Source organism: Corapipo altera, unplaced genomic scaffold (assembly GCF_003945725.1).
Source record: "Corapipo altera isolate COAL_440 unplaced genomic scaffold, ASM394572v1 61286, whole genome shotgun sequence".
In the NCBI taxonomy this organism is placed as follows: domain Eukaryota; kingdom Metazoa; phylum Chordata; class Aves; order Passeriformes; family Pipridae; genus Corapipo; species Corapipo altera.
In genome coordinates this window covers 6,260,874-6,332,962 of record NW_020884907.1, presented here as the reverse complement: position 1 = coordinate 6,332,962, position 72,089 = coordinate 6,260,874, and the positions used below count along the sequence as shown (strand labels likewise).

The window sequence follows — 72,089 nt, the reverse complement described above, 5'->3', positions numbered from 1 at the left end:
GTAGTCATTTCTGAACAGCAGATGGGTGCTTGCCTTACATAGACGTCAAGGAAACTAAGTTGATGTTCACACCTGGAAGGCTAAAGCTATGAAAAGATACTTGATAGATGGGAGACCTTCCTAGGGAGGTCATGGCATGTGAGGGACAGCATCATCATCATGGCTAGGATTCATGAATGAAGATTTGGGAACAGGGACAGCATATTGCAGAAGCAAAACATCTAAGACCTTGGACACATAGCTACTGACTCCTAAGCCTGCCACAACTGTGAAGGATCATGAAGACAGGGATGCCTAGATATTGCCTCTGTTTGAGACTTTGAGGGAGCCTCGAAAACCGTGTGAGTTGCAAGGGAATGTGTGAATTTCTGTACTTCTTGCTACTCAAAAATTGGAGTTACTGAGCCTCATTTCGCTGACACAGACATACAGCAGTAACAAATGCCATGTGCTATCTTCCTCCCCCAGGAGCAAACCCTTTCTGAAGTCTAAAGAGGTTTTGTCCAAGGGCTGACCGTACAACTAAACCTCATCTTCCAGTAATTTCAAAGTGCCATAGTCAGTTCCCAAACCCGCTTTAGCAGGAACACAGATTTAAGAAGGCAGGCACAACTCTGCTGTATTGGATCCTGGTTTGTATCTCTGCAGATGTTGGATCCTGGGCAGGAGCGGCGGGGGAGGCAGTGACAAACTGTATCCTCTGCGGTTCCTGGCCAAGGAAATGCCTTGCAAGCAACATATTTCTCTCCTCTCTCATCATTGCAAAGGATCTGCCAGCACATGAGTGAAGATGGGAATGCCAAGGATCTGAGCTTCTTCCTTCCCGTTCTCAGTGAAGCTCTCCCATTTTCTGGACAGGAATGATTGCTGTACACCTGTGACTGCTTGGTCTTGCAGCACAGTTACAGGGCCAGCAGCGATGCACCCTGCTGTGCCCAGGCTCCCAGATCTCCCAGCTCACAGGGCTGCTTGCTCTGGATCAAGGAGGTGTGATGTGTCCTTGCTCACAGCAAGGAACAGTATTGCTTCAACATATGGGCACTTGATCCCTCTGAAGGTAGGGTGCTAAACAGGAGCGTAGATAGGTACTTCTAGCCAAGGTTGTATGTTGCTATCCAGACTTTGAGCTTTTTCCCTTGAATATCTTCAAGTTTTATGGTTGCATGAGGGCTGTACAGGCAGGAATACAGCCAGAGGATCAGGGGCAGTGACTACCATCTTCTCTGCTAAGACTAAAGGAGCATTATAAAGAAGACAGAACCATACAGTTTTCAGCAGTGTACAGCAAAAACAACTGTAAAAAGTTGCAGTAATGCAAATTCTGGCTACACACAAAGGCAAAATAATTTGCCTTGAGGATGGTGAAGCAGTGGAGCACAGTGCTGAAAGAGGAAGTGGAATTTCCCTTAGGAGCTTTCAAAACCAGCCTGAATAAAGCCCTGATCAACGTGACCTGGTGCTGAAGGCAACACAGCCTTGTGCAGGAAACTGGATGTGAGGTTTGTAGTGATCCCTTTCTGCCCATACCTCTGCCTTTTTGCCCTCCTGAAATTCTGAATAGCTGCTAAAATTCTTCTCATGAGATCTCTCAGACTGGAAGACAGGTTTGCTAAGAATGTTGTTTTTAAACTAGAAACACCACCTTCCAGGAGATTTGCTTGTTCAGGAGAAGGAAGAAAATTTTCAAAATTTCACAGTTTTTGTGGCCATTTCTGCAGCATGTACAAATTCAACATGGCTCAGCTGTCTTTAGTTTATATGCGTGAATTTGCATGATAGAGGTCTAGCCCCTGGGGTTTTTTGACAAGATTGCTTGCCTAGATTCTGTTCAAAACACACAAAGTTTCAGATGTCTACTACGACATTTGGCAATAGGCACGTGGTTATGAATGACATATTTAAGGAAGTGATTTGCTTTTGCCTTCTTATCTCTTATTTCTTTCTTTCTTTTCTTTCGTTTCCTTTCAGGTTTCCAAAGAAGTTTCTTAAGCTTGATTTGACATACTTAAAAAAAAAAAAAAAAGAAAATCACTCATTGCAAATATTGGTTAACTGCAGATAACCCCAAATGGAAACAGACCAGTCAATATGCAACAGAGCAGGGCTGCCCTATGGAGAGGCTGGGACAGAGCGAGAAAGGGGCACTCTCGCCCCCGAGCAGAGGGCAGCCCTTCCTCAGGCAGGCAGAGTAGACAGTAATGCCACTGGGATCAAGGGCAGTTCTGTGCTCTGGAACACAGTTAGCCGAGCTAGGCCAGAGCCTGCAGGTAAGCAAAAGCTTTTTTCCGCAGCATGGACAGCACAGGGAGGTGAAACCAAGGGAGATACTCAAACCTTAACTGGATAAAGCCCCGAGCAACCACATCTGATCTCATGCATGACCCTGGTCAGAGCAGGAGGTTGATCTTACAGACCTCTCAAGGTCTCTTTCCCTCCTGTTTTATTTTGTTTTGTTTCCTTGAAAGTCTCTGAAGAGGATCATTACAGAGGACATGTAAGCCTTATCTTCAGGATGGGATGGATGTTTATTTTTCAAAGACCTTCTCCTTCCTATGCTTTGCCAGATGCTCACAAAGAACACTAAATTGAGGAGAGAAAAAAAAAAAAGGCACCTTCAAACTTTGGTGTCCTTTCCCATTCCAGAAGAATCAGCTGGGAACTAGCTGAGTTAGCCAACATTAGGCAACATAATACTAAGAAAGGAAGGTTAAACAGCACGTCTGCTGACTCTCTCCATTAGCCAGTTCAATGAAATAGGAAACCAGGATGTTTTTTAGCTATTTACAGAGCTGAAAGCTCACAGACTTTATTAGTGCTCCATAAGGTAAATTAAATACTTCACATATTTTATGCTAATGCTTGGTCTGCTGACAACTATCAGGTGATAATTTGTTAGCCTTTTAATATAAACAATGCTGAAAAGCCATCACAAGGAGCATTGCAGCTGACTCAGTGATATTTGTGGTTTAAACCTCCATTATTTCTGTGGAGGGGGAATATTTTGTTTTACTCTGATTACTCAGTGGATACCTTAATTTTGCCTGATTTCCTTATTAATCCCAATTCTTACGATAGTGGATGTAGATTTTTGTTTCTAAATCAAATATAAGAAGAGAGCAGCTCTGAAGGTTGGAACAGACTTTGATTTTTGTTGGGGGTTTTGATTCTCTGCATCAGACAACATGTGCATTTGGCCACTAACATGCTGGTTTAAGGTGAAAATTTTTGTGGGACTTTTAACAGCATAACATAAGGAGTTACTTTCTGCTTAGAAGCTGCAAGCTGACCAGAACGTGAGCGACTTTCTCTTTTTTTCAGTGTACTTCTCTTTTATCCTCACAAGACATGTGATTGGATCACTTGACTGTTGATTCATAAAAGGCAGGAAAGGCTGTCCAAAATGCAGTGTGATGAATTGTAGGGATGTCTTTCTTGGCAGCAAACTGCTGATCCTTAAACTGTTCTATGTTGGATGTTTTTTGGGAACCTGTTAGCAAAGGCAGGCTACTTTTGGAGCAGGGGCTGCTGCCTCCTACATGACCAGTGGATTGTATAGTTCATAAAATTATAAGCACTGCTGTGCCCAGCTTGAGCCTGAGCTCAAGCTAGTCTGTGAGCCAGAGCTGCCTGGAATCTGCTGGGTTTTGACTGGGGCTGCTCTGTAGACTGACATTGAATAAATTTTGCCCAATGTTTTCTAAATTAACCACCACAGAGAGTATAAATCAAGTAATTAATTTGTTTAGTGTTGATTATCGTTAAATTATTTAGCAAAGAGTTGGATATGAAATACAGAAAAAATTTTCTTGGACCACTATTTGTATTCCTAAAGATTTGCTATTTCGTTAATATCTCCTTGTTGATGCTTTTCAATTTTACATGATAAGACATTCTCGAGCTGCACCACCAGCAAGAATTCCAGTTCTGCGTTGGGCTGTTCCCAGTGTGCTCTTCACTTGTATTTCATTTCTGCATTTTCTGTCAAAAGAAAGTATTTGAGCAATCTAGGGACTGAAAGAAACAAATCCACCTTGACATCCTTACAGTAAGTAAAAATAGCCATGATCTAGTGAATATGAATTTAGAATCATAGAAAAATTTTAACTCTATCTGTTAAAACACTAGAAAAGAAAAGGAGTGAAATCCAAAGCTGATTGCTTTGTTTGTTTATTGTAAACATTTATTTCTAGGCTTAGGTGCCATATACCTTCATTTGGAAAATCTTGTATATAACTCAAGGCCTTGATACAGATTTTAAGAACTGGAAATGGGATTTGCTGCAGGTTTCATATCTCTCTCTACTTAGTAATCAAAAGTAATAAAATTGTAAGTAAACACTATCTAGTGTATGAGAGGTTTGGTTTTTTTTGCATAATTGTCTGAAGAAACTAATTGATTTGATGGTACCCTTTTTTTCCATGAATTCTGTATCTTTTTGTTCACAGAATAACAGAGGCAGTGTTTGGTACTTTGTAACATAACATTTTAATAACTAATATATAGTTTAAGTTAGAAGCAATGCAAAATAATGTTTTCTATTACAATTCCAGGAACTAGTCAAGGTTGTGCTTGGCCTACATGTATTTCCTTATGGTCAAGCCTTTTTAACTTTTAGTAGGAATATGTTTAGCAAAAAATATAGGCAAATTACAAGGCTGATCTTCCAAGAAACAGTAATTCACGGTTACTCTTTGCCTGGTGGATATAGTAAAATTATTTCTCTTTTAAAATCTTTAGTAAATATCCCTTATAAATCTATTTGGAAAGAGTAGTAGCCACAGCATCAGATCAGCAAATAATTGATGTTCCACCTATAGACTTTCTACCCTTCTGCTAAAATTAGTCCATCATAAGGCTGATGTACTTTTGGAATACTTATTCCTACTCATGAAAAATATTCTAAGTGAGCTTTTAACTTCAATGTTTTTGGAATCTTCACAGGAGTGTAGAACACTTGACTAGTGAAATTGCACTCAGCACAGGTTTGGACTTCATAAATTGTCTCATGTTGGATGAGAAAATCTAAAAGATGATTTCCACAGGACCAAAATTCCTTTAGATATTCTTCTCATTTCTCATTAGTAAAGGCAGCAGTTACAGCATTCTGTTAAATAGAAGCATTCTTCCAGGTATCACTGTGAACAATTTGTGCAATAAACTTAATTTTTTTTCTTCAAATGGGCATATCAATTTTATTGACAACATTACACAGTTTAACCACAGTATTACAGAGGAAGGTAGCCCAGACTGGAAAGTGGCTTTATCAAGTAAACAGTTTCCCAAGTCTTGTCCCTTTCAATACTTTTCAGTAAAGATTTAGCTTTTTGAATGCCTTTCTTTGGTCTTTCAGACTTCTTAGAGGTGAATAATTACCACAGAAAGATTTTGACTATTTCCAGATTGCTGCTGCTTGAAATACTCCAGATCTGAATAAACAACACAATTCAGAAACAGCAGCTGAGGTCCAGTAAGGATCTCAAAAGTAATCTACCCTGGAACTCAGCCTGCAAACAGGATAACCCAATTTTTGCCACTGTTTCTTAAAATCTTTTTTAAGGATGCAATTTGTTCTTTTTTACTGTAACAGACATTTGAAGTCAGTACAGAATGACTTTTCTTAGGTGTTCAGCAACTGTATGTGAGCTGCACAGGCTTCTTTGGCAGAACTTCTTTCACAGAACTAATTTTAAGGTAAAGAGCCCCTTCACTATAGGATAACCCTAGCAATGACTTCTGCAGAAACACTTTTTGTGAGCAAAAGCTTCAGTCTATTTTTCAAAATTTATGTGGAAACAACTACTGCTGTAATGAGAACTACTGCTTCCCTCAGCTGTTTTTGGAAGTGGCTGCAGAGGTTTGATCAGGTTCAGGTGTTGCATGAGCCCCGTGTGGGGCAGTTCTTCTGTGAGTGAATGTCAGTGACACGGGGGTATGTTTAAGGTTTCCTTGGCAGAGTCATCCTCTTTAATCCCTCAGTGACTGTTTACATTCCTTTGTGTGAGACACAAACCGTTGATTTCTTTAGGCTTTTAACAGGCATGGCAGGAGTATTGGAATTCCTAAGAGACACTGAAAATGTATTCCACAAACATCTATATCTGTTTACTCCCTCCTAACTCTGACACAAGCCCATACGTCCTATTGTATGTTTATTTATAAACTCACCCAGGACAGATTAAAATAAGAGTTTGCTGTTTGTCTAGAAGTAAGATTGAAGTTATTTTTGGCAAGAACAAAACATTTTTGTACAGTTTATTGCAATTTTTTTTTTTATCAGCCAGGCAGAGAAGGACCTGGGAGTTTGGATTGACAGAAAGCTGAACATGAGCCAGCAGTGTGCGCAGGTGGCCAAGAAGGCCAATGGCATCCTGGCCTGATCAGGAACAGTGTGGCCAACAGGTCCAAGGAAGTGATTCTTCCCCCGTACTCAGCGTTGGTGAGGCCACACCTGGAGTACTGTGTCCAGTTCTGGGCCTCTCAGTTCAGGAAGGACGTTGAGGTGCTGGAGCAGGTCCAGAGAAGAGCAGCAAGGCTGGGGAAGGGACTTGAGCACAAGGCTATGAGGAGAGGCTGAGGGAGCTGGGGATGTTCAGCCTGGAGAAAAGGAGGCTCAGGGGAGACCTCATCACTCTCTGCAACTACCTGACAGGAGGTTGTAACCAGGTGGGGGTTGGTCTCTTCTCCCAGGCAACTATCAGTAAGACAAGAGGGCATGGTCTTAAGCTCTGCCAGGGGAGGTTTAGGTTAGATATTAGGAAGAAGTTCTTCAGAGAGAGGGTAATCAGGGATTGGAATGGGCTGCCCAGGGAAGTTGTGGATTCTCCGTCCCCGGAGGTTTTTAAGATGAGATTGGATGTGGCATCAGTGCCATGGTCTGGTAACCACAGCAGTGTTGGATCAAGAGTTGGACTTGATGATCTTGGAGGTCCCTTCCAACCTGGCTGATTCTATGATTCTATGGTTCTATGATCAGGACTTCACCATGAAAGTGGAAATGCTTGAAGTTTCAAAGTAGCATTACATGAAGTTACTGCAGCATTATTTTATACACAGATCACTGATGACACCATTTTACATTTAATTTTGTAATAAGCAACTATCCTGCTATTTTCAGTAGCATTTAAATTTGGGATTCACACTGTTGGTACATTCCTGCTGTTTATTGCTTATTAGAGGTTTTTCTATGACCTTTCTGCTTTTTTTCATCTAAGTTCTTCTTCAGTGTCTCCTTTTCCCTAGACATTTTCAAGACTTTTGATATAACAAGCTCTCAGTTCTGTAGTTTAATGAGAGTGACAAGAAGCAGGTTAAATTTTGCTATGGTTTGATTGTGATCTGTATAAAAACTCTCTGGTTTTTATATGAATATGAAAGGCCATATTTTGTCCAGTGATTTACCAGTTCATCTGGAGTTTAGTAGGATTTTTTTCCTCACTTAGAATTAAAAATTAATCTAATTTACTGTTATCTTCTCTCATTTTTTAAAAAGAGCTTAAGACAATTTTTAGTCAGCCATGGTATTTGCACATGTTATCACTATAAAACTAGAAAAGGTGAAGCCCATATACTATTGCTTAGGCAGAAATGCAGTGAGTGCTTTGCAAACCAAATTAAAATGTGAAAATGATACTTCTGGGTTTTGACATGTGACTACACTGTTATGGTATCTGTGGATCAACTCAACATATGGACATGACTGTACCTTAAATAATTTAAAACAGCAGTGGGTGCTCAGCTACCTAATTATCTAACTATATTTAATGTGCATACAATCCCTTAAATATTTCATTGCAGCACTGTAAAAACTCACAGAAAACATTTTAGCATGGGTGAAGATTTGCAAGTGTGGGTGAGATAAAATAGCGATTTTATTTTGGTAGATTAATAGAACCAGTACCATGCTGGAGACTGATGCCACTGTATAAAAGTGCCCTTGGTAGCAAAGATGGTTTGTCTTAGGCTGACTTCATTTGTCTGTATGTTAAAGATTTCATCCAGGAACACAACATTCTGTTGGACACCAATCTATCTTTAACATTGTTCAAAAGTACTGATTTGATTGGACAACATTGAGTGTAGGTGTTAAATTTAATTTAAAAACATTAGACAAAACTATTGTGAAAGACCTATGAAAAAAAACAACTGTAATACCACTGCATGTTACCTATGCACCAAATCAGAGCTGGAGGGTTAAGAAATCTCTGAAGGATCTTTCTATTTCCATAGCACAGCAGACAGGAGACTAAATCCTGGAGTCCAGGGGCACTGAGTAAATTTATAATTAGATTGCTACTTCTGAAAGCATTTTCTAGACCTAAGGCGCTGCACAAACTTTGGACTCTAATGGTTTATAGAAATTTGGAATGGCAGCTGCAGTCCAGTCAAGGACCTCATCACTGGGACAAGTGACACCAACATGATTATTCCAGATGAGAAAAGAAAAGGCAGCATTCACTCTGCTAGCAACAGCCATGGTACAGGTTTCCTAGCATCAAGGAAAATCTTATCAGCAGAAAGAGGCTTCCTGACTCTGCAGGTGACCATGTACTGGAACAGGCTGCCCAGAGACATTGTGCAGTCTCATCACTGGAGATATTCTAGAACTGCCTGGATGCAGTCCTGTGCCATGTGCTCTAGGCTGATCCTGCTTGAGCAAGAAGTTTGGACCAGATGATTTCACCGGTGGTGCCTTGCAATCTGACCCATTCTGTGATTCTGTGAACAAAATTGCTATCAGAGTTCTAAGACTTTGAATTTTAGTTGGAACTTCCTGCTTTCAAAAATATTCTGTAATGTCCATATATTCAAAATCTGATTCCAATGCATACTAGGTCTTTTTATTTCAGAAGACATAAGGGTCTTCTAGAACGGTTTAAATGGGAATTCAATTTGTCTACAACTACTTCTAAACTTTTCCTGTACTTCCTGTGCACAGCTTAAAGTTTCTGTACACAGCTCACCTGGAAAATAACACAGCAACACTTCTGTATTGTTTTATAGCAAGGATATGATATCACAGCTTTGCAATTTAATGCATTTTTTTCTAATGCATACAGGTGCTTGCATAAAATTGCAATGGTTACAAAACTTAGCATTTAGTATGAGCCACAAGGACCCAATAAGAAATTTTTCTTCTGTCTGTGCTGGGTTGTGTACTGAGCTACATGCTGGCGAATGCTGTTAGATGAAATCCATGAAAACTGACATGTCCATCTCATCTCAATTCTGATTTCTGATAAAATTTCAGTTGTCATAGAATCATGGAATGTTTGTATTGGAAGGAATCTTTAAAGGTATCTAGTTCAATCCCTTTCTGCAATTAGAAGGGATATCTTCAACTAGATCAGGTTGCTCAGAGCCTGGTACAACCTCACTGTGAATGTTTCCAGGCATAGGTCATTGACCACTTGGCTGAGCAACCTGTGCTACTGTTTAACCACTCTACATGTAAAAAAATGTCTTCCTCTGTGTTTACACTCTGCCCTGCTTTAAAATCTGGTATTCACTCAGGAAGCTTTGAATTTTGTTGTTTCTAAGGACAGAGGAGCAGAGCCAGATTTTGAATCCTCAGTAGGGAAGGAATAGCTGGGCAATTGTTGCACTTCCCACATCACTAGATTTTACTAGTACATTTGCCTTTGTGTCCAGCTTAGTGCCAGGTGTACCCCTTGCTCCTCGTCCCCGGGGTCACTGTGCTAGGAGCTCCAGGTCTTGTGGCTTTTGCTGTATGAAAGTGCTGGTGTTGGTGAGTGCCCCTCCGTCAGAAGGAAAGCTGCACCCTCTTTCACAACCAGGCATTACAAGGAATTAAGTTGATTTCCATATTGCTTGCTTTGGGTGGATGGTTCGCAGAAGAGAAAAAAGAAAATGAAAAATGTGGTGTTCTCCCTCCGGCCTCTTAGCCGAAAAAGCACCTTGCTGAGTTTTCCTTGACCTAATTTTCCTCCTCTCCTATGGCCAGGTACTGTACCAGTGCCTTCATCCTGATGCATATGAGCAGCTGCTAGTGCCTTGTACCACACATCCCATCATGGCAGCTCCAGGTCGTGCAAAGGGCTCCTGTGCTCGGCCCAGGTCAGGGTGGGAGGCAGTGCTGCAGAGTGCTGAGCACAGGCAGGGTATGTGGAGAGGGACTGCCATTGCAAGTCTGGGTGCTCACCTTGCGACTCCAGCATCCAGCATGGTGCTGCACCCCTCTGCATACCCAGGCCAGGTAGTCACATCACAATAGCTTAGGAAGTGGGGTGGGAGCAGTGGGGGCTGTTTGTGGGATCCCAGTACAGACCTCTCTCACTGAGGTGAGGAGGCTGTCACGCCAGATCCACATTGGAAGCTCCAAGCACACCCCTAACACAAACATCCTAAGCCAACAGCACACAGCTCCTATTCTGCAGCCACAGCCTCCCCCTGGATCTGCAGAACTATTCCAGGAGGGAACACTCAAATGTTTCCTACGCTGTGTTTTCTATATTAGATTTTTGCTCCTAGAAATCACAAGGGAAAGGTACCACAGGAAGAATGAGAGTAGATGACAGCAGATGACGAGCCATAAGAAATATTCAGGTAGAGATGAATCAGGAGATATGGGACAGACTGGATCAGCTGCACACATGGAGCAAAGGCAGATGACTGTAATGCAACCTGGAAGCGATCCGTATAAGTAGGGCAGAGGTGTAGGTGAATTTACCTACAGAGCACCTGGCCCAGGAGTGCTCTGCAGCCCAAAGCAGGGCCCCTTCAGGGGGGCCTCAGGTCTCTGACACAGAAACACCTGAGGAGGCACAAGCTGGTTCCTTGTCTCTTGAGTGGCTGTGAATTACACTCAGTTGTGGGTGTGGGGGCAGGTCACTTGCTGATATGTTCAAGACTGAGACGTACCAGCCAGGGTCCCCTAAACCACGTCTCCTTGCTTTCATCTTTCCTTCCTTGCCTAGGATCATTTTACTTCAGAGACATCCTGCCCCTTGGCAGTATTTTGCCTAAGAGAAAGGACTATTTGTGCAGCAGAGCTCAGGCTTTCCCAGTGCAGGAGCCAAACTCACAGGAGGCCAAGCAGAGCTGGCCTGGCTGGTGACACGTCACTGGGCACTAGTTCCTTTTTTACTGTCTGCCTCATTGAACTCATACCTTTCTGATGATGAACAGGATGGTGTGACATTCAGTCACAGATCAGGAAAACAAAGACCTCAGTCAGTAAAGGGAATCACATGAGCAGGATTTCCAGAAATGACCAGTTCTGTTGCCAGATAGAACTGAATGTGGGCTGAGTTCTAAAGAAATTAAACAAAAAGGCCCCAAAAAATAAAATCCATACTGCATTTTCTTTTCAGTTTACTGAAAAGTAACAGTTAACAGCTTTATGTGATACCAGGTGAACTGATGAAGATACAGTAAATGTGCTCTCAGCTTCAATGCTGTAGGAAGATTGGCAGCAGTTTAAAGAGGACCAAACCTATTCCCTTCCTGACGGCTTTAGGTGAAACAGGGTTAAGCAGCCTGTCACTCTGTGGATTTGCTGAGTATGTTCATTTGGTGGTATTTCAAATTAGAATTATCATATACATACATATATATATATATACACATACATATACACGCACATATATATATACACACACATATATATACACACATATATATATATGAAAGCAGATTAAGGATCTCAAAGATAGGGATTTATAAGTTAATAAATTTATGGAATACTTGAGGGTGCTGTGGTGCTGGAATAAAGGTAATGTAACCCTAAGGCAGAATGGGAATTCAGCTAAATATGGATTGAAACCAGTTTGGAACATATGTGCACCTTTGTCAGAAAACTGCCTCTGCCAGAAAAATCATAAAGATATGCTTGGTTCCTGACAGTTCTAGAGGAGCAGATGGAAGCGGAAGGAAGACCTAGTTTGAAGTGTGAGAGTGGTGTGGAAGAACTGACCTTCTTAAGCAGAACTACTTTGCAGCAAAATTGTTGGAGGTGATCAGGCTCTACTGGCCTTCACAATTATTTCCAGGCATTCTTACCGCTGAGGCTGCAGGGATGCATTTTTTACATCTGAGCTTTCACCAAGGCAGTGCCTCTCAAGAGAAAATATATCATTCCTGGCCACAGGGCCTAGACAAGGGTCTATGTTAAAAGAAATGCTTCAAAATTATTAATAACTGCACATGACAGCTTGTGGCTAAAAACGGGGTTTTCCTAAAAAATGTTCTCTTTTCTGGTTGAAGAAAATCAATAATCTCTTTGTGTTTCTAAATGGCAGAACAAACATGTGCCTGTGTGATGAGCCCATATATCTTAAACCAGAGAGTTTGCAGTGCTGCTTTTGACAGTATCATGCCACACACCCTACCTCAAGTCTTCTTTCTGTTTGAGTTTGTCTGTTGCAGCCAGTGGGCTCATCAGTCTGCTTATTGTTGCCAGACTTGCAACACTGAAACAATAAAGATGATGCTAGTGTCCCCATCATCATCATGGCTAGGCTTTGCAAACAAAGATTTGGGAAGGACTCTACCCGCATTTGCTACAAGCACCCTGGTTGCTAAAAACGCCAATGCGAGATAGACAAGTCCGGTTGCAAAAGGCACAGCAGAAGGACTCCTTAAGTGGTATCTGCAAGATGCAATTCTTTCTGCATTGTCTTTTCTAAAAAGTCTGCTTGGTCATTCAGGATGCTGCCGAAAGAGACTGTCATCTCTGAGGTCAGTCTCAGGCAATCAATGTCCTGAACCGCCTGCATGCAGCGTTGGGTCTGCAGCTTCCAGTGCACCTTTTACCTGCTGTTTCGACGCTCACCTGTTGCCACGGGGCTTTACAAATGTGAATAGTGTCCCCAAAGTGCATGACAAATACAGGAATATGATTTGCTGGGTGGATGTGGATGTGCTTTCTACTGTTACCATATAAGTGTCTACAATTATGGTATTCAGGGACTTCTGCAAGAGGAGAAATTCAAACTGAAGCTCCTGCTCTCAATGACAAAGACAAGATCTGCCTTTTGATATAAGCCTGAATGACCAGGTTAGAAGCACCTGTTTCCTCCTAAGCTTTACAAAATTTAAGTTAGATGGAAAATTTCTGTATTTCAGGAAGAGAAAAGAACCTCCCAATGTTTACAGGGGAAACTATGATTTCAGCTTTAACCTCAGGCTGCTTCAGCTGTTCCCACTCTTTCCACTGCCATTTTTTCTCTGTCAGTAAGCATTTTTTCCTGCTGCACCCACAAGCACACCAGAGTGACCAGGATGTTACAATCACTATGCCCATGCTACTGACTTGCAAATAATCTGTCGAGCTAGCCCCTCAAATTGACAACTAAACATGGCTGGCTATGATGAACTAGAATGAAGATGGACATTGAAAAAAAAAAGCACAAAAAGCAGAAGTGGTGCATTAATCTCTTTGCAAATTCTGTCTGCTTTCTTTTCCTTATCTCTTGTTCAACTCATTCCCCTCCTTAATCATTTTCTTGTGATAGAGTTTCTTTTCAGTGGCCTCTCTCTAAAGCTTCTCTCAGTGATAATTGTACTTTCCCTAGAAAATGTCTGTATTTTCCACCAGTGACTTCTCTGTGGACCAAAAATATGACTGTTAGCCACAGCTTAGCACAGTTTTTCAGTTTCAGAGAGGTGTTTTTCACAAATCAGGAAGAAGGAAAAATTATAATTTCACTAAATTTGGCTGCTTTTTATTTTCCTTACTGCTCCTCAGGCCCAAAGGATTTTCAGCCATTTGTTACGCAGTAGCCACAATATTCAGATCGCAACCCTATACTTGAGGCCTAAGACCCCACAAGTCAATGATTCTGATATTTCTAAACTCTCAGTCTGTTACCTTATACCACCCACTAACAGACAAAGAGTATGAGAGTGACCAGATGACTCCACTGAAATCCCATAGGAAGTACTGTCCTCTTCTGCCTCTCAATACTGTTTTGGAGCTGTGGAAAACAGGGTATTGTGTGTTTAGCTAGTGGCCAATTTAAAGCAACAGAAACTGCAAAGCTCACACCAAGGCTGAGGGGATCTGCACGGGTAACACTGCCTGCTGTTGACACTACATTTGCAGAAGGCAGGCAGGTTGCTCTACTCCTAGTTTCCTTTCCTTACATAAGCAAGCTCATAGGTTTGATTGAGACCTATGATCTCCTGCTCTTGCTGAGAACTAATATCAGACACGCAGTCACAGAGTACACAGTATTTTAGTATTTTTTCATAGATATAATACCCTTCAGTATAACATTCACACAGACAATTCTCACCAAAGAGTTAAAAAGTAAATAACACGTGAATTCGTACAGAATGGAATATTGCTATTTTCCACCTACTCTCAAAACACATCGCTCTAATCACAAGCACAAATGGGGCTAAAAATCCATGAGAAATACCCCTATTCCAGCAAGCACCTTATGTAGCCTTCTCATTCCCTGAAGCAATATAAAATCAATCTGTAACATGCTACTGAAAACCAGGTCTTGATCACAGACAGGTATCTGTGGCAGAACCAGCTTTTAAACCATAAAAAGATGGTTATCAGAAAAGAAAGGAATAGTATTCTCTAAACCAGTCCTCACAATACAAAACTGACAGCCAAACCATAGCACTTCTAGTTGTATGTTCTTACCAATTCACTCTGTGGCGGTCAGTACAACACCTAACCTCTCTGTTCCTCATGCTTTCTTACGGTAAAGTGCTATGGGTTTATTGGGAAAAAAGATATTGTATAAAGCACATGTAATGATTGACAGGAGTGGGAATAAGATGATCATCCATATTCAGAGCCAGAGACAAGGTTCTCCATCCAGTGAGGTGCATTTGAAGATAATTAACCCTAGCTAAGCAGCAGAGGAAATATCATGAAAGTTTTGTTGCACAAAGGGAAGAAAGAGTGTTGAGTACTAATACATCTTTTCCCCGCTACAAAGGAGAAGCAGAAGCTGAAAACAAACAAGGAATTGAATACAGCAATGCCTAAAAATGCAGATTACCCTTAACATCTACATATCTTTTTCTGAAAAGCAAAATTGGGTGGTTTCATAGTTTCTTAAAAAATCAATCCTCCATATTTATTTTTGAGAACCTCTGACAATACATGTTTTTTATCTGTATTTTTCAAAAGGATGAATCCATAAATGATTTAAAGGGGTACCAGTGCCTCAGTGGCACAGAGTAGCATAAGCAAATAAGCATACCCTGACCACAGACATGCATCCAAGTGCCACATGAAAAACACTAGGGCTCCTTTCACTAAAGGTACATGCCCCAGAATTATCTTCCAAGCAAAACTTACCACCACTGCCTTGGTGCAAACCCTAATTTACTTCTACAGCATTATGGGATCTTGTCTACCTTATTCTTTTCTGTCTTATTCAAATTTTCTGTGTTTTTTTAAAGAGAAGTGTACAGACTCCTAAAAAGAAATCCAAAGAAGTTGGCATTGTCTCTCTCTGTGCCTGACACAGCACTTTTAGGAACTGCAGCTTCAAAACAACAGCACGCCTTCAGTCTTCTTTCAGAAGGAGACCTATTTGGACAGTCTTGACATGAATACTACTTTTTTAAAAAACAAAAACCTTAACAATTACACAAATGGATGCTTCTAATGGGTGTTAGGCCAGCTCCTCATTATTTAGTTGGATCTCTAATTGTAACTGTGGTAATGCTTCCCTCACTTTCTGGGCCCTTTCTAATAACCAATGGTTGCGTTCTAATAAGAAGGCTGCATTCTTGCACCAACTCTATTCACAATCTTCTTCAGCATGATGCTCCAAAGGGCCACAGCAGACCCTGATGAAGAAGATGGTATCTACATTTGATACTGTACCGATGGGAGCCTTTTCAACCTAAGGTGACTGAAGGCCCATACTAAACCCTTAAATTATCTTGTCCAGGAGTGGCTTTACGCTGACCACGACGCCCTCATTGCCCACACAGAAGCAGCTCTGCAGCGTTTAACATCCTGCTTTGCTGAAGCTACTGAGCTCTTTGGGCTGGAAGTCAGTTTGAGGAAGACAGAAGTCTTCTATCAACCTGCACCTCAGGAAGTCTTCCAACATCCCCATATCACCACTGGCGGATCAGAGCTCAGATCAGTCCAGCAGTTTAATTACCTTGGTAGCCTCATCTCCTCAGGCGGTAAGATTGACAGGGAGATAGACAACAGGTTAGTGAAGGCATACAGTGCTTTCAGAAAACTCCATAAAAGAGTTTGGCGAAATAAACACCTGAGGAAAAGTACAAAGATCAGTGTTTACAGAGCCCTTGTGCTGTCCACTCTTTTATATGGGTCCAAATCCTGGGTCATCTACCGCCACCACCTGCGACTCCTAGAATGCTTCCATCAATGCTGTCTCTGTACAATCCTAAATATTCGCTGGTCAGATTTGTGGGGAAAGGGATCCAGACAGATTACGTGACCAATAGATCTGTTCTAGAACAAGCAGCAGTCACAAGTATTGAGGCCATGTTGCTGAGAACACAGCTGTCCTGGGCAGGGCACATCTCAAGGATGAAGGACCACCGCCTCCCTAAGATCCTGCTTTATGGAGAACTTGCCACTGGCTGCTGCAAGAGAGGAACCCCAAAGAGAAGATACAAGGACTCCCTGAAACAACATCTCAGCCTTGGCCATGTTGATCAACATAACTGGTCTAACTCTGGTCTCCAATCGGGAGGTCTGGAGACACGCCATCTATAACGCTGCTACTTCCTTTGAGAAAGCACACAGGATCACTCTCGAGGAGAAAAGACAATGCAAAAAGAATTGTATCTTGTTGATACCACCTAAGGAGTCTTTCTGCTGTGCCTTTTGCAACCGGACATGTCTATCTTGCATTGGCCTTTATAGCCACCAGCGAGCTTGCAACAAATGTGGGTAGAGTCCTTCCCAGATCTTTGTTCGTGAAGCCCAGCCATGAATGCTTCCCTACTGAGAAATATAAAAGTTGCTGTCTGCAATGCAGCCTTTGATAGCCTGAAATTGCAGTGGTCCTGTCACTTGCTTTCATTTGCTGATCCCTTGATTAAAAATCTATTGGCAAAGACTGTCACACAAGCAAGTATCTGACAACTCTTCCTGCCAAACACACTAGAAAGATAAACCATGAATCCTGATCTTGAGTCATAGATGGTTTGTTAAGAGTGCCATGGAGAAATGCAAAGGCTACAAAAGCAGTGGTTTCTGTAATTCTGAAAAATACATTCTTAAATGTGATGGCAAGTGTCCTAAGAGCCTGTAGGGAACTCTGACAAAGACAGATTCAACAACTGGCAGCAGAGGAAGATGTTTCTGCACAAAATTCCAACAGCAAAACAGGTAATCCCAATTGGGATGCTGTGCGGAAGCATTTTGGGACAGTTGGCCTCTTCACTGTATTTTTTAAATATGAACTCTCACTAGAATCTTTTCTTAGATCAATCATTTATTGTGAAGAATCAACAAGGTTTTGTTCATGTCAGATTACAAGACAAGGATTGAATTATATTAACAGGCACTTCTTTATCTCTCCCTGGTTTTCCTGCTCCTGGACAGAAAGTTCCAAGTTTAAAATACATTCATGCACCTTTTCTGCCTTGATTTGAAGTAAGAGAGGAATAGTGCAAAAGAGCAAATGTCACAGCAAACCATTTGAAATCCTCAGGCTGGAAAATCTTTTAATTAGAATATATTTCCTAGACTTCTAAATAATTTTATTTTTTTCACCCCACAGAAAAGAGCCATTCCTCCCTCTCTGCCTACAAAGAGGAAAAAAAATGCAATCATATATTTCCATGCTGACTGCATTGGGAAAAAGACAAAGGGAAATAAATAGGAGAAAATTAGCACAAGATAAAAATGGTAATAAAATGAAAGTCAAAGAATGGTATCTTTGCTCAAGGATGTCAAAGGCAGAAATGAGAATAATTTATATTAGTTTTGAAAGCTACTTGTTTAGTTTTAAAAACAAGAACTGATTAGACAAACTGATCCTAAGCTTACAAATGAGGGCAGTGGGGTCAGCACAGGGGGAAGTACTGGTCTCCTCTCTCTGGTGGCCAGCAGTAGGACATAAGGAAGTGAAATGAAGCTCCATCAGGGGAAGTTCAGAGTGGACGTTAGGCAAACAGTTCTGCATCGAGAGGTCTATCCAGGGACAGACTCCTAGAGAAGTGGTCACAATACCAAGCCTGTTAAGTTCAAGAAGCATTTGAACAATGCTCTTAGTCATATGGTTTAGTTTTAGGTAAGGAGGAACTCCTGTGACAGGCAGGGAGTTGGATTTGATGAGAGATATTCTATGATTCTAAATCTTGACTCACATACCACTCACAGTAAAGCATACCTTAATAATGGAAAGGCATATAGAAGTGAAGTTCAGGGTAAGTGCTTCAGGTTCTTAATGATTGCTAAGATTTTCAAAAGGGACTGGAAGTCTTACAAAAACGAAATAATAAAAAAAGCAACTGATATCCACAGTGGAGAGCCATTGTTGAGAAATAGTGTCTCTTTTAAGTATTGTAGTTTCCACACACTGCACCAAAGCACTTCAAATGATTTTCACCATGCCTTTATTCCTGTAATGAAGCATGTCCTGACTACAGCCACTTTACCCACAAAGACAGAGCATTTTAGGATATGACACAGGAAGCAATTACTCATTACCCAAAGCATACTCATACTTGCCAAGAAAATATCTGGGAAGGGAAATTCCAAGTAAGCCAGATAAAATATCTGGAGGCAAAAGTATTTCACTATCATCCTGCTTTACTATTGTCTGCTGGGATACATTTGTACAAAATCAAGTGACATCTAAATGGCATTAAACTGGATTGCTTCGCATATTAACTTATTCTTGCTTGCTGATACTCTATCAAATGTTTGGGGTTCATCACTCCTGTGATTACAAACTCATTGTCATTTAACTCTTACTTTGTCACACTAAATGCAATCCCCTTTCCATGCACCAACTCTGCCTTTTGCTTTGTAGGGTAAACCTGGGAGAACCTAGAAATGATGTTTGCATTAAATCATATAATTAGATAAAGAAATGCTTGCTACCCCTTATCAAAGATGTCATGGCTCTTCATTGCAAAATGCCCAAAGCCCAAAGCCAATACATGAAACCAGCCTGGATTCTTTGAAAAATATTGATCAGTCCTACTGTGGTAATTATCAGGTTGTGCAATGGAAAAATACAAACTCCCAGGAGTCCCAGCAGAAAGCAGAAGAGATCAACAGGATCCTAAACTAACTCCAACAATCCTATTTAACCTCAAATGCTATTAGACACAATAAAAGAAAAATCTTTCAAGAAGGAATAAAAAAAAAAATGGAATCACACAAAGGCAATATGCAGCTGGAAATTCCCATCTACCTTTCTTCACACTGGCCTCCTCTGTAGACAAACATAAGATAAATAATAGCAGTGCTGAAGAGTCTTTGGTTTGGATACTGTTGTGGCCATTCCAGGAAACATTCTTACTGCTACTGTTTCAATCTTCTTGCAAAAATGCAAAATGTATTCTTCTCCTCTTTCTGTCTTGAGTTAAAACATAATAGCAGATTGTAGGCTAATGTGAGTATGCGTATCATTGTACAAAATTTAGAAATAACAATGTTAAATGGCACGAAGTGGGAACCTGGAAGATTCCATACTTTCAAGGAAATTTCGTGAAAATCTGGGGCAGAAAGTTGAAATCCTGAGAATATCTGGACCTAGGCCCAATGTTGAGCCTGTTTTATTTTAATAAAAATAAAATCTGGCAGATTAAAGCCATGAAGAGCAACATGATTAAGGTAGTATTTAGAAGAACCGGAAAAAGCCAGATTTCATTAAGCCACAAAACACTCAAATCATCATTCTGAAACATACCTCATAATCACATAATAATAATATTATTCATTTGCCAGTAAGAGACTGCATGAAATATATACTGTATACTGTATAAAATATATACTGTATACTGTATAAATATATACAGTATACTGTAAAAGTGCAGAACTGCTGTTGAAGCATTATTTCCCCACCTCTCAGCAGATATTTACAATTGCAACTAATTTGTCATTCCACATTCACCTGACTCTGTTCTTCTGTGCCTGAGTGATTACTCCAGGTTAGAGGAAAGGAATGGCCAGTTGTAGACATAAAAATAAAATACCCAGAACAGGTCAGAATTCACAGAAGTGCAAAACAAAATGGAACTTCCTAACATCTTCCTTAGCCAAGAGAGAAACTGAGAAGGTCCTTTAAAACACTTAAAAGGGGAACCTGAGAACTGGCTTTTACCAAACCTACACTCTTGCTATGTTAGTCTTCATCCAATGTATCAGCACAGCTGATTTGTGGCCATTAGCTTGAAACATCTTCACCAGACTGCTCTCATTTTTCTTCTCCTCGGATGCCTACAGGATTGACTTTATATGAACTGTCACCAAAGTCAGGCTAAAATATTCTAGGCTAAAAGCTGTTGAGGAAAATCTGGGCCTTTAGAAATTACTTTCTATTAAGAACTGACTTTATAACTTTTTCCCTGTTGCTTCCCATTCTATTAGGTTTTTTATACTCCTATGGGCAGAAAATTAATTCCTCCACCCTTGCTATGAAATTTTGACTATATCTTTAATTACTGAAGTGAACTGGAACAAACAGAATAAACTACATATATGTGTACACATGTATATTATACATGTATAATGTATAGAATTTCTTACAACGTGGTGATCCAACAAGGACACACGGAACACAGAACATGAAATGCAACTGAAATATGTCAAATGTGATGCCTCGCGGTGGGAAAACACTAATAAAAGATTGTTCTTCCTTATTCAACTGTGAGACTGCAGGAACAAAAATGTATTTCTGGAAAAAATACACATAAAAATTTGGGAAAAGAGGGGGAGAAGGAAAAACAGAACTTCAGAGCAAGTATACCCCCCTTTTTTTTTCTAGTGACTGTAAAGATGCCATTTCTGTTAACCTCAAAATGGAAACAGCTCTGTAGTAGCCATACCACAAATACTGTTGTTGCCCCTGCCTTCTCAGACCTTACCTCTGTCAGAGGCAAAAGGACCAAGTGTCTGTGCTGTCCAAAGAGTCCTTCTCCTGCTGCCAGGGACTGCAGCAGTGGAGGTACTTTTGCAATGCTGACACTTATTCCCTTAACTGGAGCTCAGCACTGACATCACCACCTAATTTCACAGTCTCCTCAGTGTGTGATCCAAGGGCACCAGCTCCTTCCTTGAAAGCATTGCAACAGCTGGATTTTTCAGTGACTTTCATAAACTCCTAGCAATTCTGTCACTAGGAACATAAATATTTTCATCTGAGCTGGAGGCCTGAGAGCTCACATGGGACTCTGGTCAAACTGTGCTGAATATGAAATGGTCCTTCAAAATAATGCAAGACCTTTTGCACTAACAGGAATGGTGACTGAGAATAGTGAAATCTGAGAACATACATAGACACATGGAGCATACTGGCTTGCCTATGCATGTACAATTGATCGATAATATAAATACTGAAACAAACAAGTCTGGATGGCGTCTGGCTGTCTTTATCATAACTAAACAAAAGAAATCTCTCCATAAGAGTGACGTGCAGTAAAAAGAGTATTTTACAATAAAGTTTTCATTTCACATATCATCACTATTATATGCAGAAATACCCGCATCAAGACCTCCTCTGTTAAGAAGAAAAGAAAGTTAGTTGTAATAGGAGACTCCTTTCTAAGGGGAACAGAGGGCCTGCTACACAGGCTGGACCCAACTCACCAGGAAGTCTGCTGTCTTCCAGGGGCTCGAATAAAGGACATCACTGGAAAACTCTCCACTCTAATAAGGCCCCTTGATTACCATCCACTATTGGTTTTTCAAAGTGGCAGTGACAAAATAACAAGGAGAATGCCAAGGGCAGTCAGAAGAGACTTTAGGGCCCTGGGATGATTGGCAGGGGGATCAGGAGCATAGGTAGTGATTTCCTTGATTCTTCTGGTAATGACGAATAGTACTGATAGGAATAGGCAGATCTATCAGGTCCATGCATGGTTCTGAGGCTGGTGTACTGGGAAAATTCTGGATTTTTTGACCATGGGATGATCTGTTCAACACCTGGCCTACTGACACCTGATGAGATGCACCTATCTCAGAGGGGAAAAAGAGGAAACCCAAGAGTTCTTGCACAGGAGCTAGTGGGGCTCATTGATAGAGCTTTAAACTAGCTGGGAAGGGGGAAACACCAGACTTGCCAGTGATAAGCAATGGGATGGTGTGCCAGACTTCAGGAAATGGGCATTAATGGGATCTGTCAATCTGCTTCATGAGCTGTTGGCTACAATGTCCCACACCTGAAATGTTTCTACACCAATGCACGCAGCATGAGGAACGAACCAGAGGAACTCGAAGCTTTGGCCCAATCCCAGAGATTTGACATAATTGACATAAGGGAAACCTGGTGGGATGAGACCTGTGACTGGAATGCCCTGTAGGACGTTTACAGGCTCTTCAGGAGGGATAGGCAGAGCAGAAGAGGCAGAGGGGTGGCACTGTGTGTAACAGAAGGGTTAGGATGTGTGGAGTTCACAGCTGGCAATGGCACAGTGGAGAGTCTCTGGGTAAGAATCAGGGACAAACAAATAATGCAGATGTCACTGTGAGAATCTGCTGTAGACCTCCCAGCACATCGGTGAATTATTCTTTGAGGAACTAAGGAACACTTCCAAGTCAACTGCCCTTGTTCCTACGGGGGACTTCAGCTTGCCAGAAACAACTGGAAGCATCACACAGCTGGTGCAGCCTGGGCCAGAAGGTTCCTGAAAAACCTGGATGACAACTTTATGGAACAGGTTCTAAGGGAGCCAACTTGGGAAGATGCCCTCCTTTATCTGCTGCTTGTCCACAGAGCGGATCTCGTGAGCAAAGTGGAGATTGGGGCCGTCTTGGCCACAGCGACCATGAAGTGATTGAGTTAATTTAAAAGATCTGCTGACAGGAGGAGAAGTGCCAGAAAACCTCAGCTGTGGACATGAGGAGAGCAGACTTCAGGCTGCTCAGGAAATTACGGAGTAAAGTCCCCTGGGAAAATGTTTTTGCAGGTGCTGGGGTCCATCAGTTCTGGTCACTTTTTAAACATCACTCCCTAAGAGCACAGGAGCAGCAATTCCCAAATGTCAGAAGTCAAGCAGGTGAGGCAGAAGGCCAGCTTGGCTGAGACAGGATCTTCTCTCAGAAATAAGGCAAAAAAGGAAGATGTATGCCCAGTGGAAGCAAGATCAGGGGACACTGGAAGAATGCAGAGATGCTGTTTGCTGTTTGCCACTGTAGGTAGAAAATTCATGCAGCCAAAGCTAAACTGGAATTGAAGCTGCCAGAAATGTGGGAGACAATAGAAAGAGATTTTTCCAAGTATGTTAATTGCAAAAGGGAGTATAGAAATATCATCACTGTTACAGGATGAGAATGGTCCCCACACAAACAGGGACAGAGACAAGGCAGAGGTGTTTAATACTTTCTTTGCCTCTGTCTTCAGCATGGATGATGGACCAAGAGGGTCCAGTGCCCTGAGCTGGAGGACCATGATTGTGATGATGAAACTCCTTGAAATTGTGTGGGATCTGCTGCTCCAGCTGGATCCCTACAAATCTATAGGGCCTGATAGGGCCTCAAAGACCTGCTGATGTCATCACAAACCTCTCTCAGTGATTTTTGAGCTGTCTTGGCAACCTGGAGAAGTCTTAGATGACTGGTAGCTGGTGAACATTTTTCTGATTTTCAAGAAGGGCAGGAAGGAGGACCTGTCAGTCTCACTTTAGTGCCTGGTAAAGTTACGGAGAAGATTATCTTAGAAGCTCAGCATGTAGAGGACAACACAGTCATTGGGCACAGCCAGCACAGTTTCATGAGAGGAAAGTCCTGCTTATCAAACCTGATTTCCTTTTATGACAAGGAAACCCAGCCAGTTGATCAAGGGAAGCCAGTTGATGTAATCTTTTTGGATTTCAGTAAAGCTTTTGGTATTGTCTCTCATAGGATCCTTCTGGACAAACTGTCCAGCACACAGCTGGATAAACACAACATGGGCTGGGTGAGTAATTGGCTCATGGGTCGAGCACAGAGGGTGATAGTAAATGGGGTAACATCAGACTGGTGACCTGTCACTACTGGGGTTCCACAGGGCTCCATGTGGGGCCCTGTGCTCTTCAATGTCTTCATAAATGACTTGGACTGGAGGGGATACTAAGCAAGTTTGCAGACAACATGAAGCTGTGAGGAGCTGTTGACTCCCTTGAAGGCAGGGAGGCCCTGTAGAGAGACAAATCAGAGGACTGGGCAATCACCAACCATATGAAGTTCAAAAAAGGCAAATGCCAGATTTGGCACCTGGGATGGGCCAACCTCAGATATACAGCCAGTGTGGAGAATGAGATGCTGGAAAGCAGTGCCATGGAAAGGGATCTATGGGTCCTGGCTGAGTCAGCAGTGCCCTGGCAGCCAGGAGGGCCAACTGTGTCCTGGGGGGCATCAGGCAAAGCATCCCCAGCTGGTCAAGGGAGGGGATTGTCCTGCTCTGCTCTGCACTAGGGCAGCCTCAGCTGGAATATTGTGTACAGTTTTGGGTGCCACAATATAAGAAAGATACTAAGCTATTGGAGAGTGTCCAAAGGAGGGCAATGAAGATGGTGAAGGGCCTTGAGGGGAAGTCATATGAGAAGCGGCTGAGGTCGCTTGGTCTGTTCAGCCTGGAGGAGACTGAGGGGAGACCTCACTGCAGCCTAAAACTTCCTCATGAGGGTAAGAGGAGGTGCAGGCACTGATCTCTTCTCTGTGGTGACCAGTGACAGGACCCAAGGGAATGGCCTGAAGTTGTGTCAGGGGACGTTTAGGTCGGATATTAGAAAGAGATTCTTCCCCCAGAGGGTGGTTGGGCACTGGAACAGGCTCCCCACAGAAGTGGTCACAGCACCAAGACTGGCAGAGTTCAAGGAGTATTTGGACAATAATCACAGACACCTGATATGACTCTTGAGGATGGTCCTCTGCACGGTTAAGAGTTGGACTCAATGATTCTTGTGGGTGCCTTCCAACTCAGGATATTCCGTGATTCTGTGAAAATAGGCTCACAGCCAGAGGTAGGTCTGCAAAGAGTGATATAGGAGGCAGAGAGAAGGAGGGAAACTTGCAGGGCTGTAGCTGTATCGGAGAACTTAAGACAGCAGAGAATCCTGCCTTGTATCTTCTCCCTTACCAGATCATTCCTGAGCTACACTGTGTGATGTCCAAATGAGTCATTAAACACATTGTCGAAGTCCCAGCAGAAGTATAGATGTTTCTGTATATATAAGAGAAAACCCTGCTCTGAAAACTTTACATTATGAAAAAACAAGGTAGGTAAAGAAGAGGCACACAGAAAACAAATTACTTATTGAAAGTTACAGGAAGACCTCCAGTTTTCCAACTATACTCACTGACAAGATGCATATTCCTGATTCTGCTTAACATACTGGCATACTGTGGATCTTAGTAAAGTGTAAAAGAAGTTTGTTTTTTTCACAGAGGATGGAACATCTGTATCTTTAAATAATTTCCTGCCTCTCTAGCTCTTCCTTATACAGGAATACCTGCTCATGAACTCTCTCACAGGACCAGAGCTGCAGGAGATTGAATTAGAATGAAGTCGTGCAGTTTGTACTGCTATACCAAACCCTGTAATCTATTCAACTGAGAAAGGAAATTGGATGTGGAATTTGTGTGAATGAATTCCACAGGAAAAACTGAAAAATTAAGACATGGTTGTCCACTACGAACAGTTAAATCGTCCTTTCTCAATTAGCAACAGAAAATGCCATCAACTCTTAATCCTTAATCCAAATAAAGGTGTTCTTACTCATGTACTAACTAACTTGAAGGGCAGATTTAGTAAGCAGTGGAAATACTGGATAACAGAAATGCGCCCAGATCTGAAAAAGCACTCTAAGTCAGATGTTGCAATTGAAAACTCTCTTTGGCTATCATTCGTCTCTGTTACTAAGTATGAAATCTGCCGTTACACTTTCAATACCAAAAAACTGGTTATAAAGCCTAGAGAGACACGACATCTAAAATTATAAAACCAGTAGGAATCTGAATAACCTACAATTCCAAAAATGGGTAGCATATATTTGAAGTGGTAAAACACAAAACATAACTTGAAAAAAATCACAAAACTGAGTAAAAAGCAAAACTCTTGCTTCTTTATTTCATCAGTTAACAGAATTATTTTGCTAAAATATATCAAAGCAACTTCTGGACAGTAGTGGAAGTAATCAAAGGCACTTGATTCTTTCTTACAGGAGAAAAAATATATCAACTGGGAGTATGACATAGGAAATTGGTTAATTGTCTTTATTGATTCTAACCAGATGTTACACACCAGTCCATTAACCAGACAACAATTTAATGGCTTTACTCAGCAGTAATTATAGAACAGAGATTAACAAACTGCACTTAACACAAGTAGGTCCTTCTTTTAATTAGTTTCACATGCCATTAAAGCTATTCAGCTTTTTGGTAAACTGCAGTTTTATAGACTGGTATATTCTTTGTAATTATTGTTAATTGCTATGAGCAATGATTGCAATATATCTGAAACACATCTGTTGCTGACACTATTTGAATGTGACAATTTCATGGCTAGCAAGTGTACATGTTACTGATGTACCAGTACTCCTAAGTGGCTGATAAAAGTGTTCTACCCTTATACTTTGAAATACAACAGGTACTTTATCTCATATAAAGGTAGAGCTGTATTTTCTCTCATAATGGGTTAGTTTATGTGTCCAAAGGTATCTAAAGTATCAGTTAATCCTCAAACAGTCTCAACTGGATCAGAGGATTATTCATGTAATCGAGTACAACACAAGCACTCATTATTAGGCACTCATGCAGCTGGGATAGCTGAAAGCCTGTGGCCAACACACAGAATGCATGATAATGTCTCAGACACAAATCTGTTTGTGAGGGAAGGTTCTCCTTTACACACCACACCATCTGGAATAAGGGAAGACAACAAACATCTCACTTTCCATGACAGATACATTTCAACTGCTATAGTACACATGTGACATGCAGATATGTCCATACTTGACAGACGCTGGCAGTGATAAGAGTACATTTTCTCTATGCTGACTTCAGGGGATAACCCATCAGAGAAGAGAGACATTTTCAGTCTCTAGGAATGATGACGTAATCCTTGCTTGTGCCACATCTGTTGTAGCAGATAAATGTACAGCCTCACAGGCTACAGCAGCAGGTGGGGGATGTGCTGTGCTGTGGAGATAAGAGTTGGAGAAAGAGAAAAAAATCCAGTTAGAAAAAATACTTACAAATCATTCAACATGCAAGCATGGACTTGACAAAGAACTTGTATCTCTCATATTGATGGGATACATGACAATGTTTCTAAAGTTTTTTGAGGACCCATGGTGCTGATATAAATTCTGAACATTACAGCCAGTGTGAAATAGGTCGGAAGCATTCCCATAGGTTACCTGATGATCACCTGACCGCGGTTAACCTTGCCATCAACAGCACTCATGCCCAGTGCAGATCCACAGAAATCGAAAGTTCTGGCACTGTTCTTATGCATATGAATGGGTATCACATATAAAAGAAAGCAAAGAACTGAGAGGAATGGAGCAAGTTGTGTGAGTAACTAGCCACTTTAATAACAATAACTATACACTAACACATTTTTTAAATGAAAAAAATAAACATCTAAGGACATCAGTCAGACTTCACTGTGTGAATCCAGTCTCAGACTTTTACTCACTGAGGAACAGTTGAATTTGCTGTCAGCAACCACACTGGTGGGAATTCACAATCTAACCCACTGCAGTAACATAATCCCTGAGGCAGCAGACATGTGGCAAGCTGGTGAGCACTTGAGTATAGCGGCTCTTTGTGACAGAAGCTTACAGGGACCCCAAGAAATAATCTGAGACCATTCACCTGACACCATGGCAGGATCAGCTATAACTGTGTCATTACTGACAAGTTTGTTTAACCCGCCTTTGCAGACCACCCAGAAGACGCATTCACAGCAATGTGTTCCCATGCCTCCCTCTCCTACAGTTCAGAAGCACATGGGTACACTGTCCATGGATGGTACATGTACCACTGGCACTACAAACAGGAGGAAGTTGGCCTTTCTGTAATGGCATTTTGTGTATTTGTATATCATGCTTCTTGGCAGCATCTTCTCTGCCAGGCTAAGCATCCTGCCATTAGATTGCCTTGTTTGAAGTTGGATCAAATAGATCTCAGGTCTCTCCTGTCAAATTCCTCTCTCTCTTTCTCCTACTAGGCCACATCTATCTTGGAGTACAGTGCATAAAACAGGGCCATGATTCTGCAACTGAACAGAGCAGAAGGCTGACTTCACACGCTTTTTTTTTTTTCCCCAAGTCATATTCTTACTCAGAAATGCATTAAACTGATGTCTAACTACAACTAAAGAGTATCTGTTATATATAAATATTACAGATACTTCTTGTGAGTACTCTGAAGAGTCTTATCACAACTGTCATCTGGGTTTTCCCTTCTCTGCCTCCTACTGAGATGGGGTAGTTTTAATTTCTGCCAAGGACTCTGCATGGTGTTCCCTAGAACAGGAGAATGGATTCAAGAATTTCTCAGTACATGGGATCAAAGACCTAAAAGTTACTTGTTGAATTGTTAAATTCTCTTCTGCAAAAACACACCATGCTGCAGCCTGACCCCTGACAAATGTACTCAGTGTACCCAGCTCTCTAAAGATTTCATCTGCTCTCACTCCTTTTAAAAGGAGACTGAAATGTGTCTATCTTCTTTACACTCACTCACAAGTGGTCCATACTCATCCATGATTTTTCCCATGCTGTCTGTGTTCTTAAATTGCTCTCCTATCACTATTATCCTAATTGATATGACACAGTTTTTAAAGGTACTAATATCCCTCTGCCATGTTTTCACCAGAGAAACTGAAATAACTGAGAAGCTTTTCACATCATGACAGGCTAGGGGAGCCCTTCCTCCTGCAATAAGTCCCCTGCTAGGAAGACTAGTTTAGAAACCAAGACAGTTATAGCCTCTTCTTCCTCAAATATCAAACCTGACTCTGGCATTGTTTTCAAAACCCCCCAAAAAATCAAGACTACAAGCTCAAGTTTACCACTACACGCTACTCCCAAGGGAAGTACTTAAAGAAAAAAAAGGACACCAGAGAACATTTAATTTGGAACTCTGATTGCAAGAACTGATTTTAAATTTAGACAACCACAAACAATCAGAATAATCCTACTTTCTCCAGCCCTGTATAAGACTTAACTCCTTCTGTTTCTGAATGCAAAATAAGCAGCTTAACCAATCAATGCTGTACTTCACAGCCCCCAAGCTGAAGGCTCCTGACCTTTCAGGGGACATAAGTAAGAAGACTATTCTTAGAGATAAGCACATTAAAACGACAACAAAGACGTATTTTTTAGTTAAGAGATTTTACATGTACACAGACATCCACAATCACATAACTCGCATATTTGTTTCACCTATGAAAGAAAGACCGTTATAAAGTTACCAACCCTGCTTAAAGGATCATGAAACATAAATAAATTTCTTAAAAATTTCTAACATGCTTTTATCATGGCCTTTAGCTAAAGACCAATCGTTCCTGAAAAACAATCCTTTTAGGCCTTTTGAATAAAACTGGGAGGACTAAAAATTGGTTTTCTACATAAGCAAAGTACATCAACATTTCAATGGCACATAAACACCATTTATTTAGTTCCTATTAAATCAAGTAGTTCAGTAGTTCTGAACTACTGTCCTGGTGCTACTCACTGTCTTGAATTTTTCCTTTATTAAGACAAGCCCCATGATTTTCAGATGTTTTGCCAGTGATTGCAAAGATACAGACGACATCAGTTCAAGCAATGGAATAAATTATTGGCCACCAAAACTACTCCTGAAAACAGTTTCTAACAACCCAGGATGCCTAAACCAAGCAGGTTGGCAAGAAAAACCACCTGAAAAGAAAAACACGTAAGCCTTGCAGAGGAGGATCACAGAACTGGAGTTAGTAACAATACGTACCGTGCCACTGAGAATGACAGGAACAGTATAAGGCAGATGGCAGCCACTGACCCTAATCCAACAGCAATCATGTACTGAGGAGGGGGTGACAAACCTGAAAGAAAATATCAAGCCATTCAAACAAACAAACAAAATACCAAAACTTTACCGCTAGTGGATTTTGAACTCCTCTGAGGTGAACTCATTAATTGGAAACATTTTATAATTAAAAGTAAATTGCAATAAAATCATGCTAAGAAATTTACTTTTTGAGGTTTTTTTAAAGTTATGCCACTATATATTTAAGAAACTGTCCTTACAAGCACAAAAATTAGCCATATTTTTCATTTTTGCATGGAATCTTTTATTTTTTTAAGAGATAAAAAGACTTAATTCTCTGAGGACCACCTGAACGTTACAAAATAAATAAAGTGGCCTCCAAAAGCTAGAATGTTGTGGGGTTTTTGGCTGGTTGGTTAGTTGGTTTTGCTTTGGGGTTTTTTTTAATTGTTGTTGCTTGGTTTTTGGGATTTTTTGGGGGGGTTTGTTTTTGTGTGTGTGGTTTTGCTGTTGTTGTTTTTTGGTTTGGGTTTTATTTTTTACTCTTTAAGCCAATATAGAGCTATCTAAAAATAGACTTCTAAAATTCGCATTTTCTCTGCTTCAAATCCTTTTTGCACAAAAATTGCTGTAAAGATTTGGATGTGATGTACAGAAATAGCAACATTGAAAATTACGGACAAATAAGAGAATCCATTTTAGAATGGATTGCTGAATCCATTAGAAGGGAATATTGAAGAGGAAGGCAAATTTTCTGTCTCTAACCTTTTCAACTCTCATAATCAACAGATCATTAATAGCAAATGAAGAAACACCCACAACAATTATTTGTTTATGCCCAAGCAAAGCTATGACAAATTATACTTCCTTACTGAAGGAAAAATTGACTTACTTTTAATTTGCGCCCAAACAGCACAGGACTGTGTTCTCACCTGAAAGTGAAAACATAAAAATCGCTGTATCTCATGAGAGAGATTTATTATTACTAACACCCTCTGAAAGATCAGCCATTCACAACATACTGTATTTTACTACTATTGGGAATACAGTTTGTTATTCCCCTAACAGCAACCTCTAGCTTGTCTTAAAAGATTATAAATTATAAAAATAAGGTTAGAGATAGAATTTTGATGAAAGGCTCACTGTTCTCCTTTAGCTCATTACTCTTCCTTTCTTTCTACAACCTAGGTACGTTAGTAACATGGAAGGATCTTTGAAGTTTCTTCGATAGGGATGCAGAATTCATGAAATGCAAAGATAAGGTTGAATACGCTGTATTAACTCTGTCCCATGCAGAACATATATGTTAAAATATAGTACCTAATGATGTGCTTTCCACATACTGGATGTAGCATTTTCTTCAGTTAAGACAACTTGTTTGGTAATTTCTAACAATTTGTATGGAATACTTATAATGGTTCATGTTCACACTAGTTGAATAAATGTAACCAGGGGTCTGCTTTTGCAGACTTGTTAAACAATTTTGGTTTTTTTACAGTACGCTTTGGTCCATTGAAAGCTTTTTCCGCCAGCACTTCACAGTCATAAATACAAAAGAAGTTCTGATCTAAGTTCTTGTCTATTGTGTAAGTACTGTGAAGTCTATTTTTGTAGAGCTTCTACACACATGCTTTCCTGCTAAATTACTTTCACAGACTTTCCCATAATGCATACACAATTCGTATATTTTTCATGTTGCAAAATGTCTATTTAGGTACAGAATAACAGTACATTTCTAAGAAATAGAAAGCTACATTTTTAAGTATTTGCATAAAAGGATGAAGACACTTCTGTATGTTTAATCTCATGTATTTGCATTCTTTATCTCATTTGTCTGAATGTTGAACTGTGGAATTTCAGTGATTCTTCAACCCATTTTTTATAAGGAATTTTCTGGTCAATTAAAAAGACAAAAGACTGACAAAGAAAATCCTCTTAGAAGAGGAAGAATAAAGAACAAGTGGTGGGTTTAAAAGCTTACCCAAATGTCAGATTTTGGAGGCACTGGCATGAGTGCCACCATTTTGAAATAGCTACAGTTATGACACCCTGTAGCATGCAGAAAATTAGTTACCTCCTGCCTATCAGGGAAGTTACAGAGGTCCCATGAATCTCAGTAGAAAAGCTCACATTTCTGCACTTTATACTAAATCAAACTATAAATCCCTTTCTCTGATACAATTAGGACCTTTCCTGAAAAGTTAAATTACTCCTCTAAATACTTGAGTATCCATTGATCTCAATATCCATATTACAACTTGGATGAACACAGGTAGCTAAACTGCAGACAGAAACCACTTCCACAGATGCAGACTTGAAAGAGTTCTGGAGGAAAAGCATTCTGTCATGCATATACACTTTCCTCAGATAATTCATATTAGGCCAATTTTAACAATTTTTTCTCACAGTAGGGATTGTTTTGATTCCAATTATAAAAACCCAAAAACAACAAACCCACAGCTTTATTCTTGAAAAGACTATGTCACCTTCACCTTTCACAGTCATGCTCTTACTTCTGTTGGATGCACAAACCATTTGATTCAAAAAAAGCTGATGCTCATACAGAACAAAAGCTATGCTAAAGACATTACTCTCAAATTAGTTTAAATTCCAAACACTTTTTTTTAGTTCTTGCCCTTCGCTGTGAGCCTTGGCTTTCTGCACAGCATGGAATTCATAAAATAATCACAGGGGATTAAAATAGGTACCAGGTGCATTTGAGCTATTTAATTAGGATCATCCCTCCTGGAGATGGACCTTTCCAACACTGGACAATTTGTTCCACTTAAGTAAGGTTAACTTCCTAACTGCTTTCCATGTGTATCCCCAATGATCTCCTTGGATCATTTGACCAGCCTTTTAACACATCTGGATATCCTGCATGAAATGCATAAACAAAATACACATTTTAAATAGTCCACTTTGAAAAATAAATGGAAAGTAAAAACCTCACAGCAGACACCCTTCTCAAGACCTCCAAATCTGAACAATGGATAAATGAACACGATAATATGTCAGGTACATTAGGAATAATGACAATAAAGTTCACAATCAAGTCATGATTGTGCAGCATGATGACACAAATTGTACCATTCTCAGTATGAGGGGCTCTGGAGACAGAGGGGACCCTGAAGCATGCCAGAACATAAAAGTCAATAATGAGAACATTAGTTAGAAGTCTATGGCATCTATTTCCAGTTTGTCTGTATTCAAATGGAAATGCGTTAACAAATTAAAGACACTACAGAAATGCTGATTTCACAGGTACTAATAATTGAGGGTCAAGCAAATAAAAAAAACCCAACAAGCAACTTTTAAATATTAACTCCTGAATCCAGTTAGTTAATTAATCAGATTTTCAGAAATTCTCAAAACTGAGCAACCCTCAATTCACAATTTTGATTTTTTTTAACCTTTTAATACCAATAATTGCACAGAATACAAGGGCATGAGAACTGAAGATAAGCCAGTACTTTTGAAACATTGGTCTAAGTCCCATCTCAAAGAAGCAGAGCTGAGAAACAAAGCTGTTTAGTATTTGTGATCCTAGAAATGATTCATAAGTGTTGTATGTAACTTCATGTACTTCATCAACTAACAAAAGCCATACAGTATACTAGATGTATACTAAGAAGCTGGTGCATTCTAAATGGAAGGAAGCAAGAGTGACTTTGACAAATGACAGCAATAATAATCCATTAAATCAGCACCCTAGAAAATACATCTGCAAACGTTAGCAATTAAAGATCAGGAAATAATCTATAAGAAAGAGAAAGAATAATGTAGCTTAGAAGCCACTTAATAAACAAGCTGGCAGAGATGTATAAGCAATCACCTCTGTTCTGTGCAAGAAAGGCCTCCACACAAGTAACTAAAGGAAAAATACCCCACTATCAGAAAATACTGAAGGGAAAGAGCGAGGGAAACCAAAGCATAAAACCCAAGGATAAATGAACTAAGTTCAAGGATGTATTTAGCAGTGCTTATAGAGGCCAAACTTTAATACGTTTGACTGATAAACAATTCTGCTCCACAGAGTAAATTTCTCTAAAAAATACAGTTCATTGTCCAAATTCCAGGATATTCTGGGCTAACTTATTTATGAACTGAAATGCCTTCTTTTGTCATTTCCCTACTTTTTCCTCTCACACAATCAATTAAAAGTTTATGACAAACAGACTTATATCATGATCAGAAACCACTTCACCTGTGCTATAAGAAAACTTCTCAGTCTATTGTTAAAGTAGATACTATACAAAACATGTGCTGCACAGGTCAGCAGATACCAGAAACATCTTACTACATGCACTTGTTTTATTTCACTCAGTTTGGACTGAGGCTGTTACATTTCTTAACAAAAGCTGTCTTAACTTAGTGAGATTCACGTGTAGGCTTCCAAATAAGTGACTCACAGATCAATTTTTGCACGCTTCCTTGCTTTTTGCTGTATAAACAAAGCCCTAAAAACTCAATTTTAATTTTCTTCAGATAGCAAGGTGAGGCAGTGTTTAGGTGGTTCTTTTCTTTATTAGGGATTGGTTAGTTCAGTTTTTATATTTGACATTCAGGAATTGTATTGCACATAAAGAGTTATCACCTGCACCACATGAGAAGAACTTCCTACTGTTGGAATTTATATTATAAAAGAATTAAAAACTGATGACCCCTGAGACAGATACAACTAGAAAACTAGATCAGGTGTACATGTTAGAAACTTTTTGTTTCTAATTGAAAATGCATATTTAATTTAAAATTATAAAAATTTTAATGCTAGTAATATACTTTTTTCCACAAAGCTTTCCCAGTGGAGCTGGAGTTTGTCCACATCATTTGGAGAACTGAAATATTTTGTTATAAAACACTGGATTAAAAATTAAAATGGGTGAAGGAGTAGTTTTTAAATTCTCATACTAATCTGTTTCATTAAATTCTGGCCTAATAAAGACACCTTCAATTACTGAGGGCAGCGACGGCCCTTCATTTTTACTAATTTTCTGTTGTTTGTCTTTTGACATCCAGAGTTGCTTCAACATTACAATGACATAAATATCTGTAAGGAATTACAAGAGATATTTAAAGAGCTTCAGATTAAATCTAATTAAGTCAACTAACAGATCCTTGGAGCATCATAAAAAATCTAACATATTAAAATTTTCCTCTTTTTCCCCAGCAACATTTCATTCAACAGGTGTAAAGAAGAGGTTTTAAAATATCCATTACCTTATTCCACTCACTTATTATTCTCAAAAAAACACAATACTCTTCTCCCAGCTTTAAAGGAGCATTATAAAACTTCCCGTAGTAATGTCTGTCTCCAAGAGCAATTGACATGTTATCAGCAACATCTTTCGCCCGAAATTCAGCTGCCACATATCCTTTAACATCAGTGGTGTTACTAAAGAAAGTTGTAGTAGCAAAGGAGTCACAAATAAAAGTGCTTTGCAAACCCAGAGGAAGCACAATCACTTGATACAGACTAGAGTGAAAAAAAAAAAAAAGGTAAATATTAGCCCCTACTTCAATGAACAAAGCATCAGACATTCATTAATTCATATTGTCTTTTCTATTTGTAGCCTCTTAACTGTTCTTTATTATCAACCTCCAATATGAACACTTCTTATACTAAAATATTTCTGTGTGTGTTCCACTGCATTTTAAACCAAAAGCACTGAATGCACAGCTTAGAGCTCCTCATGTTGTGCACATTAATGTTACATGTTTATGTTCAGAAGAACATCAAACTGAGATATTTCAGGCTATCTCCCCCTCCTCCTCTCATCAAAGTTCACTATAAGACACAGTTTGCCTCTGAAAATGATTTGTAAGTTCCCAGAAACAAGACTTTTTCTATTGAGAGGACAGATACCATTTGTAAAAAAAATAAATAAAATCTGTCTTCAGACCTCTCAGAACAATGTTTAGTCTGTGGGCTATTTATTAGGGTTTTTTAACTAGACATTTCCTGAAACATTATTAACTTTCAAATATCTTCTAATTCATTGTAATATTGCATTATGATTACCATTCCCTTCTATCACCAACAGCACTTAGTAAGGTGTCATAGTTTGAAATTGGCTCCCCTTGAGAGTTCGGGGGCTCAGAGGTGATTGGGTGCCAGGACAGTGTTCCCTGGAGAGCCAGTCACCACTCATGTTGTTCTCTTCTGCTCAAAATCATATATCACAGCACCGGAAGCTGTTGGCAAGTTCTGTCTTGGTTGTTGTGCTGTTGGTGTCTGCTGCGTGTAGGTGGACAAGGCCAGGGGGTGGCTGGGCTCCCTCTCTTCCCCTCTGAGGGGGAGAGGGGAGCCCTGCAACCCCCCAGCTCAGCCTTTGGCTAGAGTTAGAGTCAGCATTTGGAGTGTGTGCTGTGAAGGAAGAGATTCACAGCACCTGAGGCAAGAGGAGAGAGGCAGGCTTTGCAGCCAGGCCCTCTTCCCCCTCCTTTTTCTGCAGTGAAGCTGTAGAGGGGGGCTTTTTCTTTCCCTCCACTGTAAGTGGAGGAGACATTCAACATTGAGCCAAGAGACGGGCCATGGAAGTAGGCCCGGTGCTCAGGAGAAGAATCCCAGGCGAAACTGGAGACAAGCCAAGAGCTCGGGAGCTGCCTGCCAAAGCTGACCGGGGACAGCCGAGAACTAACGTGGAAGAATGAAGATTCCAGAACACAGATACTTGATAAGCTGCACTACAGCAGCCTACAAACCGAGGTGAGACACCGAGAGGGAGAAATCACCAGCAGCAGAAGAGCAAGGACTCAAAGCTATCTTCTTGGACTTCGTGAGGAGACAAACTGCAACAAACAACTAGAACTTGGTGATGGGGGAGTGTTCAGGAGCCCAGAACACTCCCACAGCAAAAGACTGTGTTACACATCAGCCTTAAAGGCTGCTCCTGGACTAAAGTTAAAGGAGGGGCTTGAAAGGACTGACTGATAGTAATGCAATATATATATATATATATATATTGTTGCCTTTAGTTTGTACAGTATTTATTTGTGTAAATAAATGTATATATTTCCCCCTTCCCCTACAGAAGCCTCTGGCCTGAAAGTTTCTCTCCGGTGTTAGGATAAATTGTGGGAAGGGGTGGGGGGAAGCCTAAAAATTGGATTTTAGATTTCTAATGTGGTTCAAACTGCCACATAAGGGGTAAATCCCTTTTCTCTAGAAATATATTTTGCTTGTAATAAACTAACATGAAAACATTACTTCAGAATATGCATAAATTCTGAAATTGTTATTCACTATTTACTCTGGCTCTTAGGGAAAAAAAAAGGGAATTGGCTGCATGAGTTTGTTGGAAAAGGAAAATCACATGAGTAGAGGTGTGTTTGGAACCATCAATAAAGATTTACTGCAACCTCACTGTGGATAAAGGGAAAAGAAAACCAAAACAGAACAAAACCACAAAGGCAACTGTGGAAACTCACAATTATCAGAACCAGATTTTGTTCCAGAAAACAGAGAGGAGTCTGAAGCAAATACTACTTTGCTAAGAGAGGAGAAACTGTGAGTTACAGCATAAATTTTTTCCCATTTCTAACAAAAATAATCCAGCCCTCAGAAACAGTTCCAATCTGTTAGTAATATAAATCTGCAGAATGTTTTTTGAAAGGGTGAAGAGCGCACAGACAAACCTGATCGGTCCATTCTGATCTTCTGCTTTCCGGAGTCTTAGCAAAGGTGCAGAACCTTTTACTGCAACAAATTCTACATCTGGGAAAGGGGGATCTAAAAAAGTAAACAAATACCAGTACTTCAGAGAGGTTTTAGAAATATTTCGGGCATCAGGGTTCTCAGCTATTCTTTCCCGCAGAAGTTCCTTGTTCATTGAGTCTTAAATCCCTGACAGACAAAGCCTGCAGGCAAATTAAAACTGGTCAAGTAAAACACAGAGCAAATAACAGTCTGGCAGCACCAGCTCAGAACCCTGCCCTGAAGTATATCTGCTGCTATCTAGGGAAAACAGAGGTGCCCAAAAATGATGGTAGACTTGGAAGAAGCAGTATTATTTATTAGACTATCTGAAACGGTCAAGGAGAAGAAAAATACGAAACTCTGGGCACAGAACCCACTGCAAGAATTAAAATGGTATGAAAAAAGGAGAATTTAGTAGCACCAAAAGCACTGGCTAGAAGGCAACTTCCTTAGTAACTTCCTCACAGTCAGCTAGCAATATCCAGCCCCCTAAATTGGATTTCAATATTGGTACAGAGCTCTTATCTGTTTCAGTGGGAATTTGAATCAAGGCCAACACTGAACAACTACTACTCCCTCTAATTTCAATGGTAATGATGACAGCTGCACACTGATATGGAAATTACCACTACTAGCCTGAAAGCAAAAAGGAAAACAGCTTCAGTGTGCACAACCAAGGGCGCAGAGTGTGAAGCATGGATACTATCGACCCCAGAAGTCTGAAAGAACTTGTACAGATATCTACAGATATGGCTAGGCTTTCTGAACACCAGCATATCAGGCTGCTGATGTGATATCTAACTAAAGAGTAACAAATGCAGTGTTTATGCACAGAAAACCAGGATTTTAGAGCTAGAGAGAATAATCAATGTCATGGAGAGAATCAAAAGAAAAGCAAGGCAGATCTGCCAAAGTTACATCAGACAAAATCTCTCTGAAATGCATGGATTTTTCAAACAGTTGGAATACAGATAGGTGCACGTATGTTTGAAGCATAGAAAATCATTCATTTTGCAGGAGAAAATGAGGTTTGTTAAAAGAACTGCCAAGAGGGCAAATAACTGCTAAATAGGGAGCTAGAAACACACATCATGCTGAAAGCGGCAGTACTGGGGTGCAGAAAGGTTATTAAAGGAGTTCTTTCAAGGCTAAAAGGAAGTACTAAATCTGGCATTTTGTTAACAATCACCGTGCAAAATCCCAGTGCATATAGATTAATTTTGCTACTCAATGCTAGAAATAGAGAGACATTACACAAGAAGAATTGCATCACCTTTACAACTATTGTTTTGCAAAAATAGGATTAAATTTTTGAGTAGTAGGAAGGGCATATTAGTACATCTCAGAATGAGTGTTAGTCACCAAAATGACAACAGAAAGAAAAGAAAGGCTGCTCTAAAAAGCAAAAGAAACAGGTTTACGTAACACTAGAATAGTGCCACCAAAGGTACTCAAGGCTCAGGTGCGAACACTTTAGTGTCTGAAGTTCCAATCATTAGTGCTACAGAGTTCTGAGAAACCACTGCACAGGACAGAAGGAAGACATGGAAAAAGAAGAAGTTGTCTTACATGAGGCAACCAAAATCTCAGGTTCATACATTTTGTAACCTATGAAGAGGAAATCTGAAAGCTTACGTGATCTCTGCTTTATTCAGAAATGAATGAAACAGAGGAGGGGATACAACTCAAGCACAGTATGCCCAAAATAAAGCTAACAGGCCAGAAAAGCATCCCTAGATAGAAAAAGACCTACCTTACCCTTGACAAAAATCACCCCCAAGAGAATCTCCTGAAAGCTTACCTAGCCAAACAGACTGCTTTGGTAATTCTCTTTACCATGTTCTTTTCAAAACCAGGCTACAGGTGAACTACCAGTGAAGAAACCAGCTACGAATGTTTAGGATTGAAATGAGAATAAGATTTATATAGTGGTCTACAGCTTCCTCACGAGAGAAAGCAGAGAGGCAGGCACTGAAATCTTCTCTCCAGTGACCAGCAACAGGATCAGAGGGAATGGCATGAAGATGTGTCAGGGGAGGTTTAGGTTGGATATTAGGAAGACGTTCTTCACCAGAGGGTGGCTGGGCACTGGAACAGGCTCCCCAGGGAAGTGGTCACAGCACCAAGCCTGATAGAGTTCACAAAATGTTTGGACAATGCTCTCAGGCACATGGTGTGATTCTCAGGGCTGTTCTGTGCAGGGCCAGGAGTTGGACTTTGACGACCTTTATGGGTCCGTTCCAACTCTGTGATTCTACGAAAACTGAGAGTTTTCTGAGTTAATGAGGTGTACTGCATGGTTGCTTGCAAGAACAGGAAATGGTCTTTGCTTCAGGTCTTTTCAATACATCTGCAACTGCAGATATTGCAATATGTACAGAGAGAATTTCTATCTAAACAAAATAAATGAACAAATGACATTTGACAGCCAATCTTTTTGTCCTTTGTCCATTGCAAACTTAAGAAAACATAATTTAAGAGCCATAAATTCTCTGTTAATTTCAGTGGTTCCTCAGCACAGACATTGTCAACAGACAGAGTGACAGGAAGATATATATGTCAGGGTAGATTCATCTGGTATATTTCTTGTATCTTCCTTTCCTTTGGCATTCAGGATCACCAGGAGACACTATTATTAATTTCTCTTAAGAATTTTTCAATTTCCAAGAAAAACTTGGGAATTTCTTATTTAATGCCAGATAGAATGTGCATTGCATGCAGCAGTTTTGCATCATTTTTCCAGATAAGCAGCACAAGGGGAAACAGGACAAAAAGATGCTGACTAAGGTCATAACAATTACTTTTTAAATTTTCTATAATTTGACAGGAAAATGCAAATCATGAAAATAAACAGTCATCCAGCACTGACAGCCCTAGCAAGCGGGTAAAAGAGAGCAAAATCTGGAAAAACACATAGTGCTTTTAAAGGTTGGAGTCTTTTGCCATATTTAGTTTCTAGTAAAAAATACTAATTATTACATATACAGAAGACAAAGTGCCTGTTTTAATAAGAAAAGTGAACAGCGTGCAACAATGTAAAGGAGTAATAAAAATAATAATAATAATAATTGAAAGCAATAGATTTCATTTTTGCTTCACTGACCAGAAAGTAAACACTGAAGGAGTTATTCCATCTTCAGTATTTGTCCAGCATGACTTTTTTAATAAAAAAAGAACCTTTCCAAAAATTTAACATTTAAAAATAAAATTAAAAAAAAAAAAAGTCTTCTGGGAGGTCATCATAATAACAGGTTTAAAAATCCACACAGAAAAAATACTGACGTAACACCACCTAGAGCGGGTAAGGGAAGGGGTGAGCGCTACAGAGGTGAGGATTTGCAGTAGGTGGGCTGAGAGAAGAAAGCAAGACCCTCCAGTCTGTTCAGGTGCTGTTAGCACCTTGCCTTTCTTGAAGTTGGTTTTTTTTTTAACTCTTCACCAGCAAAACAGACTAAAATATCTCTAGCAGCACCAGGAAAAGAGAGAAGAACATAGCAAAAAATGCAAGTTTATCCAGAGATAATCCCACTCTAAGCACTTCCTTGTCATAGCAGTGCTATGCTGATAACACTTGAACATTCCATATACAGGCTAATTTTCTATAATAAGAATCCATCTGGCAATTCTTCCTTTGAACCTGAAGGCAAGCTACAGGAAAGAAGGCATATGACAGGAAGTGCCTACGAGTGCAGCAGCACAGAGAAACACTGCAGGCCTGGACCCAAAGCCTGCCTGGTGTTATACTGTAATCATGCTTTTCAGAAAAAGCATGTTGGAAGCAGTTCACTATTAGTTATAATGAAACCACTTCACATTAGAAGAGCTAAATTTTTTCTTTAATCCTAGAAATGAGCTGTTTACTTCTTGTTTAAAGCCCTAGTTAATGCCTATACTGCTTACTGCTGAGGACTGCACAAGCAAACCACTGCAATAAAAGGAATATGTGAACTGTCAGGGCATTCTCCAGGAGTGGTAACAGGAACATTTAATGCCTTTCCTGTCACATGATCTTTTGTAAGCTCTGAAGCAGTAACTCTGGGACAACACTGTGCTACTAACCTTTGGATATATAATACAGTCAAGAAAGGCTGTAAGTTGCCCATACAGTCACATAAAAAAATGAATGCACAAATCCATTTCTATCCCACACTATATATGGATATGCATAATACCAGTTAAACAGAATATAACTTCCTGAAAGACCTTTTCTTGGTGCCAGTATAGCCCTCTTTACAGCTTCCCTGCATCATTTTACAGTATTGACAAAGCTTTAAAAATAATAATGGAATTGAATCACAAAGTCCAAAACCACATGGCAACTCTTCACTGAAACTGACAGTCCAGAGAAGTCAAACCAAAGACTCCTCTTAAAGCCAGGTTTTAACTAAAACAACCCTTTGCTGAAATAAGACCATTTTCATGACTCTAATTTCTTGTAAACAAGGGATTTTTTTCATGGTTATTTGAGGGCTTTATATCCAAAAGGTTTTTACTGAATTTTAAAACAAGGAAGTCAAAAACACAGCTATTAAAATAAAATAAAAAAATATGGTTGAGATATTGGTACAATAGAAAAAGTAGTTTATCATTTGTATAAGTGTCTGAAGAGTAAATAAGTTTAATGTACATATTAAATACCATTTTTTAAATAGAGAGTGAAAAGAGATTTTTGACTTAAGAGAAAAACATTACTTGAAGAAGGGAAGGAAAGAACGTGGATGAATAAATCCAGACCACATCTACAGAAAAAGATCATTTAAATCTTCCTTAAGGACTGGTCATTTCTGGAAATCCCACTCCTGTGATTCCCTTTACTGACTGAGGTCTTTGTTTTCCTGATCTGTGACTGAATGTCACACCATCCTGTTCATCATCAGAAAAGTATGAGTTCAATGAGGCAGACAGTAAAAAAGGAACTAGTGCCCAGTGACGTGTCACCAGCCAGGCCAGCTCTGCTTGCAGTGGTGTGCCTGGCCTCCTGTGAGTTTGGCTCCTGCACTGGGAGAGCCTGAGCTCTGCTGCACAAATAGTCCTTTCTCTTAGGCAAAATACTGCCAAGGGGCAGGATGTCTCTGAAGTAAAATGATCCTAGGCAAGGAAGGAAAGATGAAAGCAAGGAGACGTGGTTTAGGGGACCCTGGCTGGTACCTCTCAGTCTTGAACATATCAGCAAGTGACCTGCCCCCACACCCACAACTGAGTGTAATTCACAGCCACTCAAGAGACAAGGAACCAGCTTGTGCCTCCTCAGGTGTTTCTGTGTCAGAGACCTGAGGCCCCCCTGAAGGGGCCCTGCTTTGGGCTGCAGAGCACTCCTGGGCCAGGTGCTCTGTAGGTAAATTCACCTACATCTCTGCCCTACTTGTACGGATCGCTTCCAGGTTGCATTACAGTCATCTGCCTTTGCTGTCATGTGTGCAGCTGATGCAGTCTGTCCCATATCTCCTGGCTCATCTCTACCTGAATATTTCTTATGGCTCGTCATCTGCTGTCATCTGCTCTGGTTCTTCCTGTGGCACCTTTCCCTTGTGATTTCTAGGAGCAAAAATCTAACACAGTGTAGGAAACACTTGAGTGTTCCCTCCTGGAATAGTTCTGCAGACCCAGGGGGAAGTGTTCAGGCTGTGGCTGCAGAATGGGGGACAAGCAGCAAGGGGTACACCTGGCAGCAAGCTAGACAAAGGCAAATGTGCTGGTAAGATCTAGAGACATGGGAAGTGCAACAATTGCCCAGCTATTCCTTTCCTGCTGAGGATTCAAAACCTAGCTCTGATCCTCTGTCCTGAGAAACAACAAAGTTCAAAGCTTCCTGTGTGAATATCAGATTTTAGAATGAGGCAAAGTGTAAACAGAAAGTGTTTCCTTGCTTCCTCACAAAAGAGGAGAGGTGTATGTTTTACAGATGTATTATTATTCTTAACTGCTTTAACTAGCCTTGTTGTATTCCACATTTAATGTTTAAAACAACACAAGGCAGCACTATCAGCAGCCTAGCCAAACAGAAAGTGTAACTTCAAGCAGCTTAGCTTTAGTAAACTAGTGGAATACATACAGCTGGATGGAGTAGTTGACATGCCTGAGAGATGGGATACCATCCAGAGAGACCTGGACAAGCTCAAGAAATGGGTCCATGGGAACTTCATGAGGTTTAACAAGACCCAGTGCAAGTTGCTGCACCTGGGCAGGGATACAGGCTCGGTGGAGGATGGACTGAGAGGAGCCCTGAGGAGAAGGACTTCGGAGTGCTAGTGGATGAGAAGTTCAACATGACCTGCACTCACAGTCCAGAAAGCCAGCTGTGTCATGTGCTACCTCCAACAAAGTGGGGCCAACAGGATAAGGGGATTTTTTCCTTCTAGTCTGCTCTTGTGAGACTCCACCTGAACTGCTGCATCCAGTTCTGGGCTCCTCAGCACAGGAAAGAAGTGGACCTGTTGGAGGAGGTTCAGAGAAGGGCCACAAAAATGATCAGAGAGACAAACACCTCTCCTTTGAGGAAAGGCTGAAACAGCTGGGATTGTGCAGCCTGGAGAAGAGAAGGCTCCAGATGGACCTTACTGTGGCCTTTCAGTACTTGAGGCAGCTGCCTAGAAAGACAGGGACAGACTTTTTAGGGTCTCTATTGAAAACACAAGGCGTAATAGTTTTAATTTAGAGGGTAGATTCAGACTAGATAGTAAGGGAGAAATTTTTTACACTGAGGGTGGTAAAATACTGGAAGAGGTGTCCCAGAGGGGTAGTCAATGTGCCACGCCTTGAACCATTTAAGATTAGGTTGGACAGGGCTCTGAAGAACCTGATCTGATTGTAAGGGGGCTGGAGAAGATGATCTTTATAGGTCCCTTCCAACCCAACCTGTCCTATGATTCTGTGATTGTATCTTAAAATGGAAATACTAATAGTGTGTATGTATGACCTTTTCTCGTATAAATTCATAGCTGAACAGGATTTACAATCTATATTCCTCCCACACACAGCCTATTCTTGTATTGGTTTGTTTCCATTTTGCATTTCATTCATTTCATTTTCACTATAAATTTGTAACGTACCAGGCCTTTACTAAAGAGGCCCCAGTTCATACAGATGGAAAAGACTAAAAAGGCAGAGTTTGATTCCACTTGTAAAGTACTGGCTTTAAAGCACAGGCCATATCACTGATATCAATTGCTTTGTAAATGGAATGAGAGAACTGTTCAGAATTATTATGACTTCAAAGATACTTATGAAAAATTATTGCTATGAAGGAGTTCAGAAAAATGGTAGAGAAGTGGAGTTCATATGAACTTAAATACCATGCATTTGAATAGTCTGTGCATAAAAATAGAAAGTGCATACATATGTATAAAAGTGTTTACATGATTGGCATCTGCTCCCTACTTTAAAAACAGAAGAAATCACGCTCAGGTTTTCATCACTCCCCTTTCCCCATTACATAAATCAGAAACTCCCTTCTTTGCAATTCTTGTGCTCTGAAGGTGCACATTTTAATTCTTCCAGATTCTCCAGATCTCCAGATTTTCTCTCTGGAGGACATGATGGGCTATCACAGTAAGAGCTGTCAGATTACCACAGCTCCAACAGTCTTTCACTTCCTCACTGGAAAGTAGGTTTTGGGTTTTCCCTCCTTTTCCAGACCTTGAAGAATTTCCCTTATGAAAGAATAAGTGTAAGTCTTTTCCATCATGCAGTAGAGCAGAACAATAGTCTATCTTTTATGTGTGCGTGGGCAGGTGAACAAATCACATCACAATCTGATTGCTAATGCAATATATTTTCCATATACAAACACAAAAGTGCAGAGCTCTAGAAGATTATACTTTATTTCTGATGAAATACCTTCTTCTCCTTCAAGTCACTTTCTAGGCTCTCTGCTTGTGTGTCTACATTTTGACTGAAGTTTTCATAGAGAGGGATGATACACAAGCAAGAGTATGTGGCCTGCAGGAATATTCTGGGCTTAAACAAAAAGAATATCAGCTGAGAAACACAGGAAGTACTAAAACCGCCTGAGGAATAGACTCAAGGTCAAGCCTACTCAAACCCACTGAAAAGCGCACATACAAATATGCAAGAAATTGTGTGAGTATTATGCACTGAACAAACTCAAAATACACCTTGATTCTAAGCAGAAAACTGAGAGGAGGAAGAGCAATGAGAAACCGTTAGTCAATCTAATATGAATTATTTTACAGGAAGGAAATACAATTGGTAATTCAAGCACAAAAAAATCTTTTCTGTCTTATGATTTCTTAAGTCATAGTGGTCTGCTCTAAACAAAAAAAAAAGACCAGCCAGATTCTGTAAATATTTAGGCGTTCATGAACTTTCCAAAGACCACAGTTTTGTCATATCCTTCATAAAAAATCTACGCAAAGCAAAGTTCACAGATTCAAACATTAGTAGAATTTTAATGTGGCTCAACTGAAGAAATTACTCCTATTTAGAACATTAGAAGTGAAAGCAAAAAAGCCTTAGCACTTTCTCTATTATTCTGTTTATCAAACTCTGGAAAAGTGGTTGCAAAAGTTCAATCATCTTACATTATACAAAAACAGGTAGCGAAATTAAGAACAATGCGTTGTCCGAGCATGTCTTAATAAATGATATTCCAAAAGGAAAATGAACAGAGCCATGTGTAAGTAGCGTAATTGCACGTATGCCCACAAGATGCTCCTTTACTTCTCTGGAAACAGACACTAAATCCCTTCTTGCTTAAAAGACAATCTTGCTACCATCTTTTTCACAACTACAATATAATCGCTGCCTAATTATTTTTCATAATTGACTCAGTTGCCTACTTCAGGTAGACAGGTGGTGAGAGTTTCTCCGAAGTAAGAAGGGCAACATAAAAGACTGTGCAAGATGCCTGTTACTGGACATACAAACGGATCACAATTTCAATGATCAATGAAGCATTTGATAGACTGCATTTACCATTCACAATGTGATGAGCAAACTCAACTTTGTGTTCAGTATAGAACTATTTTTTTAGAGGTTGCTACTTGCCAGGGAGAAAAGCGGGATTTTAAGTCCTGAGTTCTTGCTTTTTTCTTATTTAGAAATACTATGGACATAATATATCCTCATTCATGAGGTACACATATATAGATATTCAGGATACAGAAGCAACTTTCGTAACATGCATTTACAAATCTTATTTTTTTGAAAAAACACCCAAACTTATTGCTAGCATACATAATACTTACTGTATTCTGCAACAGTCTAAAAGTTTACAGAGATTACTATCCTTTTTAGGAAATCTAGTCTGTAAGGCAGTGATCATCCAGTTGTCTGGGACATGTCTCTTCATACCAGTTGAAACACCACAGTTAAGATTTTCCAAACTCTCAAAATGTAGGAGGTGTGTGAAAGTCAAGGAGACACAACATCTGAATTTGCCCCTAGCTGTGGAAACAGGCCAACTAACCATGAACTTGCTAAAGGATGGTATATGAAACCTTAAACAACTAATGAGGCCATAAACAGTAAAATACTTCTGTAAATTTCTGTTTCCTTAGAGCCTCTGCGCTTAAGACATATCTTGCATTTTCATGGTACCATCTGGTTTTACTGCATACAGGACTACAAAATAACTGGACAAATGAAGAAGAAAATTATATACCTACCTCTAAAATTATAAATAGCTTTTATATAAATTAAGTTGCTTTTATAGACAATGCAATTCCAAAGGTCAAAGGTACACTGCCAGAAGAATAACTTGAAATGTGTCTTTTTCATCCCAGATGAGACAGCAACACATTTAACGTCTTATTTAAATTCTCATTATTCGGTGGGGTTTGCAGCATGATTGCTGTTTGCTTTTTAATTTTCACTCAATTTCAACTGCAAAAAAGACATACCTTTGCTTTTTGGTTTCTGCTGAAAAAAAGCATAATAAGTGTTTGCATGGCACGTTTTAGGTAAAGACTCCTAATACGACACAGCAACACTACTTTTTACTGCTTACTGAAAAAAGTAACTACCAGATATAAAAAGGCTTGTGTAGTGGAATCTTCTTTCAAAATGGAAATGACCTAAATTTCATACAAGGACCTTTCCTGGGGCTATGCATGTGCATTTGTGAAGCACTAACTCAGCAGAGAGGAAAATATGCCAGCTGCCAAGACACAAATACCACTTCACACAGCACCTGCTGCAAAGTGTTCTCCAGAGCACTGCTGAGTAAGTGACCTGATGCAATCTACAGAATTTAGGAAATATCACAGGATGAAAGAGTAAAGAGCTAATGACTGAGCTCATACTCTGAGTATGTATTCAAAAATTACCTAAGTCAACAAAATTCTGAAACAACATACTAGTTTTTTCACAAAGATGCACGAACTCACAGGCACTGCTCATGGGCACAACAGGAAACTTGTGAAAATGAATTATCCGATCATTACTGTAAATTCATCAAAAAAAAAAAAATCCAGGTCACTGTGTATCTAAACAGTAGCTTTAGAAAGCAAAAGATGTTTTACCTTTCATGAAGCTTAAACCCGTCAGATTTATTATTAAAAATACAGTAACACTATCAATTTCAAAAATCCCCACAAATCCCCAGTTCTTCCTAAGCAGTCAGAAGGGAATTGCTTCCATCTAGTGGCTGAACAAAGTTACAGACACCAGGGAGCTCCCATGCTTCTCTCTTATTCAAACTCATGCTCCTGATGGGAAAGGTGATACCATCATCAAACACTGCACTTCACACTGCAGCAGTAATAGCCTATCAGAGAGAGTCTGACAGTACAAGGAGGGTGCAAAACCATTCTAAACAAAAAAATTAGCTATGTTTCTTATCACAGCATTTAGTGTCATACGTCTTGCTGAATTGTGAAGCAGAGGCTCTCCCCACAGAACCGTATTTGCTCAAATGGCTTTTATGTTTTGTACTCTGCCAATCAGAGGCAAAGGTGTCTGTCTGAGGTACTGACAGGGCTCTCCATACCTTAAAATCCTTGGGTATTTTAGTGTTATCTGTTGTCACAAATATCCATACAAAGTGCAGTTGTGCTATTAACTCTTACTGAAAAAGTGACTTAGGCTCCAACAGGGAAGGGGATTTAACCCAACTCTCCTAGATACCAATCTTTTGTCTAACTCACCAAACTATCTTTTCCCTGCTGTGCCAAAATAATATTTCAACACTCTGAACCCTCATTTCTCTCCCCCTTCTGCCACTAGACTGTAAGACCCTATGAAACCTGTGAAAACAAAGAATGAACAATTTTGAGCACGGAAAGAGTATTTTGGCAACCCACCATCTAACACTCAGATCAACAATGCTGAGCCTCTTGCACCCACTAGGTGTTATTGGAAATATATAAAATAAATGACAGGACCTACCTGTAATTTGTGTTGTCATGGAAACAAGCAGTGAAAAATTCAAAGCTACCATGGAAATATTAACAGAGTAATTGGTGCCTGGCTGTAAATCAAAACAAACTTCAGGAGCTTTCTTGTGTGTGGTAAGTTCAAAGGTCATTTCATGAATGAAGTCCTTCTGATACCAACGCTGGCCTCGCACATGAAACTGCAACAAAACAATCACAGTGTGGAAATTGTAGTATTTTAATATATTACTTGCATTCAGTCACCTCATGCTCTTAATAAGAAGAAATAGCAGAACACATCAACAGAGAGTACCAAACCTTTTGCACTGATAGTTACTCAAATTCCAAACTTCCAAAATTTGACAGGAATTGCATTCCCTCTTGATCAGATCTGACACTGTCCTCATTCTTACACTTCACCTCCAGTCTATCCTCTTTTTTATTAATACTGTAACTTCCCCCAACCTGTATTTCCTGCTAACATATAGGTTTCCAGGAACAGTTCACTTTCATTGCAGTATACTCTCATGGTGAGTTATAAAAGTAATCTCACATAACCATCTCTCAGGTTGCAACCTGAGGATCAAGACAAAATCAAGCTATTTTGACCCATGTCAAAATGACAGCTACACCTCAGGATCTGCCTCAGACACCTATGTTTCCAGGCAAATTTACAGACCTATGGGGTCTTTTTTGTTTCAGTAGTTTGGTTTGTTTGTTTGTTTTGTTGTTGATTACTTAAACGATCATGAAGTCATTAACTTTAGACCTTTGCTGATCAAATGATTTCTCTGTTAATGAAAACTAAAATGCTTGCTGTACTTTAATCAAGTGATAATTTTCCTTTAAATAGATCCCCTGCCTTTAGATAATTTCTTAGTGCCTCCCAGCACAAGGAGACTTGAGACAACAGCAGAGCTGTGGCCAAGAGTCCTGGCAGAGACAGTTCATGTAGAAATTCCATGCTGGGATAAGAGGAGACTAAAGACATATCACAAGGCAGAGGGAACTGTCTCAGTGGAACTGGAATAGAGTTGTCTGAGGCCTGAACATGACAAACTTGAAAGTACAGATAAGGAATGCAAAATAAGAGTATAACATGGGAAAAACTAAGCAAGAATCGGGGGACTACAACAGAGCATGGAGGTTTCTTTCTTTTTTGAAGACTGCCATGCAAGCTTACTCTCCGGGTTTTCACAAGACACATTATTATAATGAGGAACACTGCCAGCAATGAGTGTTTGAAAAATTAGGGTTTTTCACATAGGTGATTGATAAAAATTGTTTTCTAGATTCAAAACATAGAATGTCACTTACTGAGTATCTGTCTTCCACATCAGTTTCCCTGACATTTCTCCGCCATTTCAAGCAGGTATCATTAAAAATTAATACATTATTGAAAGCTTCTTTTACTGCAGAGACAATTAAAAAAGAAATCAACTTATTATGAAAATGTTACCTTCTTCAACTTAATTGAATGTGAGTAGTTGAAAATAAAATTTTTTAGAAAAGGTTTTTAATTTCATTATCTTCTGAGAAAAAGGTACAATCTCATTTCTATGTGAAAGAACAAACACAGTAAATAAAGCATGATTTCCAGAGAAAATGGCTTTTGGAAAAAGTCAAGCACGCTACTCAGGAAATTTGTCCAGGCCTAGGAGGTTACAATTACAGAAAGATCCAAGGATTCAGACCTTCTGACGTAAATAAAATTATCATAGAACAATTTGTTGCCCTTTAGGAAACAGGAAGTGAGAAAAAGCATATTTGTGGATTCTAAAGGCGATTATTTCTCAAGGTCTGTCACACCAGAATTAGCATGTCAGAAGGCAAGCTTAAAGTTTCCATAACCAAAATACTACAGAAACCCCCTCAAGAACATTCCTTGCCTGAAAACTGTTAATCACTGGTAAACATAGGAGCATTGTCTATAATGCTGATATCACTTAGATTAGTATCACACAGCTAAACAACATGGAATTCTCCCACAGGCAGAGAACAATTTTTCAAGGCAAGAAACGGAAACCAGTAGGCACTGTTCCACGGATTAAATTCTGGCATGTAGCCAGAAATGCCACAGAACCAATCCTGCCTCAGCCAGAAGGCAAATCCTGAAAAAGCTCTTTGGAAAGGTTTGCCAAATCTTTCCAAAGGGCACTTATACTGCCACTGTTCTGCTTGTAATGGCCACAGTGAGCAGAAAGAAAAACGTTTTGCAGAAAAAGAGTATGCTGACAGTGATTACATGTTTGTAGTCAGCATAAAGAATTACGAAGTCTAGGAAACAGTCCATTTTCCTGTCTGCTAGACTCAAATCAGTGAACTCTGCAGCACAGTAAGTTCTTTTATAAGCACAGAGAATAAAAAACACAACCTACCCTTTGTCTGAACTGATACTGTAACTGAGACAGTGATGTTTTTGGAAGAGATGGTAGTAATATTCACAATGTAGTTACGGCCAGAGTTCAGCTCTAAACACACCTGTGGATTATCTTCACTTGTACTGATGTTAAACATCACATCTTCTGAGAATATCTTCTCATCCCATCTCTGGCCTAGTATATGAAACTATTGGAACAAAAATGATAGTGCAATTGGTTGTGGCTATCCAAAATTCAAAATACTAGTTCATTTAATCCTACTAGTTCTTAAAGAGAATGTGGGGTTACATCTGTTTTAGAAGATCATTTCAAGCAAAAAAATAGGTTTTTGACTAAATGTTTTGGTGCTACAAGATGGATCTTTAGTGTCTTCTGGCTGTTAAAATTATTCCTATTTTTCCCTATATTTCTGCAACAAATAGAAGAATCTATTACGGAATCTAATCCAATCTATTAGCAATCTTTGGTGGACCCTGCAAATAACTCCGACACAAATAATAAGATGTAAACAAATACTGTTTCTTATTTATAGCACACAGATAGAAACTACATCTATTTGTTACTTTCTTTCTTTTTTTCCAGTTTTCCCCCTTGCCCTACAGAAGCAGTAGAAATACTGAATGCCAAACATGGATAAAAGACATTGTTTGTCAAGATTGTCCCAGTGCACTGGAAAATAAATTTGTTGTTTGTATGACACGAAGGGACAGAAAAAACTTACCTACTTAGACTATTCCGAAGTGTCTTGCAGACAGCTGAGTTCAGGTAAGAGCATGTGCATAGAGCACATTATATCAGAGATCGACAGCTTGCCCATTACCACTGGGTACATAAAAACCAGTTTTGAACTGTTAGGGGAACTGGGAAGCTGTTTTTTCCATCTCAGCAGTCCTCAATAAAAGTATAGAAACTAAAAATATATTGGCTTATAACACAGGAGGAGAGAGATGGGTTGTTTTCCAAAATTATTACCCAGTCTTTAAATGTATTTTCCACATTAAAGTACCTACCCTGGAGACCCTAAATAATCCCCTTTTTATTTTTTTCCTTATTTGTACATACTTAAAAAAACCCCTCAAACCCCCAAACCTTTCTTGGGATGTTATTGTCAAAACATGGAAATTCTTATTACTTTTTTATTCTTATGCTTATAGTTGGGGGGGGAAAAGTTGAACCTTTTGAGCAAGGCACATTATTTCAATATACTCTGCATTTCTAAAACAAGTTACATCCAGTATCTCTAAGTGATACACTTTTCACTTAAAATGCTTGGGTCACAGATAGGGACAGAGCCCAAGTTTTACAATGTTTTCTGTGGCAATTTGAGCTTAAGCTCTGCAACAGAATTCACTGACGCATAAACTTATGCTGAAATTTCTTACGGATTCAAGCAGGTGTTTAGGTGACTTACTGGAATGGGACTCCCAAGATTTTGAGTTTTGCACCTAACTTTAAGATCTAATTTTTTTTCTTTCCTAACCCAGCCATCTGGGTTAGGTTTTTAGGTGCTTCACTGGGAAGATCCAGACAAATTACCATACAAACAAAACCCACAAAACAAATATCCACTGTTAGTTTAGCAGAATTAACCAGAACAAAGTTATTTCCATCTCAAATACTTCAAATACTGCCCTACTTACTGTGTACATTTTCTGCATTCCCAGTCTTCCAGTCTTCCTTTGCCACTTCACACATGTTTCATTGAATATGGACAAATTACTGAATAATTCCTCTTCTGTGAGCAAAAACATGAACACAGAAGGAAAATCATTATTTCTCATGCAAATCTTAAGTTTGGAACAACTGTTTATTTTTCATTTTTCTATGTTTTTTGTTAGTTTGTATTTTTCCTAAACAGAAAAAAACCAAACAAGGTAGGCACGTTAGGAAGAAAATCTTCTCTTAATTGTGTTGGCTCCTAAACTTAAAATAACAGGCTAAAGGAAGAAGCATGTTGTAAAATAATGACTGTGAAGTCTTTAAACACACAGCAAGGAGTACATAAACTGAACCATGACTTTTAAGAAAGCTTCTGTGGTAGACTGGAAAAGATCCTACTTGTAGCTGAATCAATGTTTTGGTTCATTATTTATTTTGGTTGCTTTTTAAAAGCTATTGAAATTTTTTCTTGTTTTTTTAATAAATAAAATTAAATCACACCATCACAATAAAACACTTCTCAAGACAAACACTAGATTAAAAGAGTGAAGGCCACAGAATAAAGCATGTAGGAAGTACCGTTGTAGCAAGCAGAGATACATCCCTCAGCATACCTGCGTTAACTCACACACTTTTAAGAGTAGGCTTATGCCTCAGAGAAAGAGTATGGCCAGGAAGCTCAACTCATCCACTCTTTTTTTAGGCAGTTCTCTCACTGCTGTCATCACACACAGCGCAGTTGCTCTCACATGACAAGCATCCTCACAGAGCCAAGGACAAAGCTCCTTCTGATCACAGCTCAGATTGACAGTGAATGTATTTGCTCCTCTTCTTTCACTCACCAGCCTTCAAATAGTCATTCCTTTGTCCTACTACCACATTTTATTATTACATTTAATACACCACCAAGGTCTTACAAATCCAACCTCATCTAGATTCTAAGCTGAAAAGCCCTTATGGGCTGCTGAAAAATTGAAGGGAATTTATAGGACAGCAGTGGTAGATACTTTGAAATATTAATAAAACACCTTGTGTAATGTCCTGCTGCGAAAGCAAGCACAGACCAAGGCACTCTTCCTCTGTATGTAAACTTCATTACCATCTCACAAGGCCCCCTTCTAGCACATGTGAATCAAGTTGTCATAAAATAAATTAATACATCAATAGTTTCTAACATACCTATTTGTAGGCAGTTATTTAGAACTAAAGTGCAACTGTTTATGTATTTTGCAGCACTTTTTCTTTCCTTTTTTTGATTATTAATACTGCCATAAAACTGTTTTCTAATATTATATCCCCCTCCATATATTCAAAAAATAGACGCCTCACTAACCAGATGAATTTATCTCCCAACTAATTTTAACTCCTCTATTCTGCACTCATTAAATATGAAAATGCTGTTGAAAGCTTCCATGTCTCCAGAAGAGAAATGATTAATCTGTGTGTCCTCTAAAACAAATTTCCTTACAAAAGGTTCTGTGATTAATTGCATCTAAGTGCTGCTTATAACTATTGATATCTGTTTCACAGTACTGTCCAAAAACTGTAGATAAGACTTCTGTACCAACACAAAGCAAAAGATTATGTTCAGTTGTTGTATCCTTTAAATGAGACATGTTTTTTAGAAGACTGGATGACAAAAATCACTCACAGACAGAGGGAAAACATTTGCACATCCATGAGATCTGAATTAAAATGCATAACGGGGGGGGGGGGCAGGGAGCAAGGAGGAATAATTTCCAAGACTGTTGAACAAGAAAATCTGGAACTTGACTAATGAGTTTATAAAGCAAAATAAAGCAGCAAACAACAAAAGTGATCATGCTGGGTATTCAAGCAAGGAAAGAAATCTTATGTTGCCTCCTTGGAAGGAAGAAAGCAGAACTAGTAGGTTTTTTTTTTCCTGTAACTAAATCAATTTTTTGTCAGGCTTTCTGAATTTTAAGGAGGACAAGAAGAAGGACAAGACCACCACATAATTACCATATGTTTACCATACCTTCACAGAATAGCTGGTAGACTTTTTTTCAAAAGTTTTCATTTCACATAGGTGTGAGTGAAAGAGCATGAAAAGCTGTACAGACCAAATACAACAAAATCCTGGGCTCCTGAAGAGACCAGTTTTCCTCCTTTATTCCTACAGATCACATACTCTTTGTTCAGATAACCAAATACACAGAAAATACTTGGTTTAATATTAATCCCAATAATATAAACATGGTATCCAATAACAGCAGAAAGGTATCTCTGAAAAAACTATTCTTGCTACTAAAGGGAGACAGGTTTCTTGACACACTAGTGCTCCTGTGAAATCTAACAGAGCCAGCGACTTCTAGAGCTTGGGAATTCCGTTTGTGAAACACACTATATGTGGTGGCCTCAGTGTGACATCTTAGCAGACAGTAACATCCAGATCTTAAATGCATCTGATTTTGGTCAACAGCTTACACTCAGCCTCACAAATGAGACAGCATAAGCAAACACCTTCAATATTCCCATACCTCAGCACTATAAGTTTCAACTTGTGATTAACCAAGGCCAGTGGATGTCTCTGCTACTCCACCGACCTTCAAGTTGCCTTCACAATCTCCTTCCCATCCCAAGGGAAAGAGACCTAGAAATAATATGCAAATAAATACCTAGGGACCAGAGCACAAGGGTGGAAGATCCTGAAAGAGTCAAACACTGAAAGGCAAATTTGGGATAGGATGGAGAGATACAAATAGCACCTCGCTGTTGGCAGCCAGGAAAGACAGGTGCTGCTGAACAGAACAGAAACTGCAGAATGCAAAAAAACAAGCAAAGTGATTCAACAGCACCAGCAAGTGTCAAAAAGGGAGAAACAATGTTAAGAAAACCAAATATATCAATTCAAAGAAGGAAAACAAGGAGTGAAGCTCTCAGTCTTGCTTACTCTGCTTTTAAAGCTCTAGTAGGAATGAGGGCCTCCCTCTGTGCTTGAGTGTCTGGGAAAAACTTCACAGCACTTACAGCCAGAGCATAAATGCCTGTCCTATCATGTTCTTCTGTCTTAACACTGTGCCGTGAGGACCAGCCTTAACAATTTGCTTAGCAGTCTCTGTGAGTTCAGGACCCAGTACTCAATGTTATTATTTGCTGATTCACAAAAAAATAAAAGAAGTCACACACATACCACTGTGCCTGAATAGCCATCAAAAACACATGACTTCTTTCACATACACAATTAACTTGTCTTCAGCTGAAAGAACATTTCACTACCACTGACCTCAGCTCAAGATACATCTTATCAGTGAAGTATTTTTGAACCTGCGTGAAAAACCAGAATTTACCAGAAAGCAGATAAGACCGGCTCCACTTTGACATTTATCTTCAGCAAGTAGCTAAAAGGGCATCCACACATGGAAGTTCACTCACAGAGCTCTTCCCACCAATTCCCATACATACATGAAAATTTGGGGAGAGAAAAAATCCAGGTATTAGATTTTTTTTGGGCATTTTGCCTGTTCAATTCTGTGAAAGCAGCGAAAGACAGAGCAAACATCATCTGCTACTAATATGGACCACACAGTCTTCAGACAGAGAAATTAAATGAGAGCAAACAACATCTCTAGAGAACTTCTGCTCACACTGCTTCAGTGCATAAGGACAAACTCCTGCACAGTAGCCTTTGAAAATACATATGGAATTTACTTTACAAAGATGTATCTTCATTATTTGTAACTTTCAGGTAGGTTTTTATGAGTTTTTCACATTTTGAGTAACATACTTGCTTTCATTTTAACTAGGATTGCCAAATTTCATCAGGTTTTCACCTTCAGCCCTAAACTTTACATAGAGGAAACCTAAAAAGAAACAGCAAAGCTGCAGGCAGATATGATCATTCAAGAAGCAGCAGACAGGTAGCTAACGATTTAGTACTTCCCTTGGTTTAAAAATATTACCCAGAAATAATCAGGAGCAGAGTAATTTGTGTGTTGAACCAGACTGACAAAAATGTAACAGATACAATTGTGAGCATACTTACAGAGGAAAGATGGGCCAATCAAGGGTGTCAGACTAGATGGAAATAGATGGGCTGCAATTAGAAATGCATGCAATCTACTCCCAAACTGAAAGAGCTTCCTAAGACTGGCACTTGTCATCACAAAGAGGGTAATTATTAATTGAGTTTCAAACATAAACAGTCCTGCAAAAAGCTATACTTTTGTTTGCTTTAACTGGATTGCATCACTTTGATCTGAGAAGTAGCATCTTCCATTCCACCTGTGTTTTCTCAGGCAATTAAAGAAATTATCAGATTACCAAATGTCTGTATGTATCACATTAGGCATTTACAAGATCTCAGGACAATCAGATCCTTTTCATTGATGACTGTATAATCCTAATGGTTTGACCATGTTCTTATTCCTACAGAACCATGGGTCTTGAATCAGTGCCCACAGATGTGATAACTTTTCTACTAAGCTCATAACTGTTGACATGAATTATTTATATATGGCTGTGAAAAACAGCAGTATGCTGCAAGTACAGATTCAGGAAGAAACTTGAATAGACAGCCAAAGCACGAATCAGCTGTTTTCTGCCCTTTTTAAAGCCATGATGAATTTTAAAAATTTATCAAATTTATCAAAATTTATCAAAAATTTTAAAAATTTATCAAGTGCTTCATAGTGCTTTGTGGAATCCACTCAAAAAGAAAAACTAGTGGCAAGGTTTTATTTTATATTTTCCTCTTTCATAAAAATAAAAGCAACTGTAAGTCTTACATTACCTAATGTCTTATTCTGAGCTACACTCAGAACAACCTCACTTGATGAGAGAAATATTAAGGCTGACAATTTCTGCTCTGAAATTCACAATGGGAAAAGCTAGCTTTTTGTTTCCAACTATCTTGTATTCCACCACTGCATGCTACAGTGCTTTATAGGCAAAGCCCTTCCCTGAAACAAACCAAAATATCATTCCCACATGTGAATCTCATTTTCACTCTGAGAAAAAGGTCCCAGTTTTACCATAAAATCTCACCAGAGCTTAATACAACATGTGCCTGGAGTCAACAGCACACTGGTTTTGCAATTAAATAAATGAAAACAAACATCTCAAAGGCACAGGCCAAGAGGAAGCTGCCAGACTCTTTTCGGTGGTGCCCAGTGACAGGACAAGGAGCAACAGCCACAAACTAAAACACAAGCAGTTCCACCTCCACATGCAGAAGAACTTCCTTACACTGAGGGTGGCAAAGCACAGGAACGGGCTGTCCAGGGAGGTCGTGGAGTCTCCCTCTCTGGAAACATTCAAAACCCACCCGGACACGCTCCTGTGTCACCTGCTCTAGGTGACCCGGCCTTGGCAGGGGGATTGGACTAGATGACCTCCACAGGTCCCTCCCAATCTAATGATTCTACGATTCTGTGGAACCAAGCACTCCTACTCCACACGCAAAGAAGTTCTGCAAGGACAACCTATACAGGATGTTCAGGCTCACACACTGAGCATAATGGACAGCAGGTATTTAATATTAATGTTCTCTGCACTTCAGTCTCCTGATTTATGTATACAAATCAAGGGTTGGTAAAGAAAGACTGTAATCCAGCTGACTATTGCCACATTTTACTGATGGTTTAATCCAATCATCATCACTGGTAAAACTAATTTTTTTAAGCAAATTTTTAATATTTAAAAATAATGGTACTCACACACATACACACATTTATCAGATATCCAAACAGACAATGCAAATAAAGGGCATTCCGTAGCAATCACTTTCTAAGAAATGAAGAAATTATTTGTCAAAGACAGTTTCCTGAGGATGTTCTATTAACTTCCCTATTTCTAATGCAGTTTTTCAGGCAGCAGGAAAAGACAAGAGGTTTTCCAACTTCTATTATAAGTTATTTAGGAAACCGTACATGACTTCCTCTAATTTTAATGGGAATTACTGATTAATTATACACACTCTTAAGAGCAGGTATATCTCAAAGGAATCAATACCAAAACAGAAAGTTTATTTCATGTTGAAGTATTTTGGTACATTTGTTACCTCTAGCAGATGCGAAAAATGCAGAAGTCAAGAAGATACAATTCCTTTGTACTAATTTCCAGTCCCTGATTAAGTTTTTTTAAAGGAGACTGGACTATTTAGGCTACTTTCATAAGTGCTTTTTTGCTATTCTACTTGACCATGTCTGACTTTTTTTTGGCCTCTGATGCAACAGCTAAAGCTGGAGTCTACACTTTGCCTCTGGCAAAGCTCTTGCTGAAACCCATGATAAGCCTGAGTGAGTGCAGTCTGCAGGTTCAGGCCCTCCAAAGCTTCAGAGCGCTCAAGACAGAACTCTTGTTAATGCCAAGACTGACAGACCTGATTTAACTTAGCCACTCTACACAATGTTGTCTTCAAAACCAATTCACAAAGTACAGCCACGCAAATTGCCTAAATGAAATATGAATCATGACTTCTAACGATGGCAGTTCATTTTTATTTAGGCACTATAAATGCTGAGAGAACTGCTTTTCTGAATGCTCATTTTGTTTTATGTCACATGTTTTATATTCGCAGTGAATGCTCAAGATGTCAAGTGCAGCAAGAGAGGCATCACGCAGTTATTCTGTAAAGTGAAGTGGTAGCAGTCAAGGACATACTTCTAGACTCTTTGAGGAACATGAGGATGTTACAAAGCTAAATGAACATTATTGTCTGCAAAAGACAGCATTGCTACTTAAGAACAAGTAAGGACAGCTGTAGAACTATCACGTGACACCTCTTTCTTAGGATGCAGAAGAACACTAAGAAGCACAAGTCATAGTCCAAAACATCTGTTATTTTTTGCTATTATTGAAATGTCTGTTTCCAAGCCCACAGCATGGCAACAACTTCATTACGGGTCCCCCTTCTCAGGACTCATTCTTGATTAAGAAAATCATTCTGTACTGAAATTTAGACAACTAGATCTAGGCTGTAAAGGCAATCATGAACAAATATTGCCTTGGTCGTTATGAGAAAAGAAAAAAAAAAAAGAAGGAGAAAAAAGGTTTGAATAGTATTTCCATTACTTTCATTGCAGTGCACTTTACAGTATTAGATCCACAAGAAAATATCATTAAATGCCTGCTGCCTCTCTGGTGACGCTCCATGGGCTTTTAAAGCTGCAGGTTCTCAGTGCAGCAATGAACACCCAGTTGCATTAGTCCCTTTCTGTTTGAGGTAAAAAGCTAGGCAGTTACAGAAAGATCTGTGGCATCCACCAGAGGCTGCTGGATGGTTAATACTCTCTTCCACAACTTTTTCATCCAAAAGTACCACCATGTTCCCTACATCATATATTAAAAGGGCACTTCTTGCCTTCATCCTTCCTCCTCTTCTTTCTACCTTCAAAACAGGAACGACAAACTATTTAAATTGCACAGCAATTCACAGCAACTTCCTACAGTAATTTTTACCTTTGCATGTGTATGTAATATTCTCCCATGACTGATCTACTGTGCATTCTGAAAAATTCTTGTCTCCACTGAAATAATATCCTTCTTTACACTGATAGTACACTCTGCTCCACAGAGTGGTAGAGTTATCCCAGGTCACTGTTGTGTGTGGAATCAGCAAAGGTTTGCCACAGTCTATTTCTGGAAGAGAGGAAAACAGGAAAACAAACCTGTAAAGGAAAGCAGGCAAGGTATATCAAAGAGTTCAAGATGGAGGGATGAACTGTCCCAGCAAGTAATTAACAGTTCACTTTTTCTCACTTCTTAGTGACTTCTAGAAGCCAGGCCAGTTCACCAGAACCCAAAATTTTGACTGGAGACCTTCTAGCAGGATGGGGGATTTATCCTACAGGATGAACCATAAAATAAAACAAAGTATCCTGATTAGAAATGGAGAGCAAGGATCTCTAAGCAAATTTTTTATAAATAGATCTATCTTCCCATAACACTCTCTTATCCCCACATGCTATTTATTCCTTTATTTTACCTATTAGTAACAGTAGATATGAAAAAAGACATATGGTCCAAGGAGTGACATTAAAGAATAGCATCAAGAAGGTCATGTTCCTTCGTCAGTGGATTTAATTCAAGCTTTGAAAAAAAGAAGCTGCTACACACAAGCAGGAGGAGCACTTCTGAGGGAAAATCTGATGGACTATTCAAACCACCTTACAGATAATTAGAAATTTGGGATAATGAACCTATAAATTAATTCATTTGCTCAGTTTTCAGGGGCTTCATAATAAAATTGGGGAATAAAAAAAATAAAAATGAAGATAAAATAAATGGAACAATATTATTTAGTTTAGGATTAAAATGCGCTTTTAAATCCACAGTGGACATTAAACCCCAATAAGGGATTCTGCATCACTTCAGTTACAAGAAGCAAACACTCTAAGAATTAAAATCTTACCTTCACTAAAGCTTATATGCAGAAAACAAGTGCTTTTAAAACCATTTAATAATCTTAAGTGATTCTGAAATTCTTCTCAAAAAAAAAAGAGAGCAAAGAAGTAAGAACCAAAGTTTATAGAACTGTGATCTGTACAACCTTTAAAGAAAAAAATTAAACATTATGTATTGCAATGGGCAATACGCCCACATCCAATCCACCATGACTACCTTCCTTTTCATACCCCAATGTGTATGAATGTATGTATCTATTATAAGTCATCAGAACAAGCTTTAGAATAACTAACGCACACGTAAAGCATATGTTTAACTTACAGAACAGTGTGTGATGAGATATAAAAATTCCTGCTGCTTAGTTCCAGCTACCCACCCAAAGACATTCTGTAAGCAGACTGAAGTGCAGCACATTTCTGTGTAGCACTGCAAACCTTCTATTTAGACTCGTAACCTAGAACAAGAATACTAAAGAAGACTCTAAAAGTACAGAGTCTTTGTAACTTATATTTTACTGCAATAAGCAGAAAACTTTATCCTACTGGATCAAGCTGAAGAGATATTAATCATGCAACAAAAGTGAAGCTGTGCCTGTATGAAAACTGACTAAAGAATGTAATTACTCTGAGGCTTCTTATTAATAATATGAGCTCAGATTAAAACAACACTTCAAACTTTACTGGGTAAAATACTTTTTAAAAAAAAAGTACCTCTGTGATTCATCTTATCGAGGAACATTTTAGGCTATCTCCCAAATTACAGTAATATAAGGGATTTGACTCATCTGAAATACCAATAGCATGCTTGAGCAATCACAGTTTGCAGCTTGAAACTTTCTGAAGATAAGAATTTTGAGGGGATGCTAATGACAAATCAGTTCAATTTCTGTGTAGTGGCTTCAATCACAGAGTAGATATTGAACTAGAAAAATGTTAGCAATTAAGGCTGAATTTTCATCTCTTGGTAATTGCAATGCCCAACACGCACTGGGATTATGGTCTTAGAATGTTAACTATTAACAATTTATTGCAACTTCCTTAGCAACACAGAATTAAAAAAAACCATGTAATATATGTTTTTTGTTTTGGGACTGAACTTCCTATGCCAGAAGACTGCATAAACCTAATGCACACAGAAGATAACGGCTATTAATAACAGTGGCTGAAACAGTACCTATGCTAAACAAATCTGAAGGCAGATTTTATTTACCTTTGCACACCAAATCAGGACCATCCCACTGTCCTTCGGCATTACAGACTGCAGTCCAATTCCCGCTTGCAATCAAGTAACCAGGAAGACAATTGTAAGTAACTTCACTTCTGTATGTGGTCCCACTTACAAATGCTTGACGTGCATTCAAAACAGAAGGTGGAACCCCACAGTCCACACCTAGGGATACAAAAGAAGAGGAAAATAACCTTGTTAGTCAACCAGCAGGAGTAATGACAGCTGCACTCCCGCAAGGGAGTTTACCCTTATCCTTACCTATACCAGCTAACCCTCTTCTCCTGCAGTAATCCAACACTCCCTGATGTCCTCTGCAACATTTCCATTATGACTGACAGTGCTGTAGCTACTCCAGATCTGCTTCCAAATAAAATGACATCACCTTTCTGCCTTTCCTTCCAAATGGTATGCTAACTCTATGACTCCTTCCTTAGTCTAGCTGCCAGTATACGGAAAACTTCTGGTTTTCTTTTCTATCTTTAAAGATTCCCCTGCTTTTACAAACCTGATTACATGTGGCAAGCTGGTTCTATACAATTTGCAGTGAGCAACAATTCAGAGGGAGGCAGATGAGCAGAAACTGCCTTTAAAAAGCAAAATCTGAAAAAAGTATACAAAGATCATAAAAATGCAAAACCATAGAAAAGGTTACAGCATGCCAATAGTAAAACTTCCTGCTAAGGCAGGAGTCTATGTGATGTTCAAAATGCACTGTAATAGTTGCTGTATTCACTAACATGCCGAGTTGTCATTGGCAAATACAAAAAACAAAGTCAAGCAGCACCTGGAAAAAGCAAATTATTTAAAAGTACCTTTACTAGTATTAAAAAAAAAAATCAGGTTTGCTGGTTTTACAAAAAGAGAAGTCCTAATTGAAATCCAGGAAAAGAGCTTGCAATACAAAGGGGAAATAAGTTTGTCATTTTAGACTTATGGGCTGTTTCTTGGTGTATCATGTATTTTATTTCAATTAAATATAAGAGATGTGTTCAGAAAATCTGAACTGACCTACTGTCTGATTGCAGAATTAAAAAATCACATGAAAAAGCAAGTTTTGAAAAACATTAACAAAAAAATAAACATACCAACAACTCACAAGGATTGTATTCTACAATCTTTCTTTAGGGACCACTTGAAACTTTGGGGACTCCCTTTTTGTTTTAAAAGTCATTGTTCTTTTATTTATTTATTGGAGAAAATGTTATTTCAATTGTTTTATTTCTGATGCCAGTAATTTAGTATTAAATTATTTTATCTTTTCTTTCTTATGAATTTTCTGGTGATATTTAATATTTTGGTTTTCCCAGCCACATTGGTTCAGCATCTTTATTTTAATTTATTCACTTCCCATAGACACACAGAGAAACATTACATTTCTATCCACTCTCAAAGGAAAAAAAAAAAGAAAAAGGGAATGTGCAGATTTTCTAACTATTCACAGGAACACAAAGTCAATCCCGCACTTTTAAGTAGTAATATTTCAACAGAATGGGCAATTAGAACACCAAAGCAAGTGGAAGTTTTAAAGACGGTCACAGGAAACTTAATGTTTCAGAGATGTGAAAGTGTTTGCTTATGCACAAATGCTCTTAAATTCATGAAGGTCACCCAGGGATGAAGAGGGCTATGATGCCTCTCTTTTGCATCTACAGCGAACCTTCAGAAAAAACTTCACAAGGTGTCAGAAAAATTGGTCTTTCCATGAGAGGTCATTGATGATTTCCAAGTTAGCGGCCTATCCCATGAAATGTTACAGAAATCTAGTTGTTTTCTAGGCCTCAGTTCACAGGCAGGACACATCGATAAAAATGTATGGACTAGCATTGAAAATATCACTACACTAACAAGAAGAGGTAGACAATAACCTCTCCTATCCTTCTTTTGCAAATAGTCATATCTTGACAAAACTATCTCTCAAACTGAGAAAATAGACCACTGTCTCCACAAACACACTTCCCATGCTTAAACCCCCTTAAATGAAGAATTTTAAAAATAATTCAGACTCTCTTCACCTTCACAGCTTAAAGTGGCAGGCTCCCAAGTTTCATTTGCAGTGCAGTATGAGAATTTGCCCTCGTTGCTGTAAAACCCTTCTTGACACTCGTAATGAACCACACTTCCTGGTAGCAAGCTGTAGTTCCCCACAATGTATCCGTGCTTCATTTCAGGGGGGGAACCACATCCAATTTCTGCAAAGAGACTGGGTTAAAAGATCTCACAAGTACAAAAATCTCAACACTTGACCACCTCAAAATGAGTTGAACTAGATGGCCACAAAATATACCTGATCTGATGAATCTGAGAAGCTGCCAAAAGGGCAGAAGATTAGTCCCGCACACATTTGGAAGAACACAGAGAACAAGTTATTGAGCTACATCCTTACTAACATATAGCTGGAGCCATTCACAACACCAAAACAGCAACACTGCAATGTGATGGTGCTTGGCATGTGCCACTCTCATTACAGCAACAGCTGAATGATGCTTTAACACCAGAGGAAAATTTCAGGCTCCAGTGCACAGCTTTATTTCGCTATGCACAGAGAAAGTGAGGCACTGTGGATAAGAGGCAATTAAATGGTCTACCCCTCAATTCCTTCATCTCACTGAACCAGCTTGCATATGAAAGCTACATTCCTTTGGTACATCTGCTTGACAGGGTTCCCTTGTCCGACTCTGCAACACCGTCAGTACAGATACACTACCACAGAATATGGAGAGGAAAGTCAATGAGATAAGCAGGGTTATCAGCAATTTTGGCAAACAAAGCAGAGCACTCCAGTCAGGAACACTAGGAAATTACAGGCAGTGAGCTTTATTGACAGTTCTGGCAATAATTCAGAAATAAAGGCTGGATATAATCTAGGCAGCTCCTTCAACCTGGAATGCCTGGGTTCATTACATACTCTGACATCTACAGCTTACACTGCTAGCAATTTGCATCTGTGAAAACCTACACTAAAGAGGAATTTTCAAATTGGAAACTTGGTTTTGGTTGGGCATTTTTTTGTTATGGCAAGAAAAACAGAACAGTTTATTCATGCAGGGGACACAGTATGCAGTAAACAGTTTAATTTATTTTTTTATTCCTCTCCCCTGGGCTTGTTTCATTCAGCTAATCTCTTACCAGCTACTTAGTCTCCCCTTTCCCTTCATGCAGTGTGATTATATAAAAAAGTGGATTACACCACACTTCCTTTCTATTCAGAAACTAACTACATCACCTTCATGGCATTATCAAGCTTCTCTGACCAAGAGTGCACCTGAAGCACTGATGAGAACACGTAGGAATCATATCTGGTGTTGACTCTACAATCCAGACATCACTGAAACAAACTGAACCCAAGAAGAAGAAGAAAAAAAATATACAGGAAGTAAAGCCCAGAGATAAAGCTTCTGCCTTTCAGACTTACAAGCATAGTCCAGAGCAGTTACTACTGTGTCACGTAACAACTGATTTTGTTTGCTAGCAAAAACAGCATCCAAAGACTCTCACCTTTGCATGAAACTCTGTTTCCATCTGGATGAAAAGAACGCTCTCCATTTTCTAATTTATAACCATCATTGCAGTAACACTTGTAGCTTCCCTCAGTATTCACACATCTTGCATTGTGACCACACAGCCCAGACTCCTCACATTCATCTATATCTAAAAATTCAGAAAAAAATACATGCAATTCAATTTAAAGAAATTAATTAATATAGGGCCCAAGCTTTACTCTTCCATGAAGAGTTCTACATGGCTTCTGATGGTTCTTCTGCTAAAACAAAGGAACCTATAATTGTGTGGTCTTTAAGCATCTGGAAAGAGGATTTTTTCAGTTTTCTAGCTATCTATCTTTTGAATTATCTCTGGTTTACTTGACAAAGAGTTTCCAATGTTCTCTGCTGTTACAACAACCCCAGAAAAATCCTGTGTCTGCACATATCTTGATTAGTTGTAACAGTTCATTATAACAAGGAACTGGCTAATATTCTACACTAAACACAAATGTGACATTCTGGGGAATTTCAAGTATGATTTTGTTTAATCCGGCTCCTTCTTATTCTGGAAAGATCATTGTTTGAATGTGACTCTGAAGCAATGATTTGTAACGTAACAGAGAATGTAAAATTGAACCAATTCACAGCTCTTAGGAACCTGGATGTCAAGTAAGTGTTTGCATTCACAATAGGAAGTGCTCTGATATGGTGTTAGAAAGTAAGTTCTACACTGATGGGAAAGGCTGGTGTGGTAAAAAATTAAGTTCTGGATTCATCATGCTCAAGATTCTTTGCGATGTCTACCTGTACAGTTTGTGCCATCATTGGGAATAAATGTCTTGTTGTTGTTGGAGGCTCGGTATCCATGAAGGCAAACACAGTAAAAACTTCCATGTGTATTATGACACAGTGTATGATTTCCACAGATCTTGCTGGCTCCAATCTGGCATTCATCTTTATCTGTCAATATATTTAAAACACATCAGAGAGAGATTAAGAAAAGTGGAGTATCCTCTCTTTCTCACTCTGTTTTGTATAACCAGACTTCTTATTGTTTTCCTCTGTAAATTATTTGGGAAATAAACACTGCTAGTAAGCTGAAATATTCAGACCCAGAGAGGTTGTCATGTCTGGATGAACAGTTTCATGACACAGCTCAAGTTGATGAGTCTAAGAGCTGCTGAAACCAGAGGACCCTGCTCTCTGCTTCTGCTCTTCCTTACAGCATGCACTGATTGCAGCACTTAATGGAACACCTGAGTGGGGGCAATCCCAAGCACAAGTACAGGCCAGGTAGAGAATGGGTCAAGAGCAGCCAAGAAGGACTTTGGGGTGTTGGTGGATGAGAGGCTGGACATGACCTAGCAATGTGCATTTGCAGTCCAGAAAGCCAAGTGTGTTCTGGGTTGCACCAAAAGCAGAGTGGCAAGCAGGTCGAGGGAGATGATTCTACCCCTCTACTCCACTCCGGTGAGACCCCACCTGGAGTGCTGTGTCTAGTTCTGAGTTCCCCAACATTTGAAGGACATCAACCTGATGGAGTGAGTCCATAGGAGGCCATGAAGATGATTAGAGGACTGGAGCACCTCTCCTACAAGGAAAGACCAAAAGTGTTGGGGTTGTTCAGCCTGGAGAAGAGAAGGCTCCAAGGACTCCTTATGATGGTCTTCCAGTACCTAAAGGGGACCTGCAGGAAAGCTGGCAAGGGACTTCTGACAAGGTCCTGTAGTGATAGGACAAGGGGAATGGCTTTAAACAGAGAGAAGGTGGGTTTAGATTGGATATTAGGAAGGAATTCTTTTCTGTGAGGGTGGTGAGGCAGTGGCACAGGACGCCCAGAGAAGCAACCTGGTCTAGTGGAAGATATCCCTGCCCATGGCAGGGGGGTTGGAACTGGGTGACTCTTAAGGTCCCTTCCAACTTTAATCATTCTAAGATTCTATGTTTCTCCTACAATAAGGAGATAACTCTGTGCAGGGTCCAGCAGCCACCAGTTCTTTGCGAAGGAAGGGTAAGCGACGGAGTGAAAGATCAGCAGTGGAGAACCATCCCCTTTAAGCAGTGGTAAGCTATTACACACATTCAGACACAGTATTTGACAGTGTTCTTTGATTCACATATTGATTTGTCATGTATGAGATAGTCGTAAAAGAACACTATCAGCCACACTAACAAAACAAAGCTGAACAACACTTCTTGTGTAGTAATCTTTTGGTAATGAGAAACAATCCACGCATATCCTATGTTTGGGAAGATATATCTGGAAATGACAAAGCTTTTAGCACATTTTGAAGAATTCATTAATAGAAGAATTCATCAATATTACTTGACAAAGAGCATTTTAGAAATGTACTGAGTTTCTTGTCACTTTATTCACAGGCAGCCTACCTTGACAATGGGTTCTTCCATTGCCTACAAATCCATAGTTGCAGATGCAAACACTTTTTCCTTCAATTTGATGACATGTTGCATGAATGTGGCAAGTTGCACAGACATCTGGAACTGATCTGTTCACAATCACTTTAAGAACAAAAAGACACAATTACTTTTTTTTTTTAGATGACCTTAAGGGCGACCTGGTATGGGTAACAGGCACGAAATGTAAAGTGGACTCCTATCTTCTCCCACCTCATTTTCAAACTTGCTGGAAAACAACAGTCATAGTATTCAAAGACTAAAGATGAAAAATAAACAGGAAGGATTAAACGAAATAACTACACTGAACATTTTTGTCCATCCATGTATTCTCTGACAACAAGCTAAAGAGCTTCCCAACAGTCAGTAAGACTTACAAGGCATATAATAAATAGGTCTATCCAATATTATTAATATTTTCTTCATAATAATTTGTTTCCCTTTTGTCTTGATTTCTGTTTCCTCTGGGGTTTTTGTGTTTGGGTTTTTTTCCTTATTATTTACACATAGGCATCTGGGCTGCTTATCAATCTGCTTGAATCATGTGTCATCAACATGTACATGGTATAAATGTTATTCATAAAACAAGGTTGAGAATGCTGCCAGGAGTAAAATGACTTAAAGTCATTTTAGAAACTAATTTATATTAAAAGTGGTTTAGCAGCATACAACACACAACCTAATTTACTGTAATTTAACAGGGCTATAAGCATACATGAAATCAGAATAAAATATAAACTTACTCTCTTCTTTGTATTCATGTATTCATGGCATTATGTTCAATTTGTCCATGTTTTGTAAGCTCTTTTTGTTACCTTCACATATGCACTCACTTTCCTAATGATAAACCTCAGAATGGATGGCTTTAATGTAGACAAAGCATGCATATGCTTACATATTTTTACATTTTAAAAGAAATAACTAAACTGCACAAGCAGATGTCTCGTGATGCTTGACACAGAAATGCGAAATTTTTTACTCTTCTAAGACAGCTCAAATTGGTACAAATACAAACCTCACTGCATATATAGCAGAGCCAAAATTTTGACTACCTTACAAGGTGTCTGAATACATAACCATAACTGGAGGGAGAAGGCATCTGAACACTTTTAGCTTCTAGCTTATCACTGTGATAAAACTGTCCCTCCACATGCACACGGTTTGTTTTACTCACAGTGCATTTCTGAGCACCTTAAGACTTGTGGGAAGCATCATAGATACCTGCTCCTAATTATTCATGCTTTTATATACTTATATGTGCTTCTGATAAGAAAACAAAAACTGTCAGTATGCAATGGCAGCCAACATAGATCAGAAAATTAGATTTACAGCCATGGTAAGAACTTTCTCATGATACCTCAATCTTCTGATAAGACTTGGGAGTATACTCCTCAGATTGCTGCTCCAGGAGACAAAAAACATGTGTCGACTCTCAGTGCCCCTTTACTACTTAATTACTTATTTCTCCATCGCAACACACATTTTATCACCCCAGCACTACAGTCACCTCACGGTTTCAGTCCTACCCATGTGTTCCCTCAGGCAGAGCTCCTGACTTGGCCAGGCCCTCTCAGCCGGACAGGCCACGCTGCTGCCACCACAGCCCTCGCCGAGCGGCGAGGAGATCCGCCAGCCAGTGCAAAGCACGACGCCCACCACGGGCTGCTCCACCACTAGCACGGGCTGCCTTTGCCATCACCACCGAGGGATGCTCTGCCACCATCACGGGCTGCCTCCAACACCACTACCAAGAGAGACTCCGCCACCACCGACGGGCCCTGGACGTCTCGGTGGGCCTGCGCCCACCTCCCACCCACAGTCCCCCCACCCCCCCGCGGCCCGGGACGAGGAGCGGAGCCGGCTCGGGCGGTCCCGGCTGCACTTACCCCGCCGCCGCCCCGCGCACGGCGGCAGCAGCACCAGCAGCAGCGGCAGCAGCAAGACCGGCCCCTGGGCCCGGACGCCCCCCGAGCTCATGTCCCCGCCGCCGCCGCGCCCCTCGGTGCTGCAGCGCCCCGGCGCCTCTGCATCGTCCCGCGGGTGGAGGGAGGGAGCGCAGCCCGAGGGCAGGGCAGAACCCGCGGCCGGGGCGGAGGGCGCCTGGCGCTGCCCCCCGCGGGCGGGGCACCCTTATCTCCGCCGCCGAGCCCTGGGTCCCCCGGGCTTTTACCCGCGGAGAGGCCCTTTTCCTCCCCCTGCCCCCATTGCCCGCAAAACTTCCTCTTTTTTTCCCTTTTTTTTTTTTTTTTTTTTTTTTTTTTTTTTGTGGTGGTGGTGGTGTGTTTTTCTCTCTTCCCTGGCACAACGCCTTTCCTTCCCCGAGACACCGCCTCAGTCCCGGCCGGGCGGGTGGCCGGGCTGATAAGGGCAGATACTGTCCATAGCCAGGGGGCGGGGGGAGAAGCGGAGGACGGGGTTATTTATGATTCCCAGGAAGGGCAGCTGGAAAGATACACCTGTTTGTACGTGAGAAAGGAAAATACGAGTGTGCCGCTCTCCGGCCGCCGGCGGCAAACGTGACCGAGCAGCACCTCGGATGGTGTCGGTCCGTCGAACAGAGGCGGCCCACGGCAGGTCCGGGAGCTGGGAGGGCTCGGCGTATCCCCCCTGCTATCGGGAGGGAGTCGCATCTGATTCCCTGCCCGGCACCGCCTGCGCGAGGCACCAAGAGCTGGCGCATCAGCCCTACGGGTATACGAAAATGGTGCAGGCGTCCACCGCCAGCTCTTGATGCTTTGTCACTGCAGGCCTTCGCCGCGGTACAGGCGAATCCTAATACCTCGTCTTCAGACAGCACCACTAGCGCTGGTAGCAGTAGCTGTAGCGCTGCCTGAAGAGCTTTCTGCTGTAGAAGAGCAGTAATACTCCTAACGCTCACAGCCCTCATTCGTGTCTGTAAGCCTGAATTTTAGAAAGAGGAATGCCAAGGCAATGAATGGGAGAAGCCTAGCACAAAGGTAGAATTAGGCATATTTGGTAGCTCTAATGAGATTCTTGAAGAAGTTTTGCTCATATGCTATGTTGTCTTTACATTAACATCCCTACACAGCCAAGTCCTCCATCACGACTGCATATGAGTGACATAACCTGATGTTTTACTGCTGTGTTATAACAAAAAAGACCAAACAATCTCTGTCTGATTTCAATGGATGCAAACCCAGTTTCGTTAAACTATCAACTTTATCGATTTATTTAGGTAAGTTGGTCTCTTCCAGTCTTTTTTAATTACTATTCTGCCCACTTAAGTAGGTATGCATTTTTAACCAGCTTCTGCTACACTCATCCATCCCAACCAGATTCTTCAGCAGCAGTCAGTTACCTTGCAAGTCACCCTGTTTTTGGAAAACAGACTATAGATGTCAGTACTGCATATTTCTGCCATAAATTACTGAAACTGGAGGCATGCATGTTCAGTGG

General features: G+C 39.9%; 1 protein-coding gene across 1 annotated transcript; it reads right to left on the bottom strand.

Moving 5' to 3' along the window:
- Positions 1 to 26,174: 26,174 nt before the first annotated feature.
- On the bottom strand, positions 26,175 to 69,506 carry SUSD1 (sushi domain containing 1). The gene is made up of 16 exons (XM_027652641.1): positions 69,416 to 69,506; positions 68,646 to 68,777; positions 67,062 to 67,217; positions 66,271 to 66,423; positions 64,788 to 64,964; positions 62,758 to 62,937; positions 60,604 to 60,783; positions 53,163 to 53,257; positions 51,520 to 51,709; positions 50,459 to 50,553; positions 49,155 to 49,341; positions 37,748 to 37,841; positions 35,330 to 35,585; positions 31,002 to 31,041; positions 30,071 to 30,164; positions 26,175 to 27,286 (listed from the first exon to the last, which is right to left on the bottom strand). Coding segments are annotated over exons 1-16 (2,169 nt in total). The 5' UTR covers positions 69,417 to 69,506; the 3' UTR covers positions 26,175 to 27,147.
- Positions 69,507 to 72,089: the final 2,583 nt, after the last annotated feature.

What these genes read in the sequence shown, in the direction of transcription:
- SUSD1 (XM_027652641.1), bottom strand. An exon ending in ATGTGGAAGACAGATACTCA is followed by an intron (nt 49,342 to 50,458) that starts GTAAGTGACATT and finishes GTTTTGTTGCAG; the next exon opens with TTTCATGTGCGAGGCCAGCG. An exon ending in GATCAGAATGGACCGATCAG is followed by an intron (nt 35,586 to 37,747) that starts GTTTGTCTGTGC and finishes TTTTCACTCTAG; the next exon opens with TCTGTATCAAGTGATTGTGC.